Raw genomic sequence first — 71,178 nt, forward strand, 5'->3', positions numbered from 1 at the left:
ATGGGAGGTGAGCAGGAGAGGAGGAGGGGCATAGCCTCCACTCCATACCTTCCCCTCCTCCTCCTCAAAAGCTGCGCTCTAATCCGGCGTTACAGGGAGTTGTAAACAGCTTTAATTTTTTTGATGCTGGAAATGTGCATAAATTTTACGTCATTTTTTTACTGTGATATACAACTGGTATCCACATAAAACCTAAAAAGAATGACTCGCTAAAACTAAGCAGAGCTATGACAACTGATATCTGTTGCAGAGCACAGCAAAAATAATGTTTCCCTTAATATCTAAATACATGCATGGATGCACTGGTTCTTGGAGCTCATACAGGCTCTTCATGGATTGCTCAGCGAGTTTTAGGTGACTCGCACCTCTGAAGTGAATCGCGTCATAGACGGACGACATGACATACGCCTTGGGGTTACCGCCAACATCAGTCTCTGACAAATTATGATCTGCTCTTGCGTACTTGTTGCCTATCTTTAGAGCCGTTGAACTACGTTTTGAAGGATGCCGGTCCGGTACTGGGTGCTGTGCACGGTGTGTCCATAAATCTGCACCCTGTCGTACTCTGCGACCTCTGCGACGCTTCCCGAAGTCAGCTCCCCAACATGTTTGGAAACATGCTCAGGCACCTGTCTCGGCTTTCCAAGAAGCTGCAGCTCACTTTGTTTTTGTTTGTTCCCAGAGATAGACTCTTGGGCCTCCTCCGAAGCCATGCTCTAACTTAAACAGTTTCGCATCAAAGTGCGGGACAAAATCTGAAAGGCTACTCCATTCGAGGATGAAACCAATTTAAGGAGATGGCCCATATTTGTCTCCGAGGCAGAACATGAGAGTGCCCATAGTGGTCCATGAAGCAGAACTGCCTTGTAAAGGGGCAGGAGTGTGTGCACGTTTGAGGTCATTTGGGCTGAACCATATACAGTCAAACCCACTTATAATGTACGCGATAGACCCGCGAAACGTGGTCGTTATATCAGTAGTTCGTTATATCTAGACTTACCTTTAAAACACGTTATAAATAAGGATAATGAAGCTGGTATTGGTAGTTTCACTGTGCTGCTCTTTATTTGAAGAAACTAGTGATCGCAGCCTGCTTTCGCACTGGAGTGCGCTCGAGTGTCTTCCCGAGGTTGTCCAGGTGGCACGCGTATTCCTCCGGAAGTCCTCTTTCGAAAACAAGGTCCTTGAGGGCCGTGATGTACTCCAGCGCCGTAGCAATGCCGATGGGTGGCGGCGGAGGAGCGTCTTCGTCGCTGTCGTCATCGTCCGACGATGACGGGGCCTCCTCACGACCGGCTGCGGCACGCACTTCGCGGACGATTGCAGCGTCGTCAAGCTCCTCGGTTGCCCATACATCCTTGTCGGCAACAATGAAGTCCTCAAGGTTGTCTGCCTCGTCGACCAGTCTAGCCTCAAGCGCTTCCTTCCAGGCTTGCCCGACCTCTTCTCGGTCGTCGGGGGTGGCAGCCTCTTTTCCCTCGACTCCTGCCGGCGATGCCGATGGACGCATGAACCCGGCCTTTCTGAAGCAATTGCTGAAAGTCTCGCTTCTTATCTCCATCCAGGCTCCCTTCAGCATATGTACAGCCATCCACAAGTTAATTTGTAGCTTGGGGTTCCCAGGAAGCGGGCAACGGATCATGATCAAGAGCCGCTTGATTTCGCGGCGTCGGTAGATTACCTTGAAGTTTTGAATGATACCCATGTCAAGGGGCTGCAACCTTGCAGTGGCGTTCGGTGGCAAGAAAAGAGTCTAGATGGCTTGCAGCTTCGGGTACAGGTGGTGTACAGAGCAGTTGTCTAGAATGAGAAGGATTTTCCTCTTCTTTGCTGCCATGTCATCGTCAAATTCCTTGAGCCACTCGCCGAAGAGTTCCTGCGTCATCCAGGCTTTCTTGTTGTGTCTGTAGCGAACGGGAACGAACTGGCCGAAGCAGGTCGGGTTCTTTGATTTTCCGATGACGAAAGGAAGCTGCCGGTCGCTGCCGTCCATGTTGCAGCAAAGTAGCACTGTCACGTGCACTCTGCTGTTCTTCCCGCCAACACACTTGTCCCCTTTCAATGTGTGGGTCCTGTTGGGCAGCATCTGGTAGAATAAACCCGTCTCGTCGGCATTATAGATGTCGCGGTCGCTGTACTGAAAGAGCTCATCCAGGTGGTCAGTCAGCCACTTGTCTGCCATGTCCTGGTTGACTGCTGCACCTTCCCCAACGATCGCCCTGTAGACGATGCCGTGGCGCTCCTTAAAGCGTTGGACCGATCCGCCTCCAGGACTGAACTCCGGGCAATCCAAAAGAAATGCGAAGTCGTTCGCTTTCTCTATGAGCAGCGGTCCGCTGATGGGGATATTTCTGCCTCGTGCATCCAGGAACCACTTGAAGAGCGCGTCCTCTACCTCCTTGTATTTCGCTTCACGTAGGCGCTTGCGCTTGTGCTTGTCTCCATTGAAGTTGGCTGAATCCAAAATCTTTTTTTCATCCTTGACGATCGTTGAAACCGGTGACTTCGAAAGTCCATACTTTGTGGCGACGTCGGCGTTCTTGACTCTGGAGCGGATGTCGCGAAGTATGCTCACTTTTGTGCCAATCTCAATCGCTTTCCGTTTCTTGGGCACGCTGCCTCCGCTTTCAGACATTGTGCGGACTGAGACATACTGAATGTATGACTGAACACAAAAAGAAATTGCCGCTGTGGCTGTTTCCAGTTGCCACCTCTGTTGAACGACGATGCGCTCACTTAGAAGTATCTTCCGATGGGAACTTGATAGTTAACTCTTCGTAAACAAAAATGGTAATTTGACGTCACTCCTTCGCATAACCTTCGTCAGCAAAGTGTGGGGCGTAAGGGCTACTCAGAGGCGTCAGAGTTGGCTATGTGACGTCATTGAATACGGAGTTTACAAACATTGAACGAACGAACGCAGCATGGCGAGAGTTGACTGCCTCCTTTGCTCCTTCTCTTCTCCGTTTATTGGGCAAAAGATACAACTGGCAGTTACGCTAGGGTAGGGCCAGAGAGGGGAGGGGATGTTGGGCTATTCGGGTAGAATCTAATTAGTTGTCGTCTCCCAGGCCGGTCTTCTCTAGGTAGGTGAGGACACTGCCTAGGATGATTTTTCTTCTCGCAGTCTCCCCGACCGGGTTGAGCCAATCTTGAAACGTGGGTGGTCGGTCTTGTGGTTCGAGTTGTTCGAGTGTTGCGTGTCTTGCCTCATTGTGGTGTTTGCACTCCCACATGAGGTGTTGGATGTCGGCAGGAGTGTGCTCCTTACGGTATTTGCACTGGTACGGATCCGGAACAAAATTGGATTTTTGCGAGCTTTTTTCTTGTCTTCCCATTTCTTGAGGACTGACGGAGTGATCGTTGATCCTGTTTGAAGCCTTCTTAGACGAACCGTTTCATACCTTTTGAATCCTAATGGCATCTTTCTTGTGTGCAAGCCTTTTCTTGATCGCAATTTTGGCGATGTCGATGGCTCTTATTGGGTCATAGATGCCAGGCCTGGAGTTTTCCTGTTCTCCGGTGTTTTTGCCTGGTGAAGGGTGGGAAGTCGTCAGGCCACTGCAGCAGAGGTTTGAACGATAAAGCTCCCTGGCTGCAGCGTTGACAATCTCATTTTCCTTAATCCCCTCATGTCTGGGAATCCACCTTATGGCATCTCGAGTTCAATGGCAGTTACTAGGACGTCTTTAATCAGAGTGCTTGTTTCGAGGTGCGTTTTGCAGGCTCTGATGACATCCTGCGAGTTTGTGAAGATTATTATCTTTGAGTTGCTCGGTGACGATTCTCCTATGTTTTGTAGCGCAGATGCAATGGCCCTGGCTTCTGCTTCTCTTGCTGTGCCGCAGGTAACGGTTTCCGTGTTCGTGATTTCCTCTCTAGGGACATGCCATGCTATTGCTGTTCCTTCATCTGAGTGAGCCGCATCGGTATAGCATACTGTGATGTTGGGATTGTCTAGAAGTACTTCCACTTCAGCTTCGTGTTGTTCAGCTTTTCTTTTTCTTCTTTCCTTGTTACCTTTGCCCATTTTTTGAGGGATGGGCTTGAGCTCAGTCACAACAATTCTTTCCCAGGGTGGGAGATGATCAGGGATTCTTCCTTCATCTTCGCAGTCTCTGTCTAGTAGCTCGCCAATGTAGCGTCCTTGTTTTGTATGCTTAAGCTTGAGGTTTTGTATCTCTTCCTGTTGTTCCGCCATTTCCGCAAAACTTGGGAAGGGAACACACTCGTGGAGCTTCTCTAGCTAGGTGTTCCTCGGGAGGCCTGAAATGCACCTTCGTGCTTCGTTCAGGAGGGTTCTCAATTTTGCCATGTGTTTCTTCTGTAGTCTGTAGAACCGCAGCCCATACAGCACCTTAGATATGAGTGCCACTTGTACGATGGTTCGGGCAATACGCTCTCCGATTCCTCTGAGCTTGTTTGCTCTTCTTCTAATTATCGATAGCCCTTGTTTCCACGTGCTCGTAATCTTTCTGATCTATGTTGTGGGGTTACGGCTGGAGTTCAGGTGAATTCCAAGAATTGTGTGTTCTTCGGTTTTGTTAATCTTGTCTCCATCGAAGGTGAGGTCTCGCGTAACGTCTTCCCAGCCGTGGCCGAACACCATGAATTTTGTCTTCTCCGCAGAGGGTTTCATGCCGGCTTCTTGAGGAATTCCTCGATTGTGGCTAGTCCTCGCTGCAATGTTTCCATTTGTTCTGCATTTGTTCCCGTGACGGTCCAGATGTGACGTCATCAGCATATATTGTAAAAAAAAGTCCGTCGATTTCGGGGAGCCGTAGTTAAGTTAAAGAGAGCTGGCGATAGTACCGAGCCTTGCGGTACCTCTGATTTGTTTTTTTCCTCGACCAATCGACGCACTGCGCGACCCCGGGAGCGCGTTTTTGCTTCTGTAGTTTACTTTCCTCCCCGGGGAAGTGTGCTGCGTGGCCAGCCAAGCCAGCGCGGCTGGCGCGGCCGTGGAAACAACCTTGAGCGTCTCCCGGAGCGCCGCGCCCAAAATGTAACGCTTAACTTTTTTTTTTTTTCTTTGCGCGCACAGTAGTTTTTTGTTTTTTTTTTCGAAAGCGGACTTTGAGTGTTTGTTGTAACAGTATGATGCTTTGAAAAACGGTCGTTTTATCTGGACCAATTTTAAGGGGTAGGGCCTTGAACTCTTATATTTTCTGAAAGCTGGTCGTTATAACCGATAGGTCGTTATATGTGGGATCATTATAAGTGGGTTTGACTGTAGGTATTCGATCATAACGACAAACTCTTTTTTAGTGTTGTGTCGTTTACCCGCAGTCTCGGGGTTTCTTCAACCATGTGCAATGTACACCAGCCCGTTTGCGCCCTTACTTTTTGACAAACTCTGTCAGCTTTGACGTGCTGACGTCCACATCCTCTGTCGTTACATGTGTTTTACGCAGCAGATACAACGCCGAGACAAACGGCTCAAAATGCTGGAATTACTGTTCTGGCAGTACGTTCATCAAACACGGCAGGCAGTAATAAAACCCCCAGCACTGCCATTCAGCTGCCTTCCAGTATTTTTTCAGATTCAGGGCCTGCGGTGGTCGGTTAATGCATTGCGGTGGCTTCAGGCCACATGACCGTTCGTTTACGACTGCTTGCCGTGTCGGATCATGAATGTAGTTATCTTCGCCAACAGCAGAAAACCACAGCTCAGCAAACTGGCGAGCAACACTAAGCAATGCACAGTGCATGTAGTCTGGGTTGAAACTTTGAACGATGTTAAACCCAGGTGCATTAAAGGGACACTGACAGGGTATTTATGCTCGCCGAGGTTTTTAGTTGTACGTGACATATGAGAGCTCAACTACCCAGAACAGAATTTGCGGCTCGAAATTCGGTTTCTTTCCGCCCGAAAACCGCCGATCAAGAACTGGCCGGTTCGAGTCTCGCTCACTCTCTTTTCCGCAGTCACGGGCCATTTTCTAATGTATCGATGCGACCACCAAATTTAATCAAAGTTGTGGGTCACTGAAGGTACACACTCAATATTAAAAATAGAAAAAAAAATATGAAACACATTTTTTGTGGCTTCTAAAAAGCTGCAAATACGTTGATTGAAAAAAGAGTTCCACAGACAACCGGAAGCATTCTGTGCGTGTGTCGTTTCGCGTATCGTGGGACTCGCGGGGACGGCGATGGCAGCGGACGACGGGCGTGGGACCTCTATTTCAGAACTGTCGTTCGCGGTACCGGCGAATTTTGTCTGCCTTTAAAAGAGAAATTTGGGACTGATCAAAAGAATTTTTATTCATCCCGTACGACACGCGCGATCACCAAGCCGATTTGCACGAAGACGTCTCGTGGCTGAAGACATCGCTCGCGCAAACGTCAGGCACGACTTGTCTACTTCGAGTTGAATATGCATGCGTACGATTTCTTTACTAGGTGAGAATGTCGCCAATGCGTTGTGCATCCCGACTTCGACCCGGAAGTGCTTTTGCTAGAGGAAAATCGGCAGCAAACTTTCCAACTTACAGTTTATCGGCTGAATTATTACTAAGGAGAGATTCCCCAGTTGCTCAGTGGGAAAGACGTCCGCTTCACACGCGGTAGGACCGGGTTCGATCCCCTGTGAAACCTTTTTTTCTTTTTTTCAAATATTTTTTGATGTCTACATTTCTTTCTTTTTTTTTTACAATTATCGCTGAAGAAACAAACAAACAAAAAAAATAAGAAACAAATGTTGTGGACGACACGTTGCTGAAATGGTATGGGATTTCCTTTTCGACACCTGCGAACTCAATGTAATCACTTTCCACAAAATGCAAGGAGCATATAAATCAGGTAGCGTCCGCTTTCCGAGGTGCCCGTAAATGGTCTACACGAATTGCAGCCAGCCATTGGTCCCGATCCCTTTGATCTTTCGGAAACTCTGTCGCACAATGCCACTTTTGTTTCGGACGCAGGACATGTGAGCCAGCACTTCACGGAACATCTTGGGTGTATTCTTTTCGGAGCCGATCAAAATTCACCACGGGCACTCACTACTCATCTCCAACTCCTCAATGTACAAAACAACTCATCTTGGAGTACAGAACAACGAGCGGAACATACATAACTGCAAAAGAATCGCACGGTGAACAGTTCCCGTACGCCGCATGTCGTCTGCTACAAAAAGGAGAAGAAAAAAAAACAAAAAAAAAAAAACACACGGTCGCGTGTAGCCACGTGACTTCCGCCACTCACTCTCTTCTCTCCACTTCTCCGACCTCTGTCGGGTTTCGGTTTCGGTTTCGAGCAGTTGCGTCTTTTGGCTTTATTAAAAAAATACGCTACTCTGTTGCAAAATATTAATTGGGTAGTCCTCCGACACCATAATAAAGCGCCTGGCAAAAAATTAAAAAAAAATTTTGGGGGGTGTCAGTGTCCCTTTAAGGAGTGGTGAGGGCCCTTCGACCCCACGGACGGTGCTCTGTTTTGCTGCTGCAGCCGATATGTCACTCAACATTCCCAGCTTGGTACGGTCTTCCATGACGCCTGTACTGACAGCATACTTTACGCAGCGTGCAAAAAGAGTGAATAACATTATTAGTCAATTCATGTTACAACTCTAAAGTTACATTATTTTACCATTTATGCAAACTCCAGGTTGAAGGCATCACGAGCAGCTGTAGTAACCGTTGAATTGAAGGACGTTTTGCATGACAGCCCTTATAGGAGCGTCTGCCACGCAGCTGATACAATACACCTAAGGAAAATTACCAACACCATTACCTCTAAATACTAATACCTTAAAATATAAGTGCACAGAAATACCTGAAACTCATCTGTGACTTGCAGCAATGTTTTAATTATAGGGATCGCCGTTTCCAATATGAACTGATAAAAGTATGCACAACGGCAACTTATTGCCAGTTCGAGTGTAAATGTGCCGGTGGAGATGGATTGCTTCGAGGGGAGTACACCTCGTGAGCACAGCTGCCATTGTCGTCACCGACCCGCGACACTCGACACAGCGGTTCAGGCTGATTTGCGCAAAAATCCGGGACAATGTGGTGTTTACAACATTTTTATTGTGCATCCAGAAACTCGGTATATGTTCTTGACGGGAATTCGTCGCGGATTCTTTTGACCACACTGGCAGGCAGCACACATCGATCGCGGCATCCCAGCCTTCGCCACATCCAGCGCACAAATTGCTAATAGGCCGCAAAGCGAAGCCTGGAAAATTTATAAGGACAAAGTGTTGTGATTCGGAGAGCCCAACCAAAATAAGAAGGAAAAGGAGCAGGGCCGAGGCGGCCTGCTGCAAAGACGAAGTCTCGCATGCCGAAGCGGGGAGGCGAGCACCGGCGGGCCCAAGGGCGGGAACGCCCCGGAAGAGAAGACACGTCGAGCAGGGTCAAGGTCCAAACACATACTGATTTATTCATGGTCAAACAACCCGGGGGTCAGACGCCCCGGGGGGACCCGTCTGGGAGCACGGGCCCAATGGGTGGACAGTAGCGCCACCTGGCTACGATGGATCTGTGGCAGTTCGTGGTGCCACCTAGCTAGTGTGGTGAAACTTATATGAAAAAATTTGAATACAACACAAAGCTGGTAACTTACCACTGTGATACAAATGTTTGAGGTGCCAGCCAAGACACATTACACATCTCGATGATACTATACTCAGTTTCAAGTTGTGTGCAGTGCAGGCACAGCTTTGCACAGTGTCTTGTTTTCACAAGCACTTGTACACAGAAGGTGTGTTCGGAAGCCACACGCTCGCGCCTGTGCCTGCACTGCACACAAGTTGGGACTCCGAGTATAGAACAGGTTTATGAAATTGAGGTGTATGTGACAAATGAAAATGCATCAAGATTTAGTTTGGAATATTTAAATAAGTGAAATACAGGACTACAGAGATGTGGTGTTTTCAGAAGCTGGACGGTGGAATAAGGTGCAATGAATGCCTGACCATGTTACTTGTGCACATAGGACACTTGACCGCATGTGATAAAAACACAGGATCATGTGTCGAGCTTGAATGTTTTGTTTTACCGATTGTTTGTACTTTCTGATTTCTGGCTGAACAATATAAGCGGGTAATAGGGCCACTTCATGCAGAGCACACCTGCCTTTGTCCTATTACACGAGACCTTGTGTTCAAATAAACTGGGCAACTTAAGAGAGTTGTGATACAGTCTCCTAAACTTAGTGTTGTGTTATCCCATGAGAATATTTTCATGTTGACATGCGTGTGTGCCACCCAAAATGTTTTGTCGGCCCCAGACTGTCGCATGCTTATGAACACCTGCGTTATAAGAAATAAGGCATAGCTCCTTTTTTTTTTTTTTGACAAAGGGAAAACAAAAAGAGTTCGACTCTTTGATCAGCTATGCTTTTTTTTTCTTTTTCTTTTTGTATGAGCGAAATTGATGTTACAGGCACAAGTGTGCTGTCTTCGACTATGCTTTGCCTTCACGAGCGCGTGCTTAGCAGGCCCAAGGTGTTGCGCTCGCTCTTGTTGCTTCCTTTTCGTTTGGGATTAGTATGAAGCGAGGTCTAGAAGTAAAAGCTAGACTCCATGACCACTGACTGCTCAAACTTTTTTAGTTGGCCAGCACATTTTGAAGGACTCCAGAGTGGTCTGCAGAGAGTTGACAAGCATCTCATTCCACTCCAGTGAGCGTCCTGACTATGTAGAGTTTCACATAGCAGGGTACAGTTCCACTGCATGGACATTGTATGCATATTTGCAGACGGGAGTGGAGTCTGTACTGTGCTCAAAACACTTGCCGTATGCATCACACGGGGGTTTTATTGCATTTTAGTCGAACTTATAAAATCACTGAACGAAATTTTAGGAGAAGGTTTCCCAGAGATAACTCTCCTGGTTATAAGGAGAAACCTGCAATGGCATATGCAGTACGTGCTAGCAGGGTTGCATTCTGCGATTCCTGTAATGCCTGAGTGCAGGAAGCATGGCTATCAAATGAGCAACAGTTCTCTTCAAGGAAATTTCAAACGAGCTACGCACGTCTGTTCTCCCGGTGCCGGGTGACGACCTGCCTCCTGAAAAGCCCAGAATGCGACTTTGAGCATGCCGGGCTGCAGGCAGATCGGAATGAAGTTGACGTGGTCTGTAATGTACCCTTCTGGGTGAGTTGCGACCGCAGGAGGACACTCTCGGCAGCAGATGCACTCTTTAGGCGTCGGTTTGATGCCGCACCTCTTGCACGAGTTCCCGAGATCAGAATAAAGCGGCTGTTAGTGTCAGACGAAAGCTACCTGCAAACAGCATGACACGAGACTTGCGATTATTACCATGCGGTCGTGGTCAGCCGCCACGAATCTGGGTCTGGAGTCGGACTGGGGCTTTCATCAAGCACTGCTCGTGCGTCCTCTTTGCTTGTACACTTGGACGGCGTCCTCGCGTAGGGAAAGAGTCCCAGTGACTCGCTGTACTCCAGCATGTGGAGCTTCACGTCGTTGAGATCGCCTCTCCAGCAGCCAGTGGCCATGTTGATCGCGTGTCGCAAGCATGTGGTGACGCGGTCACGTGGTCGTGAGTGGATGAGTTTTCGCTGCTCACCGATGGCACTAGAGACAGAACTTTACCGGAACCCTGCGCCTATCCCATTGACAACACTGCGCACGTGACCCGGAAGACGGTGTACGAGTGAAGAGGTAACAAAAACCTGGATCTTTTAAATTAAAAAAAAAAAATAAAAACGGGTATACAGGCAAAATCTGTTTTTTTTTAGTTCACTTCAGAAGTGTCAGGCATCAGCTTCCACAATTATTTAAGCAAAGCCCTGAAATTTTGGCACAGCTCCTTTAAATATCCTACTGATCAAGGCGGGTGACATATTATGCGCAGTGTGAAAGGTGCATGGAAACCAAAGGCTCAGTCAGATACCCAACGCTCAGCAACGCAGTGAAAAGAGTCGCCCGTCTTCCTCTGGTTCAAAGTATACATTTTTATTTGATTGATAATTCAGTTGCGTGAACAACACAGCAAGCTAACATGCAGGTGCTAACGCGTCTTCAGTGTTATGTACAGCTAATTACATGAGCCTTATTTTCTGCTGCGTCTCTAGAACATTTCCCTCGTGTATGGTGACTTAAAACTTAAAATTGAAGTTTGTCGGGAACTTACCTTTGAGCATACTGTTTCAGCCCCAGCACTCCAAGTGATGCCTGTATTAGCTAGTCTCTTCATCTGTGCTGCGAAGACTTGAAGCAGTTGGGTCATGTTCGGATGCTTGGGGCCATACTACAAGAGTGGCAGAATGGTGGACTTCCAACGCAGTAGAGGCGGTAGTTCATTGATGGTCAGTTGCACAGGCCAGATCGAATAGTTAGCTGACTTAAAAACCGGGCTCCCATTGGCGTTAAGTGAAACTGACAAGTTGTGACGGCCACATTTGACCTGGGTCCGTTGCTCCCGGTAGGACTCCCGATCAGTCAAATCAGATCTTCCTGTGCCTCGAGGAGCATTCACATTTTTCAGGGATTCTGCCAGCTTTTCTTGTACATCTTGGTCCAAAAGGACAGACACCAGCTGACTTTCCAACGGCAGCTTACAAAGTAACTACCTTTAGCCATCAAATCGCGTCCGGTATGCTGCTCTTTGCAGACTGGGTATGTGGGCGACATACCCTGTTTGGCTTGCAACGTATCTGCTGTCTTTTTAAGGGCGTTTCGCATGTAGGACAATAAAAATGAAACAAAATGTCATCTGGAGCAGCGTCGGCAAACTTACAAAATAAATATTTACTTTCTGGGAGGCTGTTTGTTCCCAAAAGCTTGTTCTCCAGACTCAGAAGTTTTTCACTGTCCTTCCATGTGAATGCCACTTTGATTGCAAAGTTCATTATTAAGACAAGAGCATTTCCAACGGAAAGGGAAGTCTTGTTCCCCAGTGGGGTCGCAAATTCAAAGTAATTATTATCACCTTCTGTCTCTGCGTCGCTTCGACCGAAAGAACTTGCAATACAGTCGTCTTTGTCCTCAGTTGCACCTCCAGAGTCGGTGGCGGGAATGGATGCGCAACCAGTGCTTGTAGACGGGCCCAGTGTGTAAAGTAATCGCACCGATGTTGTCCTTTGCCCGTCGTCTTGGGAATGGACTCATGCGCGGTGCAGCATCCGGCTCCATATATATCTTCCGAGCCTTGGGCTTGTTGGTAGAGAGCATCTTGGCAATGGCGAAAGAAAAATAACCTAAAGGTCTAGCGTCATGACGTCTTCACGCTACTGAAGGACTTAAGTGCACAAATATAGCAGAAGATAATGCAGTTAATGCAAAGGCGCAGGTAAGCTGGACAAGAATAAATGAAAATAGTTTCTTGAGAAGGAAACCAAGGGGACAAACACATATCCCTAAACACGTTTGGGAGCGTATTCACCAGAATTGACAGAACTGAGACTGCATGTACTTCAACGTCGTCATCTTCCTTCTGGTCAAACATGGTTCTTGCTGATAGCGCTTTAGAAAGTGTATCCGCCAGGGCTACAAAAGACTACAATAACTGCATCAAACAACACCAATGTCACATTGCCAAACAAGTTCTAAAATCATATCGCAGTGTTTTTTATCTAACAGTTATGTCTGGCAGCAAGTCTCATAACATTGCCATACACATAACTGCTGCCACTACGAGAAAAAAAACAGCTTTTTGTTAGTTCTCGTGTAGGTCTCCAAGTTTCTAAATTTGCAGTTTGAGCTTGAGCTTTTTAGTTTAAACAACTCTGTTTTTTCTGCACTAACGATATGTTGCGCTATCGCGGCCTCGTCGTAATATTTCTTGGCCGCCGTGGCGGCCGAGATTACTAGTCCGGTACCCTCTTGGTGGCAACTTTGTCTAAATCAATGTTGTCTCCCTCACTCTCTTGTAGTTCCTCACTTTGCCGCTGGAAATGACTGTTTCCAGCAACAAAGTATATTGCTCAGTTTCCAGCCGATACGCACTGCGCCACGTCCTCAAGGTCGGCATCTTTGGTGATTTGAGCCAGCAATTCACTGTACCTATCTTTCCTGCATGATGTTGTAGTAATCTCCTCTACACGGCGGTACGAAAGGAGAGGACGCTAACAGCACTCACATGATGTGGCCGGGAGGGAAGCCGCGGCCCCGCGCGTTCGGGGCTTACGAAGAATGAGACAAAGACATGTTGCCTGCTGGGTGTCCCGTAGTTCTCTGACATCGCTGACGGACGGCGGCTCTTTTATTAACATATGTCACGTGACATCATAGATGCATAAACACACATAACAAGATAAGACAACCCCCGATAAACTCACCATCAAAGCATACTAAACAGAACACACGTTGCGCCATCTGGTGGCAAAATCACTTATCACAGATCACTACACACTTCCCTCCTTAAAATTAAAAAAAAAAGAACGGAGGGAAACAAAGCACAAAACACAATTCGAATTTCACCACAATAAAGACAACGCTCTCCCCTTGTCTGTTAAAAAAAATTGTAACATGGAACCGGGTATCGGCTCACAGCGGCGTTCCTGGCAGTGAGATGGCAGATCGTCTGGTCGACGCTGAGCAGTACCGTAGCTCTTTTCATCCATGTCACCACAGTATGACAAAACCCATAGACAGTTTCTACATCAGATACAAACACAGTCTCCGATTCCCTATAGCCTACCTCGAGTTGCTACAGATTTGGACTGAAGTTTGTTTGCCTTTGTTTTCCTGTTTTGATGTCCATGACACAGGTGTAGTGTATGTTAGTAATTGTTAGTGGTTAGGTGTTGTCAAGAGTTGGTGTTTGTCATGGACATCTTTTTACCTTGGCCAAGGATACCTAAAGCATTTTCATTATTACATGCTATGACATAGTGCTATGTAAGGATGCAAAACAAAGACTCATTGAAGACATTTGGAGGAATATAAGAAACACATGGAAAGACATCTCCAAAAACAAGCTCTTGGACCTGAAGACTACACTCCACACGGGAACTCCAAACAGTCTCCAAAACAACAAAACAACAACTCCGTTTTTTCACCTTTCTCCCTTCCTTTTTCTCCTCCTTCTCCTTTTTCCCACCTTTTCCCCTTTTTTCTTCCTTTCCCTTTGTTGCAGGCAGTTATGCCCCCTTTTCCTGTGGTGCCTGGTGTCCACTGTTTCCTCTCCTCTTCCCCTCTCTCTTCCTTCTTACCTTTTGTGCACACTTCATCTCTTGGGAGTGGCCTGGTCGGTGTGTTCCTGGTTGGCTGTTCTGTGTGCTCTGTGGTTCCCTCTCAGCCTCTGTAGTTCTGGCTGTTGGCCCTTGCCGGTGTTGGCCTCTTGACTCCCTCTTGTTACTTCCGGTGCCTCCCTGCCTGGCCTGGTGTCCCTTCCCTTGCATTCTTTTTGTTGACTGGCCCTCCCCACCTGCCCTCTGGGTCATGCCCTCTTGTCCCTCCTTGTTCCTGCTGCCACCTCCTTTCTTGACTTTTTTTGCTCTGTTCAGCTCCCTTGCTGCTCTGCTGCCTCCTCCCTTGCGCCCCCTGGGTTTCTGGTCTCCTCCTTTGTGTTTTTTGGGCCCTCCTTGCCCCCTCTTCTCACACCTTCTTTTCGGGCATCGGTGGTTGTCCCTCCTCATTTGTACTTCCTTTTAGTAGGAGCCCTTGCTCGGAACCTGCGTGGCAGTATGCGCAGTCCTCTTCCTACCCCTGGCAGTGCCCTTTTCACATCTTCAGGGTCATCAGGGAGATCCCCTCGCAGAGTCCTGATATAGGGGTCCAAGCCCTCAAACGCAACTCCTGGGGTTGCCACGATCTCGACGTTAAGGGCATTGCCCTGCAGCTGATGAGTGTTCTGAAAGGGAGATCTTTTGGTGAGGAGAAACTGGTGAAAAAGGTGCTCCGACTCAGAGATGTCGGCTTCGGAGGGCCCACTGGCATGGCTGTTATACCATAACTCCCAAGACCTGCCTATGAGAGTGAGTCCTTCTCCACCATCTCTCCTCAGGTTCAGAATGTACCTAGGGGAACAGCTGAACCCCTCCAACCCCTCACATGTGACGTCATCCAGGGGAAAGGCACCAAATGCCGTAACAAGGTCGTACAGCCTGGATGAATTGAGTATGAAGGGAGGAAGGGGAAAAAGGTGGGGAAAAGGAGAAGGAGGAGAAAAAGGAAGGGAGAAAGGTGAAAAAACGGAGTTGTTGTTTTGTTGTTTTGGAGACTGTTTGGAGTTCCCGTGTGGAGTGTAGTCTTCAGGTCCAAGAGCTTGTTTTTGGAGATGTCTTTCCATGTGTTTCTTATATTCCTCCAAATGTCTTCAATGAGTCTTTGTTTTGCCTTGAGGGTTTTGGGAGATTCCCACTAGGAGACCGTTTAACTCACCGAAGGTGATGTAGCTCCTACAGCCTAATTTGTATAACCAAAAATAGGCTGAAAAAATGACGTCAATACCAGACCCCCGCTGGTAGAACCCTGTGGCGCCTCCTGCTAGTGCTGCAACCAGAGTTACTTCTTGTGCCCAACAGGCCATGTATCCCAGCATGAGTTTCGCATGGGCCTGGATGTCGTCTGGGGTGTCCTGAGCTGCTGCCAGCATGGTGAAATGAGCTCCAAACTCTTGTAGCAGAGTCTCAATTTGGGTGTCCCTTTTGGATCTCATCTGCATGATCGCTGTTGTAAACAGGTAGGACCCTGTCTCAGTTGTTGCTTTACAGGTCGTGCCGTCTGGCACACATCCTTTGATGTTCAGCTTATTCCTTTTGGTTAAAGGAACAGGAGGGGCCACCTTTCCCTTGGACTTTAAAAAAGCCTTAACCCCAGTGAGCAGGGTCTTTGAGTCGGTTTTTTCTGTTTGTAGACCCAGTCTACCCTCCATTTGCTTCTTCATTCTCAGGAGCATCGACCTGAAGGTGCCTATTAGGGCTGGCGGTACCTCAACTTTCGTTGCCACAGAGCCTTCTAAGATGCCAGTCAGGTCTTCTGAGCTAGTGAGGTCCATAGCGACCCTGAAGTCCCTGCATGCTGTCCGATACTTTTCTAGTACCTCTGGGTCTTCGCATTTGGAATGTGCAGGTAGGTATCTGTCGTAGTTGTTCAGGAGGAATTTCATTGCTGAGCCCGGTTTTGCCTTTTCACCTGCGAGCAGTATCATGGCCCGTTCAAAGAATGCAGGATTCATGAGCCATGCCTGCTCCCTCAAGGGCGGGGCCCCTCTTAGCCCATCGAACAGATACCTGCTTACCCATGCATCTTTGCCTGATCTTGTTGATTGTTTTCCTATCTCATGGAGATAGTTGTCAAGATCAGGCAAGCCTTCAAAGAAGGAAGGTGAGTAAGTTCGGTCATTTGCATTTGGGAATGTGTCCTTGAACCAGGCATCTAGAGCAGCCTTGTCTGCGAACCTAGGGAGGGTCACTGGCATCTTGAGTTGCTGCTCTGTGTAGTAGCTTGAGTTTCAGACTACAACTGGGTTCGTCAGTGGGCCCTCTGTAAGACAGGCCTTATCTGTGCTAGTTGGTGTTTGTCATGGACATCTTTTTACCTTGACCAAGGATACCTAAAGCATTTTCATTATTACATGCTATGACATAGTGCTATGTAAGGATGCAAAACAAAGACTCATTGAAGACATTTGGAGGAATATAAGAAACACATGGAAAGACATCTCCAAAAACAAGCTCTTGGACCTGAAGACTACACTCTGTTGTGATTCGGAGAGCCCAATAAATAAAAAAAAGAAAGGAAAAGAAGCAGCGCCGAGGCGGCCTGCTGAAAGATGTTGTCTCACATGCCGAGGTGGGGCGGGGAACACCGGCGGGTCCGAGGCGGGAACGACCCGGAAGGAAGGGACGTCTACATCGGCCGAGGTCAGAACACGCACTCTTTTATTTAGAGGGAAACAACCCGGGGGCCAACCGCCCCGGGGGAGATCCACCTGGGCGCACAACCCAATGGATGAAGTGTAGCGCCGCCTGGCTACAGCGATATGGTGTGGCGGTCAGTGGTGCCATCTGGTTAGTGTGGCAATTACTAAAATGGAAAAATTTAAATACTACACTTTCCTTTCCTTAAAAAAAATAAATGCCTATCCTTCCCTCTTAGGAAAAAAAAAACGGGAAGGCTGTCTGTACAAAAGCAGCTATAGTCTCTGAGAAAAAGGAAACACAACTGGGGAAAGAAAAGGCTGAACTGACTGTATCAGTTAAAGTGTTCAATGGAGACAAAAATGGAAAATGCAAGGCATAGTTTGACAATTACGACAATGGTGCCTAAGCGACGTGAAAAAAATGCAGTGTAAACACATGACGTCTCTAGCAAGGCTGAAACCTTAGGGCAAAAATGAAAATTGGGAAAGACATTTGGCAAAAAATACTGGGCGAGTAGCCAGTTATACAATGCTCACTGCATGCTGCAGGAAATAAAATCGAACACTTCACTTTAAAAAAAAATGTTCATGGACATGTACTAGCACTGAAAATAGTTGTCTTCTAAAATGTCTGTTGTCACCACACAAAGAAAAAAAAGAAATGCACTCGGGTGGATTTGAAGTAATGTCCATTAGTATGCACTCTTTAAAAAAATTAATCTAAGAGTTCCTTTAACGTGGGACTGGTTTCGTACCAGTTCACTAAGTAATCTTTAAATCGTTCTGGCAGTCTGCGTAATCGTTACGGACGACCTTGATGCTGGGGCGTTGAAACATCCACATCTTGAAGCTCAGGAGGCTCCGGTCTGGGAGATGTGGGCTGTGTCGTGACTGGTGGTGAAGACACACTCGCAGGTAATTGCACTGGCACTGGTTCTGGTGCACCCTCAAAGGAGGTGCTGGAAGATGCACTCTCAGTTGCCGTCTCTGTACGGCTGGCTGACCAGCTGGCAGCTGACCAGCTGTTATCTGGGGACATCCCAGGAGACTGGTAGTGCTCAGGGGGCTGAGCAATCTCCTCAGGCACCGGTTGCACCTCAGCAGGACCCTCGGGAACGGGAGGGGGACTCCCAGCTGGAACAGGACCCTCAGGAAGAAGAGGGGGGGCCTCGGGACTCTGGCTCGAGGCTGGTCGTGGACCCTCGGGGTCTGGATTGGTGGTGTCCAGGCTGGCCGGACCAAGAACAGGAACAGGCGGCTCTGGGGGAGCCGGCGGGACTGTTGGCAGAACAACTGCAGGGAAAAAAGGGGGGTCCGGGGGGTACAAATCTTCCCGGAACCAAGATGCTCTGGTTGATGAAGGTTGAAGAGTTGTATGCGTCAACTTGGACGCATGCCACGTGGATCCATCGTCCAGCCGGTATGTAGCTGGACCCACTTGGTCTTGGATCTTCTGAGGAGAAGCATACTTCATCTGTAACTTTCCTCGGTGACGAGGCTTGTTGACCTTGACAGTCTGTCCAGGAATGAATGTCGGCCGCTTGACAGCACGCCTTCTGTCTGAGTACATCTTCATGCGTTCTTGATATTTCTTGATTGTTTGTGGAAGTCTTTGTTGGACTGTGGACCTTGGAACTTGAGGGTCGGGGACTGGACGCCCCGAAAGATGAAGACGATTGCGATGGTTCCTGCCTTGAAGCAGGAACGCGGGACTTTCTCCCGTTGCAGCATGACGTGGGGGCTCCGGGGGCAAGGTACCTCCCCGGGGCCGGGACCATGGCGCTCGGGGCGCCGAAAAGTGACGCATTTCTCGATGCCTCCGGTGGGCGAACGCGAACACGGTGGGAGGGTTGCTAGGCCCCCCACGGTCGAGTCGTGGCCACCGGGGTCGACTCTCGCAGACACGGTCTAGATGACCTTGCTTCTGGCAGGAGAAGCAGCGACGGTGTGCGGCCGGACAAAACTTCCTTGAGTGGCAGCGGCCACCACAGAAACGGCACCGCTCCGGAAAATCATCGGGCGGCGCGACGGTGTAGATTGTTGCCGGGAGCTCGTAGTCCGGGAAGGTGATGCCTTGAATCCTTGTAGGACCAGGCCTTGCTTGCCGATGCTCGTAGTAGCCGCGGGCAGAAGCCCGCCGCCCAGAAGGAAGGGCCAGTTTTCGTTGATCCCGGTCGTCCCTCGGTCGGCTTCGACACACATTTGCAAAATGTCCCTCACGGCCACACGAGAAACATGTGGCTCTGGATGCTGGGCACTCATCTCGGGGGTGGCTTCGTCTGCCACAGAAAAAACAACCGTCGTCGCGAACGAGGAGACGCGCCCCGGGTGGAGGATCGCGCGGGCGCGCACGGAAGAACGGTCGGGAGGGAGCTCGCGATTGCCGGCGGTCTCGCACTCGACGGGGCGGGAAAGGAGGAAAGGACCGCTCGGCGTTGGCTCGGCTCGCTGGCTCGCGTCCCGACGGAGGAGAGGGAGGCCCCCGCCTCGGAAGGGAAGAGTAGGAGGGCTCTCGCTGCGACGGAGACGGGGGAGGAGGAAGGGGACGCTCACGCCTCGGGGGGGAAGATCCGCAACGGCGGGGAGGCTGCCCGCCATGTTGAGCATCTCGGTCGCGACCGCGTCCATCTTGGATCCGCTCGACCACGTGCGGCGCGCTCGGGGTTGCGTCTAGCGATAAGCGTCGGAAAAGATCGCAATCACGAGACGTCCGCTCGAATTGCTGCGCCAGCTGGACAGCACGCTCGAGGCTCGGTGCGTGAGCTCCACCGGACTCTCTGATAAGGCGATCTTGGACTTCCGCGCTACGGATTCCCGAGATAAACATTTCCGCGACGCGGCTTTCCAACGACTCTTCGTAGTCGCAAAACGAGGCTAAGCGCCGAAGCGCCCCAAGATACTCCAGGACCGTCTCCCCTGGGCCCTGCACCCTTGTGACAAACTTCCTGCGTTCGACGACAACGTTCTGAGCGGAAGCGAAGTGAGTGTCCAGAGCGGACAATAACACCTGAAACTCATCTTGGAACGCGCCAACGGCCGGGCCAGCGAGGCCAAACGCATCCACGACGTGATTCCCCTCTTCTCCCAAAAAGGACAGCAAGATCGCCCTTCTCCGCTTTGGCGGAAAACCGTCGGCGTCAGTCGCCTCAAGATAGTTAAGGAAGCCACGCTTCCACGTAAGCCACGGCATTACCGGCGTGCCGGGCGTGGGGAGGAAGTCGGCGGGAACGCGACCCTGTGGAGCCGCCATCTTGGACACAACGGACCAAGACTTCCTTTGTTCTCGCGGCCCACCGCTTTAAGACTTTATGGCGACTACCGGCATGCAAAGACCTCGTTTCCTCGCAGGCCCTGTACTCCTTTCGCGATCTTTAACCGCTAAGCAATCCACATTCTGTCGAGGAGCCAACCCTCGTCTCGGCTCAACGAGTGTTCTCAACGTGCATCCTTCGCATCATTTCAACCTGCCGACTCCGCAGCAGAGCGGCTTCTCTCTTCGCCGCGCGCATCCGACGACCGGAGGCGTCTAAATTTACGTCACCACTCGCTCACCGGAGCGAACGCGCCTTATGCGCTCCCTTACGCCGCGACAAGCTTCCGCGGGTCTTTCACTCGACAAGGGTTTTACAACGATTTTTACATGTGCGCCTAAGATACTAACAAAAGACAACTATGTATGGTGACATTTGTAATACATGCAACGCCTACGTGGAGTACGGTCCCGACCTCGACGCCCGGGGACAAAGGCAAAATCCCGTGGGGGACAGGATTCACAAAGAACCAAGCCCACTACCCTCAGACAGACTTTAGTATAGGACGCGAGCCCTCTGAAAGCTCCGCAACGGAACCCAACGGCACGACGCCGCTCGAAAACGTAAGAGGAAAGAAAAAGAAATTTTCCACGAAATGCGCAAAAAAAAATTTACGCCCGTCGGGGCCCAATCCGGCGAAACGTATACGGGAAAAGAATTTCGTTGAACGGGAACGAGAGGTTGCCGGGGCCCAATCCGGCACACCTCGCGCGGGAAAACGTGGCGTCACAAGACAAAGGACGTGAAACACCGGCTGCCGGGGCTAAGCCTTATTTATGCAGCGGGCTCCGAATCGGAAAACAAAGAAAATCCCATCCTCGTCGCCAAAAATGTTGTGATTCGGAGAGCCCAATAAATAAAAAAAAGAAAGGAAAAGAAGCAGCGCCGAGGCGGCCTGCTGAAAGATGTTGTCTCACATGCCGAGGTGGGGCGGCGAACACCGGCGGGTTCGAGGTGGGAACGACCCGGAAGGAAGGGACGTCTACATCGGCCGAGGTCAGAACACGCACTCTTTTATTTAGAGGGAAACAACCCGGGGGCCAACCGCCCCGGGGGAGATCCACCTGGGCGCACGGCCCAATGGATGAAGTGTAGCGCCGCCTGGCTACAGCAATATGGTGTGGCGGTCAGTGGCGCCATCTGGTTAGTGTGGCAATTACTAAAATGGAAAAATTTAAATACTACACACTCCACACGGGAACTCCAAACAGTCTCCAAAACAACAAAACAACAACTCCGTTTTTTCACCTTTCTCCCTTCCTTTTTCTCCTCCTTCTCCTTTTTCCCATCCTCGTCCCCAAAATTTGTAGTAATCTCCTCTACACGGCGGTACGAAAGGAGAGGACGCTAACTGCACTCACATGATGTGGCCGGGTAGGAAGCCGCGGCCCCGCGCGTTTGGGGCTTATGAAGAATGAGACAAAGACATGTTGCCTGCTGGGTGTCCCGTAGTTCTCTGACGTCGCTGACGGACGGCGGCTCTTTTATTAACATATGTCACGTGACATCATAGATGCATAAACACACATAGCAACAAGATAAGACAACCCGATAAACTCACCATCAAAGCATACTAAACAGAACACACGTTGTGCCATCTGGTGGCAAAATCACTTATCACAGATCACTACAGATGTGTCTGAGCGGTCTTAGGTGCACATACACAGTTAAAATCTTAGTAGTAGTAGCGGTCTATCGCTTGTTAAATGGTGAGAAACATTTTTGAAAAAAGAAATTTGTTTACTTTCCACGATCAGCATGTAAATGCAAATTACCCTCCACTTTAGATGGGAAAACAAAAAGTCACAGAGAATGAGCCGTCGTGATTCGCATGTTGTAACTTGTTACTCGACAATTCCCGACGCTTGCTTTAAAAAAGAGACAGCATCCCCCAGATTTGCCAATGGAATGGGTCACAGCGACGTTATACTGTGACGTAAACGGTTTTGCCATGAGGTTGGTATGACTTTCACTCTCTACTTTTGTTTCTTGTACTGCTAGCGCATACAGGTCATTCTCCGTAAGGCGATTAAACTGGCACTGTCTACAACGTGCAGAAAAGGCCCCTGACGTTTAGAGTCCCTATACAGAGGCCGGACGTGAGCTGTACCATTGCACTGGTGTTGTCAGTCCCGCCTCATAGTGTTTTCCTGTCGCTTTTTGACACCAAAGCATTAAGCACAGGCTAACAGGCTCACTGCATCAGTCCTTCCTCGTTGTACAACGATGAAGATTGCTACTCGCTTATATAGCGTTCCTTCTTCCCGACCATCTGCCACGGCCTCTCCGGAATGTCGAGATATTGTTCATCTTTGTTCCCTGTTGCCACGTCCAGCTGCCTCTTCATGTTCATAAAATATGGCTCCATGGCCAGCTCTCCCACCGGCAGAGTCGGCAGCACAATTCCATAGTCAGCCGGGATGCAAAAAGCACCATCACCACGGTTGGCAGCGACTGTTATCAAATTGCATTCGGAGTGAGCCATTTCGAACGTCCTCGCTGAGGTCGGAGCGGTCGGAGTGGGGACATGGGCATCCTCGAAACTTCTGCTACCAACTTTTATGCGCATGATATGCAGAATAACTATGGATATGCACTGGTGGATGAAACAACGCTTGCGGACTGGGCAACAGTGCGTCCACCAAGTCATCGCAGCACCCAAGTATCCGGCGGGGTGTAGCAGACACTCTTGCCGGCGACCTGCGCCGCATATTCATCTGACGGCGTGCTGTCAAAATTTTGTACGGTAGTAATCTGGCCAATCGGTGCACACTTCTCTGCGGCAGATCTAGAAAGTTTTGGAAATACGCTTCCAGGGCAGGTCTCTCCCCTCGGCCTCGTTTCCTTTTCCCGTCTTCCCCTTCGCTCCCCACTTTCCTCAGTCACTGCGGTTGCGGGCAAGGGGAATTCTCCGGTGCGGGGAAAGGGGGAAGATCCAGTTAGGCTGGCTAGGCCAGGTCCCTCTGGCAGCCGTGCGTGTTTATGGCGTGATATGATCACCACTTGTCCTGGTAGGGCACTATTCTGAGCCCCGCACTTCTACCGAAGATTCTGAACTTCAACTTCGACAGACCCAGTAAATTCATGCCGGCGAGCGTGGTGGAGGGCTGAAGCAAGCAACGAGTCATTGAAGTGCACGTGGCTGCAGAGGAAGCGGCCATCGACGTAAGCTGCAGCCAATTGGCAAGTCACTTCGCTTCTATCATTGGCCACCCAAGCCAGGACCAGGGACATCATGAAGGAGGTTATTTTTTGCTTGTTTCTGTAATCTTAATGTGTCTATAACTTTTAAAATAAATTTCGTGAAAAGAAAAGTTTCACTAAGTTACTACGTTCAGTGCGCACAGGCTTGGTGCAAATTAAAGCCCAGTAAAGAAGTCGTTGCAGGGCCCTTTTATGGTTGGGCGTTGGCTTAGAGAGCGGCTTCTGGGTGATGAGGCGTGGTGTGGCAAAGCAATAGAAACCCAATTAACTTTTATTACCGAATAAACATAGCAAAAGACGCAACGACTGCTAACTTGTTGGCCATGCTTGACTTTTGCGAAGCAAGAACTGGTGTGCCGGCAGGTGGTGCTAGTAAGTGGTAACTCTCATCCCATCCCGCTTTTAATGAGGCCAGGTCCCGTTGCAAATGGCCTGCAAAGTAATCTGGCGGCCGTCACATGCTAGGTGCTAGTTTTTAGCGGTTCCATGGAGCTTTTCCTTGAGCTATAGCACTTAGGGCGTCATCATTTTATGATGCTAGCTTTTGCACGCTATCCAATTTTAAACTTGGATTGAGCACGTTGGTAATAAATTCAAAAACATACGAAAGAGTCAGACAAAGAGGACGGACAGGACAAACATCTTTCGACTTTCAACACATTGAGGTCTTTATTGCCAGGCCGACGAGCAACGAGTTGCCGAAGATTTGGGGAGAGGGTTAGTGGGAAAGATTAGGCCACCGAGAGAGAGGGGGGAGAAGAAAGGGGGGAAGAGCAAAGAAAAGAGCGAAGGGGGCGGGAAAGCAAGTAAAGGAGGTTGGGTGCACTTGGCGTGGACAGGCATCTTGTCCCAAAAACTCTCCAAGTCAACGCCCGCTAGTCCGGGCCGTTAAAGGGATACTGAAGCGAAACTTGAAATACACCTATTATGGTCAGGAATAGGTTCAATATGATCAATGATATTCATAAATCATAATTGCGCGTTTGTATTTTGAACGGATGGCTATATTTTTCACCCTAATCGGCCCGATTGGGCGCGCGCTCAAAAATCGGCCATCGGAGAGTGCGATGCGTCTTGGGATATTGGGCGCATTCGTGACGTCACTTGTGCCAGACGGGAAAGGCTACGGCGTGAATGTTGTGGTTATGAGCGTTGTCACTTGGTGGCGCCTCGACGATTTACGACCTGTGACAACGTGGCCGTTTGAGATGTGCAAGGGCTGCACGCACACTGCACCACGGCAAGTCGGCAACCACGGCAGCACTGACAAAACCAGCTCTGAGGCTGGATTCTCAAAGCGAAATCACGACGAAAAAAGTGCGTACGACAAATTTGGGAGAAAACCCGTACTCTCGAAACGAAATTGTCGTAACCTTTGCGCAGGTTACGACAGAATCCTACGACAGCTCCGAAGCTGTCTTACGCACTTTTTACGATCAAATCAACAAGGCCGACAGCGTCGCTCAGTTACTTGGTATCGGCCACCAACGGAGATTTATTTTTCTACGTGCTCTTCTCGTGCGTCCCGACTTCAACCAGCAAGAAAAAAGGAAGGAGTACTTAAAACAGACCACGACGATCAAGAACTCGGGATCCACAAACACACGAGAAGAGCTACAACGCCCACAATTCTGCCGATCAAGCGAGCTCGGCAGAATATAGTAGGCCTAGCAGCAACATCGATTCGGCGCACCGTTGCTCCGGCTGTCCTTGGCCAAGACCGTCTGTCCATGACCGGCTGGCCTGCTGAATGGAATATGCCCGCGCGACCCTTGTGGACCCTTACCGGATGAGTAGTTTGATCCCTGAACTAAATTTCAGAGGTCAATATTTTCCCCTTGTCATCTCGATCTCCTTGTTTTCCGAGACAGCGGTGACGAACGCTGTCGTCGAAAAGGGACTCTCATTGATTCTATCTCTTTGTTTTGTGTGATATAGAGCTCAAATAAACGCCATACGGATTACCTTCGCAACTCGGTATGTACACTCTGTTATTAGTATGCCATTTTTATTCTGACTCGACGCTACGTCACTGTCGAGCTATAGCAGTTTGTGGGAGCTACGCGATGTCGGTCTAACCTTTCTTTGCCGAGTGTCATGTCAGTATCGAGTTGCAATCGTAAAAGATTGGTCCAGAAGCGCTTACCGAAACGCGGTCTAACAGAGCGAATCCAGCACTTTGATCAAACGCGCGTGTCCGCTCCGAATGTGAACAGGTATTTGCGTGGCTCTTGCTGACACCCTCGTAGTTCAAACATATCCTTTTTAACGTCGGCTCGCAGCTCGCGACTCGCAGCAACTAATACCGGCCGTGCCAGAAGCGTGCTCGGGTCGTGTCGTGCAAAGAGCTGCAACGAGAACGAGCTCACTGTGGCCAACTACGCTTTGGCTTTCTCCGCCAAGGCTTTGCAAACGCGTTCAGGCCTAGGCGAATTCTGCCGGCACGCCGTATTGCCGCAGAACGGCGCTGCTATTATGGCACAAGTGATGTCACGAGAACTTCCCCCCATCCACCAGATGAGAATTTGAAATTGTTTAATTATGTTTAAAATTAGTTCTCCTGTGTTTTACAGCGCAATATTTATATTTCTGAGGTGGTGCCTGTCCCTAGCCTATATTCATGCAACAAGATCGGCGCTAAAGTTTTGTTTCACTACCCCTTTAAGGTCGCCAACTCCGGCTGCAGGAAGGTCATCTCTCTCTCCAAGAGCAGGAGTGACGGCGACGAGATTTTGTGCGGCTCTCTTCTTGTGGCAAAGGCCTCCAATATTTCCCGCCCGTACCGGTTCTTGTGCGCCCCCAGGACGCGGGTGGTGGAGAAAGCGGGGGAACACTAGGCGCATGCCCTGAGGTGCACCAGCATCGGGCGTTGCGAGTCCGCCTCATCTTTGGTGATCTCCCGCTGGTGCTTTCATATTCGATTATTGACACAGCGCCCTGTCTACCCGATGTATTTGGCTCCTCAGGAAAGGGGCACCGATATACCCGACCGGTGGCGCAAGGGATAGAGGGCACAACATGGCTTCTTGGAGCACTCGGGTCTCCGGGGGCGGGACGTTGTTGGTTCAAGCTGGGCATAGTGCCCAGCTTGAACGGACATGTGAATCCAACTTCGGTGTCGAACCGTCGGGCGGCTGTTTTTGGACTGTGTGCGGTTTTCTCCAACGGCGTGAGTACAGTTGTCACGAATCGTTGAAAAACAGTACAGACTGCGAGAAATCGGGCTGCATTGTCAAGTGCGCGGGTCGCTGTGCGAATGACTTGCATGCGGGCTAGAGTCTGGGTATTTTGTTCCAGGCAAGAAGCTAATGTGATGACTATGTCACTCGTAACTTGCGGTTACGATGCGGTCGGTGGACTACCTGTAGTGCTCCATTCTCATTAGGTGGTAGGCTGACTTTTGGTTCCTTCTGCATTTCCGAGTGAATGTGTCGGAGAAGGCGATCGATTATGTCACCTTTTGTTCCTGTGGCGTCAAGTCCACGGCATTCAGCTTTGACGCGAACGTAATATTGAATGTTTGGTGAAGCCAAAGCTCAGTTGGCCACCTTGGAATAACTCCACTAGCCAATCGCTTCCACTCATTCTTTAACGTCACTGTCGTCAGGGGCTGATGAACTATCTTTCTCAACATGGTGCACGCTGCGTTCAACTTCGTTGTCGCCGTGGGGCGCCGACCTCTTGAAGTGACCCGGTTTTACGTTGCAGAGCTGTGCCGTGTTTGTTTTTGTGCGTGGTAGTTTCTGTGTGAAGATGTGAGAATTCCTGAATCACCCTGTCGTCCATCTTAGTCGCCGTCGACTTTGTGGGGATGCGTAAGCCTTGTATTGATGCGACCGATGAAAGCAGTGCCGATCGCTTCTCTTCATTCGTTTAGTGTTCGTCATTGAGACAAGTCGCATTGCAAAATCGTGGCGATGCGGGCGTTTTGAGGTGTCATTAGTGGGATCCAAACCCACACCCACATTCATGGCTGCAGCACTGGCAGTGGCCGGTTACTGTTCCTGGAGAGTTTGCGAGCATTGCTTGAGTTGCTTCGAGAGGTTCTGGAAGCTTCGGGCCGGTCACCTGACACGGAGTCGCGTGTCAGGTGGCCAGGTTCTGTTGCTGCGTCCACGTGTGCTGCTGACAGCTGATGGCCGCCGAGAGACTGGCGCTTCTCCAGTTCGCCATCTTTGTGTGGCCAGGCCTGCTTGAGTGCGTCGTCCAGGGATAGCTTCGGGTTGCGCAACAACTGGTCCGAGAGTCGCGAGTCTGCCAGACTCCTGACAAATTGGTCGCGGATGAGGGTTTGGTCACGAAGGAACTTAAATGTAGGTACATATTAGAGTAAAACAAGATAACTGTTTAACGAGGACTACGTAAGTTTAATAACCAAAGCTAACAAGGGGGACTGAAAGATGTGTTTCCTTTACGAGCACCAAAAGAAGACCCCCTCTCAGCGAATTGTCTTCACAAAGGCGAGGGAGAATCCATTCACATGTCTTGCTCTTGAGCCGACGGTGGGAACTTCAATATCGGTATATAGTAGAGTAAAATGAGATAACTGTTTAACAAGGACTACATAAGTTTAGTAACCGAAGCTAACAAGGCGGACCGAAAAATGTGTTTCCTTTACGAGCACCAGACGAAGACTTCCTCTCGGCGAGTTGTCTTCAAGTAGGCGAGGGAGAATCCATTAAGACGTCTGGCTCTTAAGCCGACGGTCCCCCAACGCTCAGGCACCAAGTTCCTCCCCCTCTGGAATACGTGGTGCCGGGTTTCACCCCTATGGCCGCCGTCCGCAGGACTGTCTGCGTTTGGAGCTTGTCTACACGGGCCGCCACAACGGTCTCGCCGGCTTCCTTTGTCTGTTTGTGAAACCTATAGATCTCGTAGACCTTGTTCAGGGGGTGGACGAAGGAGCTGGTGAACCGCCGGGTGACTTCCACGTAAGGCTTATCTGCTTCTTCGTCCGACATGAGCGAGCTGAGAATGACTTGTGCCCGGGGTCCTATACAGTAGAGGAGAGTCCTAACCCTGGTTTCTTCTGATGCCACGTGGATGCCGGTAGCGAAAGCATAGTCCTCAAACTGCTGCAGGCCACTCACTGGCGCCGCCAGAAGGAGAACGGAGCCAGGTTCCGAGGCTGGCGGCGTCAATGGCGGGGGCCGAGGCTGGGACGTCATAGGTTGACATGGCTGACGACCCCCATTTCAATGTTTTAAAGTAGCTTCAGTGGCCACTGAGTGGGTTACCATGCAACAGCTGAAGCATTGTCTGGCACAGTTGTTTTGGAATCCAGAGGAGTTTCCTCTCCACTACAACCTTCAGCAGCAGGCCATCTTGGTCAAGTTTGCTGTGCTCAGCAACACCTTATATCCGGAGTGCCTTCACTACGCTGGCTGGCAGGGTCTCACTCTGAAGTAATGAATTACCTTAGCGGTTTCCGGGTCTTTACACTGTTGTTTGGCCAACTCGGCCGTACTGAGGAGAGGCAAGATGTCCGTCTCCTGAACATGGCATTCTCCTCAGACCCGGAAAGACTTCGCTGGACCCCAAGCGGCCTCGATGTTCTGGGTGTGGGCGCTGATCCTGGGGTCTACGAAGTGGCGGGTATGGCTTCACTGTTAGATAGACATCACTGAGTGGCGTACCGTTGGCTTCCTGCAGTGCAGGGATCCTTTAGTACGCCACCCAATCGTCCGTCACTATTGTCCCTGGTGCCACATGCTTGCATATCTCCCTGCACAGGGTCAGAGTGTTGCATCTGCAAACTTTATCAGGTGCAGTTCCCCAATGTCTACGTCGACCATTCCGAACACCAAGGGCCTGCAGACCCTCTCACCGAAATGGGCCCTGCAGCAGCAAAGACTGTTGCCTGCATGGAGGCGATTGGCGGTCCCTTTCCTCTCTCCACACAATAGGGCCTTTTTGGCCTGGACCATTCGGCCTGGGTGCCCCAGCTGTGGCATCGCTGCCCTCGTCGCGACCATGTCCTCACAAGCGTAACAGAACCAGTCGGTTTGTATGTGGGAGCTCCATTGCAAACTCAACATGTACAATTTGCCTAGTCTGCTGTGTTGTGAGGTCGTTGGCCTTGGCAAAGAGAAGCCACAGCACCTCGGCTTGGGATAGCTTGACGTTGGTCCTTCCCAGCTAGTATGTCTGTCCTCAAGTAAAGCGAGCTGTTCGGCCCGTGGTTCGGCTCCAGGACCCTTAGGTCACGCTTGCCACATCGCATCTGGTTGCAAAAGCCCCTTTTCTTGGCCTTCAGCTGGCGCTCTGTTACTGTTCCAGTGCAGTGGGGATGGGCGGCATTGAAGTGCAGGTCTCTGCACTTGCCGCAAAACCGGGTTTGCGGGTGCTCCGTCCCGTGATCCACCCACGATCCCAGGCGGCCGTGTTTTGGGGGCAAGGCCGCAATTTTCGCAAAACCGGTCGAGTTTTTCCTTGTCTCTCATGAAGTTGCAGATGTTGAGGATGTTCGGGTTTTTCCGCGTGACCACTGCCATGATGTGAATGTGTGCCAGAGGCACCAGTGCCCCTCAGAAGTCGTGTACGAATCTGACATGTCTAATGAAGCAGTAGTCATCGAAGACTATGCTGGCAAAAAGCCTCTACAGCTCTGCAGGAAAGCAGAACTCCTTCTGTCACTTTTCCTAACATATTCTTTATATTTGTAGACAGGTAGATTACCCATGTATTTTTTAGTATTATTTTGTTTCATAGTTCTTGTAAGCTAGTGATTTAGATTTTGCCTCAGGTTCCGCTGCCCCGAATGATCTAATGGAGTGGCAATAAATTAGAGACAAAAAGGTATATTAAAGTTTTCAGTGTCCATATTTTTAGCACTGCGGGTAAAGCTTGGAAATGGTATAGAGGCGGGGAAGGAATAGTTCCTTGCAAATGGCTGGCCCATTCAGTGACTGCCGCCAGTACCAGTCTGGGTACCTTTGGAGGATCTGGTACGCCTTGGCTTGCCCTTGCTGCGTGTCTGCTCCCAGTCCGCTCGAGCCCTTCATCTTGCGGACCAGGAAAGACTTAAATGGACCCCAGGCGGCCTCGATGTTCTGGGTGTGGGTGTTGATCCTGGGGACCATGAAGCGGCAGTTTGGTTCACCGTGGGGTAGACGTAGCCGAGCGGCGTAGTCGGCTTCCTGCAGTGCAGAAATGGTCCGGTATTCTGCCTATTTGACCATCACAATTGTCATACCTGGCACCACATGCTTGCTTATCTCTCGGCATGGTCAGGATTTTGCATCTGTGGACCCTGATCATGCGCAGTTCCCGGGTGTCCATGTCAACTATTTCAAACTCCCAAGGCCTGCATACCCTCCCGTTGAAATTGTCCTTGAGAGATCCAAAACTGTCGCCCACCAGGAGGCGGTGACATACCCTTTCCTCTTACCATACAATAGGGCTTGTCGGCCTGGACCACCTATCCTTGAGCCCCCATCTGTGGCATCGCTTCCCTCGTCGCAACCACATACAAACCAGTCGGTTTGTATGTGGGAGCTTTATTGCAAACTCTCCATGCAGAATCTGCCTGGTCTGCTGTGTTGTGAGGTTGTTGGCCTTGGCAAAGAGAAGTCACAACACCTCAACTTAGGATAGTTTGATGTTGGTCCTGCCCAGGATGTCTGTCCTTGCATAGAACAAGCCATTCGGCCCCTATTCTTGGCCCTCAGCTATCACTTTGTTACTGCTTCGAAGCAGTGGAGATGGGTGGCATTGAAGTGCAGCTTTCTGCTCTTCCTATAAACTGGGTTGGGAAGTGCTACTCCTTGTGCTCCACCTGTGACTACAGGCAGCCGCGTCTTTGGGGTGAAGTTACAATCTTCACAGAACCGGTTGAGTTTTTTCTTGTCACGTAAGAGGTCGTAGACGTCGAGGATGGTTGGGTCTTCCCGTGCGACCTCGGCCATGAATTTATATATCACGTTCGAGGAGTACTGGCGCCGGAGGTGCCAATTCTTCTCGGAAGTCATGTATGAATTTTACACGTCTGTAATGAAAAAGTAGTCATCGAAGACTCTGCTGGCATACACCTCTACTGCTGTGCAGGAAAGCAGAACTTTTTCTCTCGCTCTCACTATCATATTTGTTATATTGTGGGGGCTGTGGGGGGGTTTCAGCAGTACTTTGAAAAGGACTTTCTGCTGCTTCTGTGCACCAGATTGAAAAATATTATCGATATTTGTGATTTCTCTTTTTCTAGTTTCTCTTTAAAAGTTTCAATCAGAAGCGAATATGCAGACAGGGCTTATTCTGAGAAATTAACCGCTGATATCACTATCTCAACAGTGCTTGCGGGGTGTTCATAAAGACTGGCAAAACTCGGTGTAATAGCAACATAAGAAAGCTTACCATTTTCGCTGCACTCTTTGTGCTGGGATCCGTCTAAGGAGTTTGAAGCAGGCTTGGAAAATGAAGCTTGTACGCGGCCGGCAGACAACGGTCAGGAACGTACAGCAACCATGAAACCGGGGAATCATGTTCAGACTGATCTTTGCAATTCAGTTGTTGTCATAGGACGTGGCCTCAGCCTTATTTTTATAAGCGGAATTTTTATAAGAGGAATTCTTATAGGCAGATTTTATCCCTCAGATTCCTATGCAGGCACTTCAGGAGATCAGGGCAAGAGACTAACAAGGCAAGCTCCTCCTCCTCCTCCTCCTCCTCCTCCTTCTCCTCCTCCTCCTCGAGGAGGAGGAGGAGGAGGCTGGCTACGTGGGAGCCGGTGGAATCCGACCGGCAGCTAGGAACGGCGAGGGGTCGCCACGCCCTCAGGCAGTCACCTCACAGCCCTCCTTAGCCGTGGACAACTTAGCATGTCCTCTCTGTGTTGATTGCCCTTTGCCTGTGCCTCACGAGGAAGGCATACGCGGCAAGTGCGGGATTCGCCTGGGAGCCGTCCGCGTCCGCACAGACGTTGAACGATGGAAAGAAATCTGACGGATGACCCTTCATGGACGGCACCTTGCGAATCTTTCTCTCCACTTCTCTGTCATACTCGGCCTGGTTGACGGGGCCTGCGGGAATGAGCTTCAGAAGTATGTCATGAAGCCAGGGATTGTACCCAACGTCGTAGTGCATGGCCTGCAGCGACGCCGTGAAGCGTGCCACGCTGGTCGCCGCCTGGCCATGGTAGAGCTTAGCGAGAACCCGCACCGGCTCTCGAAAGGTGCGGATCTCGTTTCCCAGTCTGATATGTCTCCTCCTGAGAAACTCCTGGGAGTCACCTTCGTTGGGCCTGCCAAAGATGGGGGGGCGTGGAGGTGGTGGTGACTGTACCGAAGACCTGGTCAATGGTCCGATCAAACAGCTCTGCAGTCTCGCGGTGGATGACCAGCCCGCGAAAGTCATCGCCGAGAACATTGAACTGCCTGAGGTACTCCTCCTCCTCCTCGGTGATAAGACCCTGCTCGGACAGCCTGTCCAGGACGTAGTCCGCCATAAACGAATGGCAACAGGTATTGCCGTGGGCCGTAAGGTATGAGCCGGACCCAATGCGGTAGGGTGCTTGAAACACCTTGCTACCGTGCACCTGTATCGGTGGACAGGCATAGTCGGCGAGGGCTCCACAAAGCAGCCGAATGGCCCCCTCAGACATACCGTCAAGATCGACTTGAACCTACTAAGTCACACCTAGAATCACTGTCAAATGATAAAACCAATGTAGCGAAGATGTTCAACGAGTACTTTCTTTCTGTATTTACTATGGATAATGATAATATACGTTCTTTTGTCTCTTGTTCAGCTCTGCCCACATTGGACGATGTAGTAGTTACCGAACAAGGTGCAGTGACGTGATTGCTGCGCCAATTGCGCCAAACTGCGCCAAGGGGCTAACCCTGCTACATCCTGCTGCATTTCGCCAAAATATGGGTAATCTGTGCCAAGCCTGCGCCAATGGACCAATTTAGGTCGCCTTTCATAACCGAAACTAAACTGAGTGCTGTAATTGAGCAGGCGTGTGTTACCGTATTTATTCGAATATAGGTCGACCTTTTTTTTTCGGAAATGTTGTAAAAAATTAAGGGTCGACCTATAATCGTGACCAAAGAATTTCGACCTAATTCGCCGACCAAAATTTGAAACCCTACCGGAGGTATGGAGCTATCAATCACCTAGCCGGCGTCGCGGAAGAGCCGCGCGGCTTCTTGTTTCAAAAAGCTTTTGATGCACAAAAACAACCGAACAGCAGCAGCCGACAGCCCGTGGCCGCCGGCTAGGGCTCTCGCGCACATTTCTCGGGCGTCGGGCTTCGGTTTCGCCATCATGCCTGTAGCGTTCCCCTCGCTGGGCAAGGGGGAAGGGGAGGGAGAGGAACGCGATGCGCCGTGCACTTTGCCCTCCTATGCACTCTATTCCTCTCTTCCTCGCAAACGCGCGCAAAAAAAAAAAAAAAAGGAAAAAAAAAAAAGTTTTAGTTTTTTTTTTTTCGGCGGGTCGCGTGTTGCTCACGGGGCTTGCAGCGTTGCTCGTGTCTTTGTATTTGGTCTTTCGTCGCTCGCCCGTCTCCACCTTTTTTCGTGTCTTCTTGTCGTCATTTTACAACGGTGTCAGTGAGGTATTGTTGCCAATTTGCGAGGATGTCTACCAAGCTGACGAAGCTTCGGACAACGATATGTGCGGAAGTTCTGACGATGAATAAGTTTTTGACATCGCCCTGTGATTTAGCTGAGAGTGCTGTAAATAAGGGTTTGTTTCTTTTGCCCTAACTTTCCCCTGTTGCTTAAAAAAAAAAAAAGAAGAAAGGTCGACCTATATTTGAATTATTTTTTTTTATTCTCGGTGGGCTCAATAAATAGGGGTCGACCTATTTTCGTGGTCGACCTATTTTCGGGTAAATACGGTATGTGGTGCAAACGACCGCCTGACACAAAGTACCGTGCATCAGTTGTCCACCCGATCTTGCATGGTTTTCCCGGCGTCTCGCGTTTCGCGCTCTTGTCTTGTGGGTCTCGTCTCTCTCTTTTTTTTTCAGAGACAGACGCGGATGTGTGCAGACGCTTCGATGGTAGCGTGCCGGGTACCAGCCATGCCGTCATGCTGTGAAACGAAACCACGTTTTTGCGCGGCAGGAGTTACTTTGTGAGCTGAAGCAACGGCCGTGGGAAAACTATAGGTCACTGCCTTTCAGTCACCGTGGTCACGCGACGTCGAATGTTGCCGTCCACACATCACTGCAGATATGGCACTTTCTAAAATGAAACTAAGTACCGCCGCAAGTTTATCAACATTCCTGTTCTTGTTTAAATCACACGTTACTACAAAAATCCATCTTTAATTCAAGGACTGCTCTGCCAAAGTATTGATTATCTAGATTCCTAACGGTGGGCCTTTTTTCGAGAGGGACCTCGGTACGTGAAAGATCTGCCGTGAAAGAAAGTTGGTGAAGAGAAGTGAGCTAAAGCAAAGAAGGCAATGTCTGCACGCTGAACCCGCACAGCGTGCTTGTTTGTCTCGAGTTCAGTCGTTGCACAAAGCGCTCCTAAAACGTTTTGAGGCTGGCTCGCAATTTCTTGCAGCGATGCACTGAGGTTCTTTATTTTTTGTGTGCTTAGCTTGTACCTTATTTGCCGGCCTGGCAAGAACGCGCCACTGGACTGTCTTTGTCGCATGCTCGAAAGTTACATTTTGTGTACAATTTTGGGGATAAGTTAGCGACGGAGCTGAGGGGCATGGTTTCGGTTTCGATCGGACAGCCGTTGTCTGCGCTCGGGCGACGAAGCATGCCCAACACCAAGCCTGCCGAAGTTGGCCTCACGTGCATGCGAACATGATTGCGAGACTGAGGCACCAGCTGGGACGCTTGCAATTCATTGTTTTACATTTGCTTACTTTTGACGAAAACCTGGCACGTCGGGAATGAGTAAAACGGTGGCAAGCGGTTTTTCGAAATTGCTTGGCAATGCCTACAGCACTGTACACTTGCGGGATGTCTGAGCAGTAAAAACAGAAGCACCGAGTTCCCTCACAACACATCACATCAGAACACAACACAACACAAAGTGCCCTTCCTTTGCGCAGCACTTAAAACAAATATTTTTATTTTCCTAAAAATATCTGCCTCAAAATCCACTTTTGCTGCTCCGAAACACTGTCTTGGCTGCTCCAAAAGCCGCTTTTGCTGCTCCAATACGGTGTTTTGGTTGCTCCAAAGGCCACATTTGCTGCGCCAAAACACTGTTTTGGTTGCTCCGAAGCGTGCGCCAAAATGGCTCAGGCCAATCACATCACTGAAGGTGTCTTGCAGCTCTTGCTTAACCTCAATATTAAAAAGAGTGCTGGCCCTGACAATCTACCCAATGAATTTTTAAAAAGGTATGCGGAATGGATATCAAAGTATCTCGTACCCATCTTTAGACACTCCCTCAACACAGGGGAAATTCCTGAGGACTGGAAATTGGCTAAAGTAATCCCCATATATAAATCTGGAAACAAAAACGAGTTTACTGATTACAGGCCTATATCTCTCACTTCAACTTGCTCCAAAATACTCGAGCACGTTATACTAAAACACATTTGAACCTTCGTCGAGAACAATAATATAATGACCCCATTCCAGCATGGCTTCAGGCGTCAGTTATCAACTGTTACTCAGCTGACCGAAAACATTCATGACTTTTCTAACAACAGGGGTCAGGTTGACGTTATATTCATAGATCTATCGAAAGCATTCGACAGAGTATCCCACACAAAACTACTATTCAAGCTAGAAACTATTCTGGGAGCAGGCAAAATACTTAATTGGATAAGAAACTACCTTTCTGCTCGCTATCAGTTTGTGACAATTGACGCTCATTCATCGTCAAAGGGAAAAAGTTTCATCTGGTGTTCTACAGGGATAGGTACTGGCACCTTTCCTGTTTCTTATTTACATAAATGACATAGTTCAAAACGTTAATGTAACAATCCGTCTTTTTGCTGACGATTGTATACTGTACTCACAAATCAACAATGAACAGGATCAAATCAACCTTAACAATGCACTTCAACATATTGTACAATGGTGTCATGACTGGCAGATGTTGTTAAATTTAGATAAAACTGTACCATAACTAACAAAAAGCAACCTAAATCATTTTCCTACCACATCAACAATAAACCCCTGGAGAAAGTCACACAGTACAAGTACCTCGGCCTACATATAAGCCATGACCTCCGTTGGGACTTACACATAGACTCTTTAACTCAAAAAGCGCTAAGCAAACTTAATTTTCTGAAAAGAACCTTAAAAAGTGGATCGACTGAGACGAAATTATTAGCCTACAAAACGCTAGTCCGCCCTATGCTTGAGTACGCCAACATCGTCTGGTTCCCATACACGGCCTCTGGTGTTAATAAGTTAGAAAGAATACAAAGAATGGCTGCAAGGTTTATATATAACAAATATAGTTGGCATGATTCCCCCTCCGAGTCATGTAAGCAATTGGAACTGTTCTCACTGGAGAAAAGGGCGAAAATTGCAAGGCTCAAATTTTTATATGAATTAGCTAACAGCAACTTCAACATCCCCACAGAAAATTATCTAACTCCTACTAGTAAACGGCTAACAAGATATAATCATGGTAAGCTTTACGAAGAACTTCCAACCCACAATAATTGCTTCAAATATTCCTTCTTCCCCCGCGCTATGAACGAATGGAATCACTTGCCGCGAAATATTGTACATTCCACTAGTGTAGAGCAGTTTCTTAGTAACTTAGAAGCGCACCCGTCGACATAGGCTTGCATACCATTATCTTCAAATGTGTATTAAAAGATATATATTTCAATATGATGTACCACCCTACAACAATCCCGAATGGGATTAGTAGTATTGGAAATAAATAAATAAATAAACAACATGATCAAATAGGCCCAAAGATCAACTGGACCTGGTGAGGTCTCCCAGGCCTTTTTGTCCGACTCGTGGCCGTGAACGGTCTCAAGTCAGTCAAGGAACTCGGGCCAGCCTGCACCGGTGCACCGATGGAAGGCATGGAACCAACGGGTGAAAATGGCACGCGTCGCTCCTTCGTTTGACGCAATGCCAATACACCTGCCGGATGCCGGGTCCCGCTCAAGGGACACAATGTCTCCAAAGACGTGTTTGAGGACCATGTAGTTGGCCTGGCTCTCGTTGTAGATAACCCTGACCTTTTTTCCCTTCTTGATTACTTCTGGTTTGGCAGTCGGCTTAAATGGCAGACTGTTGGGCGGGCCGTCATGGGCCAACACCCGCTGATTGACCATGGTAGCGCTTGCCTGCATGTCCTTCTTGTTTCCAGAGGGCGAGCCGAAAGGTGTGACAAGTGGGAGGAGACCGGCCGAGGACGAGGTCTGCTGCTGTGACATCAGGGAGGACACAGTGATGTCTGGGACCGCAATCTGCGCCAACTCCTTGTTTTCATCGAGGGGCAGGTCTGCCGCCATGCGCAGAAATACGTCCCAGAAGACATCAAAGTCAAAGTCAATTGGCTGCCTGGCCACAAGTTCAGTGGACCCCTGTGCTTGGAGCGCGAGATCAGTGACGTCACCGAAATTGACGTAACCGTCAAGGCCCCTGTTGACGTCATCCGGGAGAAGGCTGCGTACGGAGTCAATTCTCTCCTGTACCGGCTTGGCTGCAGGCCCTCTAGATCGGGGGGGGGGGGGGGGGGGGGGGCAGAGGTCGGGAATGCCAACACCCGCCTACCGCAACCAAAGGAACACCCCTCTCCTGCAGCTGACCCACAACGGCAGCCGAAAGAGGAGTTTCCATGTTGGAGTAGGTAACACGGGCGGTCTGAAAGGAGGATTCAGACGGCGCGATAACCTGCTCCCATATGATCTTAACCAACTGATAAGCGCAGCGGTGCTGTGTCTGATACTTCCTATACCGGGCAATGTAAACCCGCCTTCCTGGATGCCAGAAGACAGAGAAACCCAGCACAGCCGCCTCACGCCAATAATCCACGGACTCGGTGCCGCGCCGAAAGAAAAAACTCGACGCCCGCCGGGCGTCGCGGGACTTAATTTTGATCGGGCGCTGCCGCGCCTGGCCTGAGGTGAAGTGTAACGAGAAGCTCCGATGTCTCCGCTCTCACAGAGACTCCAGGGCCTTAGATTCCCCATTCATTCACTATTCACTAAACTTTCCCTGTACACAGGGCTCTGGGCCAACAAGGTAGAGGGCCTGAGAGCGATAAACTGGCAGCTGAAAGTACCCCCCATTATCCGCCACCATGTTGCACATTTTTGACCACTAGACATGTGACCTTATAGTTTTACGTCTAGATTTTAACAAAGTACCACACACAAAAAATCGCTTATTGATCGTTAATGACATTACTGACGAGATAAGTTACAGTATGTTTCGTTTGTTTTAAGTCCAAAATGTGCTTTTACAACAAAAACTCTGGCAGCTTCGCAATGGCTCTGGTAGATGCCGTCAACCATGATGCTGTGTTTTGGGTTTTTATCGGAGCTAGACACTGATCTCTGGGGCTAAAAGTATTGAGAAAATAGTTTACCACGTTTTTTACAGTTATCCCAATACAAATCTTTGCTCAGTTTGGCATAAAAGCCTCAGGATTGGGTACGGTCCCATGTCTAGTGGTCAAACTTGTACATGGCAGTAGCCAAGGGGGAGCCACTTATGCCTGATGAACGGGATACCAGTTTATCGCCTTACCTTGTTGCTCTGGGTGCCGCACAAAGCGAAGGTATGTTTCGTATCTGGATCCGCATGCAGTTTGAGCACAAACCGTGGCTGCAATATCTCATATATTCTTAGCCGGGTTGTTCCTCGGGTCGCGGCTGACGTCTCGTTGATGGTCGTGTTCCGTTGGGAAGGACTTCATAGTTCAGATCTCCGAGGCGTCGGATGATCTTGTAAGGCCCAAAGTAGCGCTTCAGGAGTTTTTCACTGAGACCGTGGCGACGAATCGGTGTCCACACCCAAACTCTGTCTCCGGGCTGGATGTGGACGTCGCGGTGACGAAGATTGTATCGGCAGGCGTCGACATGTTGCTTGTCTTTAATTCGTAGTCTCTGATGACGTGATTGTCTTGTTCTGCATAGGAGAGGCATCTTCTGAGATCACGGCGATCGCGGCTGAGTCTTGAATTTCCTCGACGTAGCCCACAGCTGTACCCTTTTTAAGGTGCTGCGACTCTTGCCGGAAGTTGGTGACAAGGGCTACGGTACGCCCGTCCTGGAGCTCGGTTACGCCTCTTGCAATGCCAATCCCTCGTTCGAGAAGAAGTTGGACGCTTCCTTCCAGCAGTGCTACACCGCAGGTGGCTTCTTCGGTCCCGACGGGCACAAAGACACTCGACAGCGGCGGCAGGTTTACGTGGCTGGCAAGGACTCGCACTGCTGCTAACGTCGCTTTGGGATTTTCCGCCGATGGGCCAGGTCTCCGAACCGTCGGCTTGTTCTCTGCAAGGTCGATGATGGCGCCGTATTCACACAAGAAGTCCATTCTGAGAATGACGTCCCTCGAACAGTCTTGCAGAACGACGAATTGACAGGGCACGTCTCACCCTGGATCTCGACGCGAGCAGTGCATCTCCCGACCGATGTGATGAGATGTCCTCCGGCGGTTCTTATTTGTGGTCCATCCCACGGTGTCATGACTTTTCGAAGGCGGCGAGAGAGCCTCCCACTCAAGACCAGTGTTGTACACGCTCCTCAAAAAAAGGAACGAAAGCTCGTTCCTCGTTCCTTCTGATTTTTGGAACGCGTTCCCGTTACAAGTTACATCTGTGAAAAAGGAACTCGTTCCCATTACAGTTAAAAAAATGGAACGTATCGTTACATATGCGTTACATTTGTATTTTGCTAATTACTATATTTAGTTAAATCAAGCAGTTTTTTTTTAACTATCCCATTAGTAGTCAACATACGAGTGTGTATGTCGTTATAGAAGGGCAACAGGAGAAGAAAAGAAGCGGAAGCAGGGTTTCATTTGTTGATACATTCAAGTTAAAAATCTCAGCTTTTAACCATATTTATGTTTGTAGTGGACGATTCAGACGAGCCGAATGTACTTTTACCCAACATAGTACGAGCATTTTACAACAGCCTCACACGTTTCAATTGAACTAAGTCCCTCGTTCGCACTTAACAACAGTTGCTTCTCGATGTTGCTGTCCGCAAGACGAGCAAGTCGAGGAGAGGGTAGGGCTTTTGGAAGGTCAGTCTTAAATACTACAAATACTTCTTTGTACGTTGGCTTTGTTGTTCATTTTGAAGGTAAGGGACAAGAGAAAAAATAAAAAAATTTTTTGTGTATCTTTTAAGTGACCAGTGTTCGGGATACAAGGGTGCGTTCGATGTCTGGCAGTCTGTGATCTTGTTGTAACTGTAGGTCTCGTTATGGAAGTTCACAAGTGACTTTAGTCGGCCTTGTATTTGTGGGTGTATGAGGATTCGTGGAACCAAAGAAAGTAGCCGAGTTCGAAACAACCCTCTTTCTTTGTCTTTTCCTACGACTAAAAGCCTTGCTTTTTGTACCGCAGTTTCGGACACTGAAAAAAGAACCAACGTCCATCATCTCTCCTGCACCCAAAACTGTTAGCAAGCAAGGACCACACAAAATAATCCATAAGATTAGTAGTCAAAAAGGTAATGAGATCCTGCACTTCGTAAAGATACTGTTTTCATACTTTTAAAATTTCCCTGTTCGAAACAAAAAAAAAATTACCCCACTGGACGAAAAAAAGTAACGCCGTTACTCTTTCCGTTCGAGCAAAAATATAACGCATTCCCGTTCCAGTTCCAGCGATGCAAAATGGAACTGCGGCGTTCCTTCGTTCCTCCTAAAAGGAACGCGTTCCAGGAACGCCGTTCCTTGGAACGCCGTTCCGCACAACACTGCTCAAGACTGAGTAGTCTGCTCCGGTGTCCACGAGTGCCGATGCGTCGAGGCCGTTGATAACAACGTTTAGGTGGTTGGACACCGATGCAGGAGTGTCGTTGTGATGCGTAGCGTCGGGAGAGTGGGAGCGCTCCGTCGTTCTTGGAAGCTCTTTACGTCGGTCGTCTTCGGCAACTCCACCTCCTAGGGTTGCCGCGCCTCGTTTCCCTGGCGAGGAGCGAGGGGCGACAGGCTTTCTAGTCGGGGTCGGTGCATCGGCGAAGCTGGACGTCGTGGCGACGGCGACCGGAACTCTCGGCGGGACGGAGTCTCGGGGGACCGAGGTCGTCGCAGGTACTCGTCGATCTCCCGAGGACGTTCACCATAACGGGGGCGCGGATCGTTCGGGTGGAACCCGCGCAGCCCAAGTCGACGGTATGGGCATCGGCAATAGATGTGGTCTGCTTCCCCGGAGTGGAAGCACAGAGGGCGTCGGTCGGGCGTTCGCCACACGTCGGTCTTCTGAGGTGCGCGGGACTCCTGGCTGGCGTGCTGGACCTGGTCGTCGCGGCGTCGGTCGTGCTGTCGGGGAGGCGCGACATAGGTGCGAGGAGGAGGTGGTGACCGTCGGGCCACTGCGGCGTAAGTTAGCGTCGGTTCTTCAGGGACTGCTACGCTGATGGGAGCCTTTGGTTGAATGGCTCTTTGCACCTCTGTCCGCACGACATCGGCGATGGAGAGCGAAGCTGGTCGGTCAGCGGCGGGTAGCAGTTTTCGTAGCTCCTCACGGACGACGTCGCGAATGAGCTCGCGAATGCCTGGGGTGTTGGAGCCAAGGTCGCAGCTGGACGGCGCGACAGCAGCGAGGCCGGGTGGTCGATGGTAGTGGCTGGCTTGGGCTTGCAGGGCACGCTCGATGTTCGTCGCCTCAGTGACAAAATCTTCGACTGTTGTCGGAGGGCTACGAACAAGGCCGCCGAAGATGTTGTCTCTCACGCCCCGCATGAGGATTCGAACCTTCTTTTCTTCCGTAGCCTGAGGGTCGGCGCGGGCGCTCAGGCGCAGAACGTCCTCCACGAAGCCGGTGACGCTCTCGTTGGGGCCCTGGGATCGGGTTTGAAGCAGGTCTTCAGCTTTCTCTCGGCGGTGTTGGTTGAGAAATGTAGTCTTCTGCTGGGTCTCTAACACATCCCACGTTGTCAAAGAGGGCTCGTGATTTTCGTACCAGTACCTGGCAGTCCCTTCGAGCGAAAAATGCGCGTTTTGCAGACGCTGCTTGTCGGTCCAGCCATTGTGGCGGGCGACACGTTCGTACTGGTCAATCCAATCCTCGACGTCTTCGTAGAGTTCACCGTGGAAGGGTGCAGCCGTCCGCGGTGCGACGGGCATGTAGATAACGGGAGAAGCTGCGGGGGCTTGCGACTGGTGTGCCATCGTCGCGGTCTTCTTCTTTGGTGTCTGCGTCAGGGGTCCGAGTTCCAGGGGTAGGCCTTGGTTACGACGACTTGACCGGGCCTTGGTCTGGTCTTCTGTGAAGGGTAGCCTCCCGGGGCTGAGCACGTCACTTGGCCGGCGTGTCTTCGGAGGGGTACGCTTAACGGGCATAGAATGCTGCACCCCACACCTCCACCAGAATGTCACGAATGACTAGTGATGAGGTGGCGAATAACGGGGTAAACTGAACAATTAATCAGGCGAACTTGTGCCCAAAAGTAAAAGGAAAAAGAAAGATAACAACAGAGCGTCGCGGGCGTCAAAGGCGGCGAAGCAGCGAGATCGAACGCTGAGGCGAAACTGACTCGACAAGGTCGCGGGCGACCTCTTATCTAAGGTGAATCACTATCTGGAAGATTCGGCGGAGAAGGTTCGAGCGTAGCGCACTCGGGGTGAGAATGAACGCGCACTTTCTAGAACGAAAGCAGGGATAAACTATAGAAGTTACGTCTGGTACAAGAATAAACGAGAACTTTCTAGAGGTCCGTGATCGAGCGTTGCTTTCTCAGCCCTGCGCGTGGCAATATGTGTAAGGGGAAAAGACTGGATGACCACAGCCTTTTTGCAGAGGAAGCACGACGCCTGCCGTGCGGGGGCAGCTCCCCGAGGATGGCTCTGCCGGCCACGCAGTTTCTGCTTCCTATGTTATAACTACCTTGTTTTCTGCATAAACCTGTTGTAGAAACGTAACCAAATTTATGTCTAAATCGCATCCCTTCAGCTGGGCCAGAGTTTTTCCTGATTGGCATTATCATACGCTCCCTTTATGTCCCAAAAGCTATCCATAAAGGTCTCTGGCTCGTTGTGGTCATCTCTAGACGTTGAGTTATGACGAATAAGTTATCCTCAAGCCATTCTTCTTTTCACTATCTGCATAGCTAGTCTGTATATGACTGAGGTTACTGTTATTGGGCAGTACGATTTAATGTTATCATTATTTCCTTTCCCTCTTTATATTAGCATCATCTTGCTTAGTTTCCAATCACTGGGTGCCTCCTTCCCTCAATTATTTGATCAATCACCTGTTTTAACTTTAATTTGCTATTTTCGCTTAGGGCCTTATCAGCCTCAGCAGTATGCAGTGATGTGATTGCTGCGCCAATTTCGCCAAACTGCGCCAAGGGGCTAACCCTGCTACATCCTGCTACATTTTGCCAAAATTTGGGTAATCTGCGCCAAGCCTGCGCCAAAAGACCAGTTGTGGTCGCCTTTCAAAATTGTAACTAAACTGAGTACCGTAATGAGCACACATGAGCTCGGTGGCGCAAGCGGTTGCCCGACACCAGAGCCGTATATTGGGAGAGTTTGGCCAATGGGCGGAGCAAAGGCCGCCGCCAGCGCCGAATACTGCCCCCCGCGGTTAGAGCGTAAACTAAAAGGACGACACAGCGTCGACCAATCAGCAAACTGCGATGTCACAATAATAAAAACAACATTTAAAATGTGAAATAGAAGTGTTCAGTCTCGGCGTCTCGGTGACAGTTTGCTCTCCTTGTAGAACAGCGTCTTAGCTGAAACTGGCTGAAAGAAAACAGTGTAAAGGCTGGAGCGCGCGAGCGTCTCGAGACGCAGATTGAGTCCCGCTCAGCTGGTGCGCTGGCTTTGGCAGGGCTTTCTTTCCGCCAATCTCAGCTGAGACGCTGTTCCTAGCAAGCCGGCCCTGGTTTGGAGCGCATGTTCATTCCTTCTGCCGTTGAATATGGACGTGATGAAAACCCCACATGCGCCAAGTTTTCAGTCACCGAGAGTTATACCTTTTCACTCTAGCGACGCTAAAACACCTTAAATTAGTCGTGTCGCATATTTAGAGCTCACGACCACTGCTAGGGGCTGTTTCGAGGCCTGTGGTTGGCCCCGAGATGCTCGCCTATTCAAACCAATGTATGACCGAACTCTCCCAATAAACGGCTCTGCCCGACACAAAGTACCCTGCATCAATCGTTTATCCGGTCTTGCATGGTTTCTCCCGCCGTCTCTTGTTTCGCGTTCTCGGTGCTCTCGTCGTCTCGGGTCTTTTTAAACTTTTCCAACGACAGACGCGGGCATGTGCGAACGCTCTGACACTAGCGTGCTGGGTACCAGCCATGCCATCCTGCTGTGAAGCAAAACCACGTTTTTGTGCGGCTGGAGTTGCTTTGTGAGCTGAAGCACTTGCTCCTGAAAGCAACGACCGAGGGAAAACTATATTTGGTCTCTGCCTGCCAGTCACCGTGCTCGCGCGACGTCGGGTGTTGCCATCGGGTGTTGCAGATATGGCGCTTTCTTAACTGAAACGTAAGGACCACTCTAATGTTCATCAACATTCCTGTTCTTGTTTAATACGCTACTACAAAAATCCCTGTAGCTCAAAGACTGCTGTGTCGAAGTACTGTTTACCTAGGTTTCTCTCTGTAGGCTTTTTTCGAGGTGACCCCGGTATGTGAAAAACCTGCCGCGAAAGTAAGTTGGTGAAGAGAAGTAGCTAAAGGGGGCAAAGAAGGCAACGTCTGCACACTGAACCCGAGCAGCGCGCTTGTTTGTCTGGAGTTCAGTCGTTGCACGAAGTGCTCCGAGGACCTTTTTACTCTGGCTCGTGATGTCTTGCATCGATGTGCTCAGGTTCTTTTTTTTTTCTGTGTGTTTAGCTTGTACCTCGCCAGCCACTCTGGCAAGCACGTGCGGCTGAACTGTTTTTTGCCGAATGCTGGACAGTTACATTTTGTGTACAATTTTGGGAACCAGTTGGCGATGAAGCGGAGTGGCATGGTCTCGATCAAACAGCCATCTCACAATTTCACATTGCACTGCAGTTGTCACGTGGATCAGCAGTTCGAGACTGCTTCCATTTATTATATAACTGGTCAACCTAATCCTGGGATATTTAATACTAAGCTGGTCATTTTCATATAAATTTTAATATGTGCAGTTTGGTTCTTATTTACCTATAGCGGGTTCATATATATGTATCATTTAACTGAATCATAGCAAAATGTGTCACGTCATTGGCATTTCAGTTACATGTTGAAAGACTCCCCGGTGGTCTAACTTGACTATAATTTGTTTATTGCAGCGAGCAAAGTGTCCTTCATTTTTCCAGCACTTGAAACAAATATTTTTATTTTTATTCTAAGAATATCTGCTCCAAAACCCACTTTTTCTGCTCTGAAACACTGTTTTGGCTGCTCCGAAAGCCACTTTTGCTGCTCCAAAGCACTGATTTGGCTGCTCCGAAAGGTGCTCCAAAACGGCTTAGGCCAATCACATCACTGAGTATGCCATATGGGCCTGTCACTGTTCCTGCTGCAACTTTACTTTCTGCCTTGTCCCATTCCCTTGGGGTCATTTTCATTGTTTCACTAGCCCCCCCTGCCTGTACCCTATTTGTCATTGCTCTCCCTATCATTACGTTCAAGCTCCGTAAAAGCTCTTTTGATTCCCTGTTTCGCGTTTCTTGAGTCTTGAGTGAGTGTTAGCGCTCTCTCCTCTGCTTTGTCTTTTCCCCCTGCATGTTAATATGCTCCCAAAACATTTTTGGTGTATTTCTGCCTTTCCGGTTTTTCTCCATCATCCATTGCACCACTGTGCTTCCTTTTTTTTGCCTGTATTAGAGCAGATTTCTCCCTATTCCTAAGTTGGAAGTTCTCGTATTTTGTTGCTACTTCAGCTGTCATGGCTCCCCTTTGCCCATCTGAGATCCCTAGGTGCCTCAACGAGTTGCGATATGGCTGCTTTGACTTCTCTATCCCACCGGCTTTCTGGTATGTGCTTTTGCCTTCCCTTTGTATGTTTAACTCGGTGCTTCTTTAACTCCCCCCTAGAAATTCCCACTAAATTCCCACATGTCCATTCCCCTTGTTGTTTGGATACTATGTTCTCAAAATTTTTGGATACCTCCTGTAACTCCCCCGCTCCAAAAACTCGCAGGCCCGTGGGGTTATGAAACCGTGTGGGTCCCACAGAAGTTATGTGGGTGTTCGGGTCCCTATGGGTTCCCGCACAGTTTGGGTGTGTGGTTCTCCACAGAGTTTGTGTTGGTGTATAGGTCCCCATGGGTCCCCGCACACTATGTGGTTCTACGGGAGCTGTGTGGGTCCTGCAGAGATCCTATAGGAGCTGTGTAGGACCAAAGTCCTGTGGGAGCCGTGTGGGTAACCATAGGGTTTCATAACCCCATGCTCTGTGGGAACCTGTGGGAACCTGTGGGGGAATGCATGCTTGACACCGTATTTCACTGCAGACCACTGCCAAGAACCGGCTGGTTCTATCTTTATTTACTGCGGGGCTCTTCATTTCTTTTGCTTTTGCCGGTTGTTAATTTTTTCTCTCAGTATGTGGTTCACTTTTGCTGTCGTCGACATCAGGGCAATGACATCCGCATGTTTTTGGCCACGGGGCTTCATCACTAGGCATTCTGAAAAATACGCAACGATGAAATATTTAAAGGAGCACAGCTTGTAGACGTAAGGCTTAAACAAATGTTCATTTAAATCACGTGCCACATCACTTTCATGAACAGTTTCATTTGGAATAGCCTTTAATAATTGCGGATTTGAAAATTGCAATTGCGACATGCCCTATAAAATCAATAATTAAAAAGTTAATTAACAAATCTTGGTTAATTAGTCAACATATTGTGACGATTATCCTCTTATCTATGTTCGCCGAGCGCCACAAATACACAGTGAAAACGGCATCCACGTAACTCTCACCCCCTTTTTTTTAAAATTGTGTTTGAATTAAAATGGCACACCCTGTATAATGTCAAACCCGATTATATCGAACTATCCCTTCTATCAAACTCTTTGTGAACAGACTAGTAGCTGCAATAAAAATGCATAGCGAAAAATGCGGTTACATTGAACGAAAATTGCAGCATCTCCCGATATATCGAACTGCCAAGAGCGCCGTTTAGCTCTGCAAGCCGGCTTTCCCCCAACGCGGGCGGACCATTGGGGGAAAGCCAGCTTGCAGAGAAAGCTGGCTTTTTTTCTTTTGGGCAACCGCGTCGACCGCCTAAAAGTGGGGAGAGGATGAGCCGATGAGACTGAAAAACGAAGAAGTGGCCACTGAATAGCCACGTGGAGCGTCCCTCATTATGTACAGACGCTCCTTCGAGAGTAAACAACTTTTCTAAATACGTCGTGCTTGTTTGTTGCCAGAATCATTCAAATTTTCATGTAGAATTACCCGCTATATCGAACTGATATAAGCGGGTTTGACTGTATAGCAATTAACAATCATCGCCATTTGAAAGCTTTTTACATCCAGCTCCTGGTTTTGACAAGTATCAGGCTCATGAAAGATACCGTCACCACGTCACTGTTTTCCACAACCAAAATCCCTTAATGTAGTTTTTTTACACTTATGCCTGACTGCGCGGGCCGCTAGCAAACGCCAGGCAGGCCGCGTGTTTGAGACCTGACATATGGTGCCCCTCTCCTATCTAATGTTTGAGCAAGCCAAGATCAAACCATTAAAAGATAAGTAGAATGCTGATGCTTAATTTCAGTTTAGAGAAAGTGATTAAGAGTGTTCAAACATCCTACCAGTCATTGAGAGTACTAATATACATCACATATTATAACCCTGCTTTTGTTTGCCACTGCATGACAAGTACTTTGAGCTACTGTAATTTTTGACAATACCTAGTGGGAGTTCACATTGTTCCATGGGCACATCGAAGTGACCAGATAAATGGGCATATTGCGCTGTGATTTATTACAAGGACATGTCTGAAAGTGGCGGCTTTAGCATTTCAAAGTTTGGGACATAAACCCCCTTGAGTCAAAAAGAAGAAAAACGAGAATAGCTTTTCCAACAAAGAAAATTTCGCAGAGCCTTTTTTTTTTTTTTGGTGAAGACATAATGAAAAGGAAATGCCGTACGCATTGCTTATCAAAATAAAGGCCAGTGGCACAAAAAAAAAGTTTGGTGTTTGCACGTAAAGTATAAAAAAATATAGCTTTTGTGTTTTACTGAGGTTACCTAATCTTCCCATAATTTTTCTGAAAGCTTCCACCATTATGTTACACCTGTGTGCTCAATCCCGTCAGTTTTATGCGGTCCATCCAAAGACCACCGAGACATTGTGAACTCCCTGTATAATACTAACTAGCTGCCAAGATAATGCTTTGATTGAGAAAATTTTTCAAATAACTGCTTAGGTTATAATTTACGTGAGATAATTTGCACTTCCCTGTTAGGGATGCCACTTTCTTGGGTGTCTGAGGCAGCCTGCTGTCCTTGTTAAGACTGGCATTCGACACTACTTTGGTCACAGTCCTCTGTAGAAGGACACTGGACCCCCACAGAGCAATGACCAGGTTCTTGACAGCAAAGCTTGGCCTTATGTCCTGGTTCACTATGTTGTCACCCCAGGCTTTCCACGTCACCTTGACATCAACATCGTAGAAATGCATCTATAAAAAAAAAGAAATTAAAAGAGGAGGCGAAACCGATGTATTTGGTGGTGAGATGCTCTTTTCATGAAATGCTGCTTTGTGCATATTGATTAAAGTAAGCTTTCGTTAGTTTAACCCCTTTTTTAATCGAATCATTTTCAAACACCCTGGGAAGTGCCCATACAACAGCACTACACTGCTCAAGCTATCAGGCTCTTTTGTTAGGTCTCCTGATTCTGCCGCTGTCGAACTGCAAGGGGTACTGGGTGGCAAGCCCTCTTGTAGTGTCGGCTGCTGGCGAAGATCATTTGGCCGGCTCAGAAAAAACCCGACAGTGCGCTCACTGGCTGACCATACGCCTTGTGATTTCGCTCTTCCCTTTCCAGCCCTCTTTGCCTCCTAGCCCAGCTCCTTAGATGGTGTTCAATGATCCCCTCCCCTCTCCACCCTGCCCTCTGAAATTTTCGGTCGGCGTGATGGATATTGAACATGAGAAGATGCGCCCACTGATTTTGGTTGCCGGTGCAACGCGCGCCACTTTTTCACCTGTGTGCGGGGTTATTATGCAACCTCAAGCGTGGCTGGAACTATAAAACTAACGCCTTAAAAGAAAAGAAGCCACTTTATGTTCCAAGATTGCTGGAGTTTCATTCCCATGTATCTGGTGAACATAGGAAGAATAGACCATTTTCAAAACCTAAGCAAGCAACATTGATGGTCGCCATTTCTTGGACACGAAGGCTGTGACTGAATCGAAGTCCACGTGGAACGCTGACGTTGCACTCACGTCTACCACTCCAATCACTGACGTGGTGCTTGTTTCCAATGCGTACTCTGGATCCGCTTTTAAGAAATGGCGGCCTTGGACATGCACACACTTCTGAAAAGGGTTTATTGTATGGGCCAAAGGTAATTAATGGGGAATATGATGCTCCCAATCTTTCTGCCCTATGCACTCAAAATGTTGAGCAGAATGTTAAAGACGCAGGTCTCAACTTTCTATAAAGAGATGTCGTCTTAGATATGTTCTTCAAGACGTTATAAACTTGCTTCTTACACCACTGCTGGTGAAGTGATGCAACACCAAAAAACCATAATTTGTGGTGATGGTGCTGAAAGGCAGATCTCATATGAGCAACATTTATTGAGATCTACATGGTCAATGAAAAATTGTCAAAACCTTTTAATCATAAAGACATTGTGTAAGCATAGAAATGCTTTCTATCCAGAGGTATCTCCTATAAAGCAAACAATTACCAAATCAACTTGCCACATTCTAGGAAGTTTAGGAGCTGATATGTATCCTCCTCAGTGGGTGCTTTAGCAGCTGCCTCAGCGAATGCAGGTCCGACTGTACCAGCTGCTCCATCAAAGATTGCAGGTATTGCAGCTGCACTACCCAAGGCTGCACCTGTGTGGCACACGCTCTGCACCACAGGAGCTGGTGCTGCTGCCACTTGTTCTGTGAAAAATATAAAAAAATATATGACATGCATCAGAAGAGTGTGCAGCACTACCACAAGATGTGCGTGGTGCTACACTAAAAGCTGAGAGTGGGATGGCAAGTATATACCGATTCGATCAACCACCTACCAGCTTTGAGCAATGCGGCTGCTCTCCTGCCCCTGTGTATACAGGGAGGGCAGTGCCACATAACACAAGGCTGATCGCACTTTGGGCCAGCCCATACACAGCCTCTATGACACCATCAGCCAAAAACGTAACAGGTATAGTAAGGGTGGCCATGACATTTATGATACTATAGCTTGTCAAAGAGAGTATGTTGAATGCATACCATGCTCCTGCAGTCATATATTCGTGGCTAGGAAATAGCATGGAATATTTTTCATAAAAAAAACTACTGCAAAGCCTTGCAACTCAGGAATGTCCTGGAGTTTTACAGATCATAGCTTCTTGACTACTCGGCTTGATAGACCAAGTAATACGTTTTCAGACATGTGATGGAGAGATGTGCAAAAATCTATGCCAAAAGTTTGCAGCTCTGGGAGATCAGAGTTGGGAACAGGTGTGACAGGGTTTGGCACAACAAATATGCCAATGATGTTATTCATGTTTGCAACATTAAAATGACTGAAAGTGTGACCAGCTACAGGGTGTATTTAAGCAAGTCCTGTGTGTTGAATTGTAGGTACAGCGCCCCGGTTTTGTCCATGTGCAATATGACAAAATATCATAGAGACCAATACTGCAAACTCCTCTGAAAACCAATGGACGCGGTGGCAAAAAACAAGAGTCGTGCTGTTACCACTCTCGCCATTCGTTCATGTTTGTGTGTTGCCACTAACAAGCACACCAATGGGAAGGCTTCAGCCATTATTGGGAACACTAAATGAACAAATACAAAATACAAATACAACACACACAGCAACACAGCATGCAAGTAGTGATGCACTTCTGTTGTTGACTCTGCATTCCGCTTACGAAGGAAATGTGCAAGTTCCCTACAGGCTTTTATTCCAAGAAAGTGGCATCAGAATTACTAAAGGCCAGCCCATAAACACAGTCTGTGTTAAAAACAATCCTAGCTGCAATAACTTGCTATTATATTGCCCAATATGGGGGGGGGGGGGGGTAGAGCACCTTACCATGAACAGCCTTGGTAGTGTTCCATGAGGCCTGGACTTTAGCAGAGGAGACTGTCATCATGTGTCGTTTCAGGACACTCACATCAGGATGGCGAAAGTGAATGCCAACTTCTACTTGGCAAGGGCTGCAGTAAGTATAAAAATAAAAACACACAGTAGAATATACAATAAAAAATATCATGAACCAACTTGAAAAAAGTGCACAAAAAGACAAGGACAAAAGGACAGGAACACGTTGGACACAGACAGGTGCAGACTAGCAACTCAATCTATTGAACACAAAAGAGAAGAAAGAGGATCAGAGAAATCAGAAAGGCAGTGTTCAAAGAATGTGTGCTTCAGGAACCAGGGTGCGAATCAAAGATGTCAGGTAGATTGTTTTACAGACACTTTAGAATTAACAACAGCCTTTCCATATAGTGAGGTGGTCAGTTCTTCTGATTGAACATCTTAAAAAATAGCACACACAAAAAAAAACAAGGATTTAAGGAGAGGAATACATACACTACATACAAGTGCAGACTCCCAAATCACACAAATAAAAAAAAAAATAAAAAAATAAAGAATGTGGAAGGAGCTTCAGCAAGAGTTCACACAGGTCCAAGTGGGACGTGCTAATTCACCGATATGCACAAGACTAAAAACAATTTCCTTGGTAGCTCATCTAACAGGCGAATGTGCGGACACATTGGTTGCCTATGCTACGAATAATAAAGACCTAAAATAATCATCTTGTATGTTTTTCATAGTATATGCTAGTTATTCACGTTTTTTCTAAGGATGACATAAATGAGCAGGGTAAACAATGCTTAGATAGCTGACAGTCCATCGTGGATTTTAGAGAGTTTGAGTTGTGTTTATGTCAGTCATGGGCACGTTACCAGTAAAAAGTAACAGTGTTACAGTTACAGTTACCGAGGGGGAAAAAGTAACTCTTTTACAGTTACAGTTACCGGTTTCAAAAAGTAACGTGTTACAGTTACAGTTACCGCAAAAACAGTAACGCCGTTACTTTCTCGTTACAGTACAAAAATGTGAACAAGGAATCACAAACCAAAACAATATTATTTTATTTGTTACACTACAGTGAGAAAAAAGGTAAACTGAGAAATTAGAAAAATTTAAACCCGAAGGTTTTTTTTTTTTCTGCGTCATTCGCCGTTTCAGCATTTTGATGTGCACACTTTGTTTGCAGTAATTGTTATAACTTAGAATCAAACGCTTTTTCAAAATTGTCATCGGCCCACGTCAGTGAACGTTTAGATTTATTTTTCACTCCGAAACGAATGAGGACAAAATGGTCACATAATTACCTTATGGGATATACTCGGAAGCATTCCTAAACGTAGCAGGTCAAAGAGCTTTCAAATAATAAAGGGGGAAAGGAGACAATTAGCTCCTGGTGCACTACGAGTGTACGACGACCACCGCGGGAGTCTGTGTCCGAAACGCCAACTGTGGAAGTCCTGTTCACTCGAGCGGCTCCGAAGATAATGTATAAGTTAAACGAGCGAGGGCATTCTGCACAATATGGGGACGGCTTCCTTGAAAACTAATAGGGATGAGGAAATGGTGAACGGCTGGGTGTAAAATCGACAGCACGGACATATCCCCGAAACAGCCCAGACGGAATACTCGGAGACATCGCACGACCCGACACCCGCAGATGGTCCCTACGAGAGAAGAGTGAGCCAAAGTTGGTGAAACAGACATTGTTTGCCGCCTTTACCACCGCGGGCGCCGCTTCCTTTATCTTCCGGTTTCGTGCTGACTCGTCCGTCGTCCGTTCTCGGCCCTGGGGTAAACCAGGCAATTTTTTGGCGGCCACACACTACTTATTTTGTTTTTATGTCAGCGAGGAGTTTGGAGAAAAGTTTCAAGATGGCAATTTTTGCATGTCCGCAGCAGTGGGTTCTAATTTATATAGTAGAAAAAAAAAAGTAACTGTAACGGCCTAAACAGTTACAGTTACCCAATACAAAAGTAACAGTGCTACAGTTACAAGTTACCAGTATTCAAGAGTAACGCGTTACAGGTAAAAGTTACCGGAAAAAGTAACTAGTTACCGGTAACGCGTTACTAGTAACTAGTTACTGCCCAAGACTGGTTTATGTATTAGCCATCCATCTGTTACCTTAACTGACAAGGAAATTATGTTTTTGAAATCTGCTCTTGCCAACAGGGGAATCAGCGCGTTCCACTTGGGCCTGTGCTCGAGCTCCTTCCGCATTCTTTATTTATTCCTTCTCTGATTTATGCGAGTTGAGAGTGTGCTTGCATCTTGTCACCTTTACTTTCTGTGAACTATTTTTCAAGGTGTTCAATTAGTACCGGTTCACCATGTTACTACAAACATGCAACAACTAAAAACAATTACAACTTACACCATTCACTAAAGGCAGTCCCAAATGAAAGAACAGGGATTGGGTGAGGTATGTCCAGCACTATACTTACACTGAACAAAATATACCTCCCATAAGCTGGCGAGACAGTACCTTAATTCAGAACATGCTTGTAAATTTCCGGAGAAGTCTGCAATAAGTACTTTATAGTCTCTAAACAATATCTAGGAAGAGCATAAATTATATTTCAAAGCTCGACATTTTGCAGGAATTACTTAGTGTCGCCGACAAAAATTATTTCGCTGCACAAATTTTGGTGATCGGGAGTGGTATGCTATGCATTAAAGGGCCCATGAAACGATTTTTGGGTTGGGATAGATCAGTTTAGATTGGGATTTTACTAATAGCACATCGTTCAGTGGACCAAAAGAAAAAAGGTAGAAAGTCAAAAGCCTGACTTTCACTGCGAAAATTTGAAAACAGAGTGGACTATTTCGTACCTCCTCCCCTTTGCAACCTCTCTGCCTTTTCACTGTGATACATCCGCGGTCCCAAAAGCGCGTCAACGGGTCCAAACTGACGTCACACGCAACCGGACCTCACTTATTCCCTTCACCCCTAAGCTGATGTTGTGGTGGAAGCTACGCGCTTGCCGGACCAATCAGCCGCCTCCCTTTCATCACCTGACTTCATTCTCTGCAGCCACATTTGCTACGCTCACGTGGCAAGTGTGGCTGGCCCAACGAGCACGTAGCTTCAACAGCACTGTCAGCTTCGGAATGAACGGGGTGGGGAAAGCAACTTTTGTCTGAATTTTGAGCGACGGGCTAATCTTCTAGGGGGAGAATGGATGTGTCCGAGATTACACAAACGAGAGTGCGAGCAAGAGGGGACTCCCCCTTTTCGTCTTCTTTAACTGTTTGGTTGAATGCGCGATTTATGAGTTGAGGAGGAAAGCTAAACAGGAAAAAGTTGGAAAAGCGTTTCATGACCCCTTTGATAATCATTACGGGGTGAATTCATCGCGGCACCAATTTTCAGCAATTCTTTTTTGATTACTTATCGCGAAAATTAAGTCGTTTGCTGACGACTGGGCGGCGGAAACCACTGGCCTGCTCGATCAATCAATCGCTGCCTTTTATTGCTTGGCCCAGCTCTCCGCACGCAAACACGCACACGGTATCCACCCGTAGTGCAAAACCTAGTGGCTTTGGCGATGGAGGGGCACCGCATTTTTCAAGACATTCTAGTTTACTAGTAAACAATATGGTGGAGGGAGGCAATCAAACACCCCCCCCCCCCTCCCTTTGCACCCCCTCCCCTTTCCGCCTTTGCCCCACCATCTCCCGAAGAGTTCCGCCGCTACTGATCGACCTTGAGCGAGTACGCAGCCTAAGCGCTCTTTTGTAAACGATAAAGAAGTGCTCTGCATCGGGGGAAAAAAGAAAAACAGCCTTGCACAACATCATTCGTGCTGGTAAAAGCAAGCGATCTACAGACAATAACAAGACTTTTGAACGCAGGAAAGGATAATTTAGCCCTACCAAACAAAGAAACAAACTTTTTTCAAACACCGTGCCATGATCTTGGCTGTTGAGCAGACTTGACGTAGTTCCACGTCTCGCAGTCACTTCCGTCTTTTTCGGACACATTTGAAACTAAGGTGAACTCCACGCATCACGACTAATTGGGGAATTACCACACAGACACACACGATAAACGTGCGAAACATACAATGTGGATTAATTGGATTGCATTCGTTGGCTAATGGATGTCTAGCGACGTTTCAGAACCTATGTTCGTTTATCTTCAACACGCTTGCAATAAAACATTCAGCAAACCACATTAAAAGACTATTAGGAGACACAGTAATCATAAATTACTTAGCATGTCAACATTGCCACAATACTATAAATACATCCTGTATTTATAGTATTGTAGCAAGATAAATTATGAAACAATCGTACGATTGTTCTGAACGAATTCAGCAGAGATATCAGCCCCTACAAAGTGAGATTAACCTGTTGCGTCGCTGCGGCCTATTCTGTTAAAGGGGCCCTGCAATCATATTTACGAGTCTTCCTTTTTTGCGGTTTCCACGTCCCTCGGGGTTCGGGCAAGCCAGCATACACGGAGAGAGTAACTAAATATTAGTGCGCCATATATTTTAACCGGACAACGCGGAAACCTCCTCCACCTACGGGGGCGACCCGTGGTGCCGAAAGCGGGTGGAATGTGATGTCTTTGGTCCTGGGCTTACTACTGGTCAGAGCCACTAAAAGCTTCTTTTTAGTTGAAATACAAAATATAAGTGGCGCGAACCATTTCAATTATTCATAGAGGTAGTTTTTGTACTTTTTTTAGATCAGAAAAGAAAAAAAGGCAGTTTATAGAGTACGGAAACAAGAAATGACCCGTCGACACATGCGCCACCCACCGGTGGAAAAGGCGGCGCATACTGGAAAGGTGTAATGGTATCAGGCGCCAGAGAGCGGCGAGCGTTGAAAGGCCCCAGATGTACGCGGCGGCGCAGCGGTCGTACGGACTGGAGGATCCAACCTGTTCCGAGCGTTCCCAAGGCCTTCGACGAACAGCTTTGGCTTGCGGTTCGGCCTTTTGGCGGTATGGCAGCGCGAAGTGGCTCCCGGTCTGCACTGATCTTTACCTTGTTTTTGCTGTCGTTTGTGGCTTATGAAGTGTTATGGCGAATTATTGTTTAATCGCACAGCAAATGCAATGCGAGCCGCCCTGGCTTTTCACTTCATACAGCCTATCCAGAACATGCTTTAGTGGCACCCCCTCCAGCCGTCGACACGGAGTGCGGCAGCCGTGACCGCTCGCTGAGCTCACTGCCCCTCGCCTAGTTCACGGCCACTCAAGCAACCAAGGACGTCATGAGGGAGGTTATTTTTTGCTTGTTTTTGTAATTTTAATTAGCCTATAACTTCTAAAATAAAGCGAAATTCGAGAAAAGAAAACTTTCATTAAGTTACTACGTTGAGTGCGCTCAGGGTTGTTGCAAATTAAAAACCAGTGAAAAAGTCCTTGCAAGGCCCCTTTAAGGTGCTGTGCTGCTGATGTCGTGGTCATTGGTTCAAATCCTAGTAGAAAAAAGTTTTTTTTTGTTTTGTTTTAGCTTTTTATTAGTTTTTATTATTTCAAATATTATCTGTCTTTGCAGCCGTTGGCACTCTACTTCGGCGTAAAAATTGCGCAGAAGGTGAAAATAAAAAGTGCGAGCCCATGTTTTAATTGATGCAGTGCAGAAACCGTGGCCCTCTTGTTTCGCCGGGATGATCCGCTCCCTCCATGCTGATAGGTGGGTCAGTGTTGTAGGCAAACAGCGCAAGTCCTTTCAACGAAGAAATAAAGGTAATAATAATAGGCATGTTGAGAGCAAAATGGGAAAATGTGTTAGTGGTAATACTGCCACAGTGATGAAGCCGAAGTTTGTCTGAAAGCGATCATTTTCACGCAATACTGAAATGAAAATACCACTATTTTAAGGCAGTTATTTACCTGAGCTCATAGTGTGCTACGTATTAAGCAAACCTCTTAACTGTCTGACTTTCGGAGAGTAGTATTTTATTTTATTCTGGTAGATGAGTGCTATCCCCAGCGTGCCGCCTGGTTTTACGTATCCAGGTTGGGCTCCGCAGTTTTACTTTTTTATGAGGCCTAAACACATTTTTATTCCTGAAATTCAAGTACAGTGCGGATAATTAAACTAGATTTTAGAAACGCTGTCGTTCGGCACTGTAACATTTTTCTTTTTTTTGTAGCGTCAAGGGGTCACACATTACATACCTGGCAGTGTAAACATCCACAAGGCATTGGTGTTTCTCGCTTTTTTGCATCGTACACCCGTCAATGTACTAGCTTTTTCTCTTGCTTTGTTTGCGGTTCATTAGATGCCTGCCAAATAAACCTAATAAGAGTCCACATAAGTCCTGTCCTGCATCTATTTTGTTTGCTGTCAATAAACATATACATATATTGCTTTTCATCTTAGCAATATGCTTTTTTGCTAGAATACAGAACACACAAGATGATAAGGTCAGAGCACAGAACAGGAAACTAACAACTTCGAAACCATGTTAACATAACTTATTAATGCATGTGCATTAGAAGCCCCATTTCGAAGAAAACCTGCGTGGTCGACGTGGTCGGCGTAGTGTTCTGCGCACTGGGATGAGCGATGTAATAAAAAAAAAAAAAAACTTACAAAAAGTTATATTTTGGATGACTTCTGTAGGATATATCTTGAGGCATCACATCACGTCCCGTGTAACGACACAGAGCGCTCCCCTAGCGTGTGGCATCCCTACAGCAACTCGCACAATGTCATACTTTTCCTGCAAGAGCTTAGGCTCTATCCCCACAGGCTGCGGGGATAGAGCCTAAGATGATGCAACTTGTCGCCTTTTCAGTGATGTCGCAGTCCACAGCACCAACGATAAAGATTTGGCAAGCCGCCGACCGATTTTTCGGACTCCGATAATTCGGACTTGTTCGATAATTCGGACCTAAAGGGGGAACCGTGGCTTACCCCATAGAAATAGTGTATATTCATGACCAATGTTTCGGACAACTTGAAGTCTGAAAGTTCGATTATTTGGACAAAATCGTCGCAAGCCACCAGCGGGGAACACCACCGAGAAGTGACCATTTTGAATTCTATGTTGGCTGCAGCACGGCTTGAGTACTCTTGAGTCCTACTGCTAGGTGATGTTATGCTAGCCCCTTTTTTCCATTTAGCTGCATGTCATCATCATCATCATAATTATTACTATTTTGCTTTGTTTCCTTCCATCCCTTCGTGCCTCTGCCCCACTTTCGTGTCGCCAGTTGCCATTTTGCGCTCGTGGATTTGCGTCTCTCATCCCGTTCCTTGCATCAGCAGAGAATGAGACTTTGACGACGACTACCGCCCAGCCATTGACAGCTATTACAAACGCATTAACATTGCTGCTGAATGTGTACGACAAGAACTCGATGCTCGCGCAAATGCGAGCAGATATCATTGCGAGCAAGCGTAACATTAAGCAAGCCACTATTGACGGCTTTTTAAAGCCTGCTTAGGCGTAATAAAGGCAAGTTTTTTCATCTACCGAATTTTCTGACTTCTTGATTATTCGGACCATTTTGGGGGTCCCCTCCGAGTCCGAATAATCGGTCGGCGACTGTAATTTCAATTTTCCCACTCGTTGAGAAGACATGGGGCCCCTCCGTTGTCTCATTCCCAGTCGTAACTGTGACCCACTGGATGCAGTTCTTCGGAACTGTCACAGCTTCCGATGCGCGAAGCATTACTATGTTGTCGCCCATCTCCACATGGAAATCCTGTAGAAATGGATTTCCATGTGGAGATTTCCACCAGTGCAGTTTGTCCATGCTTCCGGATCAGTAGAAGATGTGGTAAGTGATGTCAGTCACTATAATTACGTCGGGTCCGGTGAAAACATTGTCTCCGACAACGCGCATTGTGGTCGCTTCCACCTCATGTTCATCGCAGCGAACCTTGACATGCACCTTGCTCAGGGACATGCACTTACCGCCCACTCCTCTTAGTACTTCTGTGTTGCCTTGAATTTCTTTGCTGAGACGTTTGGCGCACTGTGCCTTTATGAGGCTCACTTTTGCTCCGGTGTCCAGAAGAGCAATCACTGGTTCTCCCTCGATTTCAGCCTAATCGCGGGACGCGGGAGAACACGACACTTCCTCCGGTGGAGGCGGGTGAGAAACTAGCTACAGGACGGCTCAATTTTCGACGCCTCTGCACCGGCATGGATTGCGCGGGTGAATGCATGTTTGGGCTTTGGAAAGTGTTTTTTTACTTCACAAATACTGAGTTTTCAAGCTTCGAATTTCGAGGGTAATGTCCAAACACTGTTTCAAATTGTTTAAAAAAAAGATTTTGACCTGTCAGTGACTTTTCAAGGAGTGTTCCTGCACTTCCGTCATTTGTTCGGTGAAGTGCTGATACATATCTGTGGATCGAGCCCGTGCTTTACCTCAAGGGTCGAGAGTCGTGAAACCGTGACGCTGACCCATGAATGGGCATGCAGGAGCTTAGGTAACCTGAGGCTTGTGTAGAGGTGGATCGCCTGCCGTTTCAGTGTCTGACCTGGTGGGCTTGGAGGAATTGAAAGGCTGACTTCGGTCTCCCCTAAAGTGGGATTCCTTCAAGACCTCGGATCTTTTTTGACCACTGACGGTAGCTTACGAGACTCGGAAGATGGCAGTTAGACCTTGCCGAAGCCCGGTCCACAGGTGTATTTCTTGCTGAGCTTATATTAGCTTATTACAAATCAAACTGCAGAAGTTTCATCCTCAATTTCATCACCAAAACCAAATCCTAGAAGGAAAAAAAACAAACCTTCAAGAGCGTTATTAAATTTGTTCTTTGGGGGTAGCTAAGGGTTGACGGAAAGCCAATCATCGCACCACTACCAGGCACTGGTGCGACAATCTTTGCAGAATAATAAGGCATCGGGGGCGAGCCGTAGTCCTTCGGCTGTGAACAGAACGGTGTTCGATGTGCCAGCGAAGCGGAGGTACACGAGCTTGCCGTATCCAGTTTGTTTCTCGAGCATTTCTTCTGGTACTGATGCGAGGATCCTGAGAATTAGATCCCGAGGAGTGGCTAGACCTGATGGCTCCTCGTCATAACGTGAAATCTGGGATCATGTGACTGCTTTTTTGCTTGGGGTGAGGTGAAAACGAGTATAGTGTGCGCTCTGAGTTCGCTATTCAAGCTATTCCTCAGCTTCACTTTTGTAAAATGAACATTAAACGCTGTAAACTAAACCTCCTGCGAGGACAGTGCCAGCAATATGGCTATAGGGGCCACTGGGCATGGGAACTTGGTGTCTGATATAGTGAAATGTTTCCATTGCAGTACATCAGTCATCCAGTCACTACATCTTGTGCCCTCCCGACCGTGCCACTTGGCAGTACACTCGTGATTCCTGCACCACAGGACCGGACACTGTGCACTACGGTTTCCTCCTGGCTGAAAAAAGAGGTCGGGAGCGGTGAAATAATATTGCCTAGACCCATGCCGTGCGGGCCGCATGTGGCCCCTGGGACGGCCCCAAAAAAGGACCCCCCCCCCCCCCCCCCCCCCCGGCAGCTTCCTCACAGACCCAGGATCCACACGTAACTTAGGACAACAAATGGGGTTAGACAGGAGCAAGGTTCGCTTTCAATTGGCATTGTTCGGCTTGGGGAGGGAATGTCTTCAGTCCCTTTTTGCTTTGTTACACTTGACAATATAAAAACGAAAATACAACATAAAAAATATTTCTAAATGGACACTCAATATGCTCACAAGTATGGTTCAAAGGCCCGTGTTTCCCCACTTGCTTCTAACTTCCTATGAACCTTAGAGAGCCTGTTCGTAAGGTGGTCACAGTCGACGTAGGTAGTCCACCCCAACATTTGAGCTAACCTTAATGTGGTGCATGCGACAGTCATACTCTTGTAACTGGATGGTATGACGCATAATGCGGGTATTGGCTTGGCAGGTGCAGTTAATGTACTGCAGGAGCTGATGATCTGTCTGGAGCACAAATGGTCTGCCATACAGGTACATGTGGAATTCCTAGCATATTTCTGATATCCTGGCATTTTAATGAAGTGCATTTTCTGACCACTTGGAGGGAGTGCACGCTTACATCTTCCCTGTAGCCACTTGTTCATTTGAGCATGTTTGTGTTCTGTTGCTGATTTGACCGGACACCATATTATAGTGCAGTGGATATAAATTGAATTTAAATGCAGCTTTATCTGCTAACATAATTAAAGTTATATTTTTTTTTACATCCTTAGGGATGCGATGTTTCTTCCAAGACTTGGCTAAATTGTGACTGTCAAGATGGGAAACATGAGGTGCATTCATCGCAGTTTTTAATCTCAGTCTTTAGAGAGCCTTTTCTCTTGAGTTTTCTTTGATTTTATGCAGTCCCATCACAAAATGCATTTCTTTGTGAATAGCTTGTTGACAGACACATGGCACACTTGAAATCAATGGAGCTGGGACAGTGCCCTGACCGCAGTCGTTTGGTGGTGGATGACCTATACTCCACGGGCTTGGAACCTGGGTCTGGCTGCGCAAGCAGACTCTCCCAGGCGAGAGGTCTGGCTTTCCGGTTTGCTTTGACCCACTTCTAGCTAAAAGATACAAAACAAATGAGCTATGCTTTTCCGTTACTCACCATGAGGGGCTTTGGTGGTGATGGCCTTCCCTCGCCACAAGTAGCGGCAGTGCATACAAGGCCCGAGAAAGTATTAAACCCTTGTACATTGTTAGGACCATACCTTGCGAGGTCCCTCGGCGTGGTCTTGCGAACATTCTTATTATACCTATGTGTCGTGTGCACCTATGAATAACCTCTGTGATGGCAGGGACCCATGTGGCCCTGTTGTCCAGTTGTGCTACAAGGTAAGGAGCTTGCTTCTTGATTGGAATGTCGGTGCTTCCTGCCTTGATACTCATAGAGAAACAATATGTGTAGTGCGCGGCGTTATGCAGAACGACGGACTTGCTCGCGGATAGCGTCAGGCCGAGCAAGAAGAGATAAAGCTTGCTGTTCGTGACAGCTTTTTGCAAAACTTTCCTCGCAGCCTGACGGTGACATCCCCTAGCAGTTACCCAGAGTCTGCATAAACTGCAGTTTGGGGGCGCAGAAGTCTCTTACATCCAATGCTAATGACGTGCGGCGAAGCTGCCATGGCCACATTAAAAAGTAGTGTTGAAAGAACGCCTCCTTGGGGGACGCCGCACCTGATTTCTCTGGGGGTGCTGAGGCCTTTCCCCGCTTGGATCTAAGCAACACGGTTGCTGAGATACATAACGGAGCGGTCGGCCCTCGATTCCTGACAGCTTAAGCATGTCTGGAAATGCTGAATGACTGACACCGTCGAATGCCTTGGAGACATCGAGAAAGACGACTCCCGTAGTCCATCTTTTTGCCTTGCTTTCCTCGAGCGTGGTTGCTCAGTCCGTGATGGCGTCCGCCGTGCAGTGGTGTCGTCTGAATCCACAAGTGTTTCCGAGTATACGCCCACCGACTTGAAATAATGATCGAGTCGGCTTTTCACCTTTTGTTTGAGTAGTTTTTCATGCACGACACGAGCGCGATGGGTTGGAACGAGCTGGGATCTTTTATGGGCTTACTTGGCTTGGGGATCAGGACGACGGCTGCCAGACATCATTCGGAAGGGATTTTGGCATCTCACCACACTTGATTGAACATTTTTACCAGTGCTGAGTGACTCGCCTTATCGAGGTTCCTTAGGGCTGCGGTGGTGACGCTGTCCGCTCCGGGAGCCGACTTCTTACACGGGAGCGAAGCCAGCGCTCGGTCTAGCTCGTACATCTTGAAGTCCACTTGTCCCTCGGTCATCTGGGGTCTCCCTTGCCAATGCCATCACCTCCGTCCTGGCGGTTCTTTGCGGGCAGCGGGCGGGGGTGGCGGGGAGAGCTGTTTGTCCGCCAGAAGTTCCAGCATGGCTGCATCAGATATGTTGCGAGTGAGAGCCATACCTGCTACGGGATTGCACAGGCCTGGTCTGCTGCACATTATCCTTGCCATTCTCCATGCTTGGGTGGCCGCCCCAGGGTCCATCGAAGGACTCGCACTTTTGTTTCCACCGCTCTCTAGCGAGCCTCTTTCTGTGCCTTTTAAAAAGGGCGTCTTGGCAACGGTATTGCAGAGTGCCCTCGTGGGGGCCTGTCTGAAGAGCAACCGCTGTGCCTGGCGCCGCTTTGCTTGGAGCTGCAGCCAGTGAAAGTCAGGGTTTGGGCAGTTAATAGGAACATTTACCATTGTAGTGGTTTCTTTTATTGCTGCGGTGATAGCCTGGCTGTCGAGTGGCCAACCCATTGCCTCGTGCTGGTGGATGAACGCACGATACCGGTCCCAGTGGACCATTTTGCACGTTCGGTTTGCTGTCAGAGGACGAGCGCTAACTTGTAACTAAAAGGTTTATTAAAAAATTCAACCAAGCAAAGATAGCTTTAACATTGTGCGTGTGTGCGTGCGAGATATGTTTGCTTTGTGTTTTTTTCCAAAAACCTTTTAGTTGCAAGTTAGCACTCGTCCTGTGTTCTACTTCTGTTTCTCATCTCTTTTGCACTACACTTTTATCATATAGGATGAGCATGTCGTTTAGTCATTGGTGCGAGATCTGGGAGAGAACGTGTGCCCAGTAGACATGGAGAAGATGCGCACATTCTCGGGAGGGTATCATCGGGCCTCCAAGTGTCCTTCCATCACGAAATTCAAATTCTTATGTTGCTGTTCGATGGGACAGATATAAATTTGTTTGATTCAACTAAATATGACGACTAGCAAAATTACAAATGTAACGTATGTGTTGTGTAACGATACATTTAGTTTTTTAAATTTTAATGGGTTCCTCTCTCACAGATAAAACTTCTAACGGGAATGTATTCCAAAAAAATGACCGCATCTCCACATGGTGAATGATGTTTATTGGGGCGAAGCTCTGGTGATGCTTGTCTGCGTAGACGTTGAGCCGCAGCGTGCCGAGCCTTTTGTTCCTTTTCATTCATGTCAGAAAGAAAATGTGTGGTATGGAACATGGTTATATACGCATTTGAGCATTTGACCACAGCGCCCTCTCGTATAAGAACATTGAGCTAATGTACGCAAAGTTTAACGCGATTATATACGCATTTGACCGCAGCGCCCTCTCCTGTATAGATGTTAAGCGGCTACATGCAACGTTTCATCCATGACATCCCTAGCTCTTGAGTTACTACCACATCTCAGGGCCCCCTACTCGTCCCGCAGTCGTGGCCGAGTGGTTAAGGTGATGGACTAGAAACCCACTGGGGGGTCTCCCCACACAGGTTCGAATCCTGTCGACTGTGCAAACATTTCTTTGAGCACCAGCAAGATTGATGTGAGCACGGATGCTGGATGGACAAGGCTAGACCCTAAGGAGCTTCGTTCCTAAACTTGGAGGGAACTAGTTTTTGTTCCATGTACAACACTGCTCTGAACGTCCTTACCTCTACGCTGTAGTTCGAGTCACACGCACATCGGCACAAAGCTGTGTGCACTAAGTGTGCGAGACGCATAAAGAAAATGCCGGCAGCTGCTCCCCTGTGACACCTTTCCGTACATCCAACCCCATCACCATGGTGACCACAAAAGCAAGACAGAGGGAATGGTTTTTTTCGCTTTGGGCAGATGGCGATAATAAATTTGTGTAATTTGACTTCGTCTGTGATACAAGGCTTTTGACGTATTTATTTATTTGGAAATGGCACTATTTATACACCATACAAATAAGGTGAATCTCACCAATTCATTACAGTGCACCCAATTTGGTGTCACGTAGCGTCGCATTATAGTTTCCATGGCCGCTGCAATGTGGCTGGAAATCATGAAACTCGTTTTTTTACTTTGCTACTACATAGTGAAATCGCATTATTTCAAAGGAAGGAGACATATTTTCTAGAACTTGGCAAGATCAGCAATGTAAAAATTATGAGCAGCAAATCGTTCCAATGTTGAAATTGTTGCATTGCCCTTTTAAGTGCTTGGCCCTTGCAAGGGCTGGTGGGTGGTCTGTTTGGACCACAAAGAATATTCCACAAAGGAAGAAACACTTGCGTTTGATTGCACAGTATGCACCTCACACAGTAGAAGTTGTTGGCTAGTGTAACATACCGGGTAAAGAAGCCCGTCGTGGTCTTAGAGAAGCACAGCGGCTGTCTTCCAACGGAATGATGTACTCCGCAGTAGAGGCAGGCATCTGTCTCAGCTGGTGGGCTGGTCTACAACTTTGTGCATTCGAGAGGATCTTTCTTTGAAAGCAATCTTTCCATCAGGGTGACCACACTGTAGGCAAGGATGAAAAATAAAAGCATAATGGCAGGAAGTTTGTCCACCATGACTTGACATGTAGTGGCATGGCACACGAGGATAAAAAATAACAGCACAGCAACAGAAGTCTCTGTCCACCGTGACCTGACACGTTGTGGCATTGCACATGAGAATAAAAAATAAAAGCAGAATAGCTGGAAGTTTGTGTCCACCGTGACTTGACATGTAGCGGCATTACACACAAGGATAAAAAAATAAAAAGAACAACAACAGGAAGTCTCTACCCACCATCAGTTCAATGCAGGTGCTCAAGTACTAAACTCACACAAGTAAAAAAAAAAAACCAGTTGACCTGGAATGTTGGTCAGTACCTAAAATTTAGTGTCCGATGCCGTGGGACTTGGCATTGGGCACATCCTTCTTCATGTTCATGCTGAGGTTGTGTTCTTTCTTGGCCCTCTTTGCGGGGAGCCCCTTGGAAGGGTGGCCAGCAGGCACTCGCTTGTTGGCCCGGGCGATGCCTGGGCGGTGCCTGTCGATGGCCGTTAGTTGCACCTTGATGGTGCCTCCTCGCCTCTGTCCCTCAGCATACATTGCTTTTGTGGCAATGATGCAGGCCATCACTTCGGGCTCTCATATTTTCCTCATCCCCGAGAGGACCTGCCTGAGCTGCTCGCATATGTTGGATTTTCAACAGCAATTGCATGGTGTCGCCAGTGCTCCTGCTGGATCTCGCACAGGAGCTCGCCTGCTTTTTAGAAGCACAAGTGTTGTTGCACATGTCCTAGGTATGTTCAATAGCTGCCTGCATAATTTTATTTTTTCTGCTGGTTATTTTTATTACAAGGCTTTTTGGAACGGTGCATGCTTTTCTGCAGAACCTGTTACCATGAAATGTTGTTTCCGTAAATCAGATTTATACTTGGGGACATCGGTTTTCAAGCATTAATAAGATTTTGAAAGTTTATCTGTGATTTGTCCCCCTTACAGCTGAAGAACATATTGTAATATCCCAAGAGATGATTGTCGAAAAATAACCCACCCCTATTTTTAACATGATTTTCTGCTTTTTAAAAAAAAAACACTGAAAGATAGCCCATTTTAGTAATTACACTGCCCTGGGCACTGGTGACCTTGACAGAAATGTTCCTTGGCCACGACGGGAGATAAGCGAAAAGTGCTGACTGGGAAGGACAGTCATCTTTGGTTTATTGCCCCTCTCTGCAATCGCAAGTTTCGCAGGTTGCAAAACTACAACTAGCATTTTTTTCAACTTCCTTTTTTATTGCATAAGGCAACTTGGGCCATTCATTATTTTCACCCAATTTGCTTTTGATTTTTAGGTAGGCTATATCTGAGGATATTACAAGAGTTCAAATGTGCAAATTTTGTAAACAATATTTTTCTAGAAATGTTTTGCAACTTTGGGACCTGGATGCCTCATCTAAACAAATTACTCCGATGCGAGCGTCGGTTGCAGCCTGTTGACTCGAAGTTCAGAGGAGGGCTGCCGTTTGGCTCCTATGGTTGTGCAACACCTTCGTCCATGGTGGCACTGGTGGATGGGCCCATGGTGGCACTGATGGATGACCCCTGGAAGTCTTTAAAAAAGGACTCTGCCGGGCATTTCTTTCCCAAGGCAAGCAGTCCCAGTTGGTGCCGGTCACGGGGTGTAAGCACTGGAGCATTGGGAAATGGGCTCCCATAGTGGTGGTAAACCAGGGCCTGATGTTTGCTGAAGGCACCCTGCTGTCCAGCTGCACAGGTACATGTTCCAATGTCGAAGCAGATGTCGTACACCCTGCTGTTCTCTTGCCCGCTTGGGACTTGGCACATGTTGCTGTCTAGTGGAATGATAGATTCAGCAGCAGAGGCAGGCATCCATCTCAGTAGGTGGTCATACTGCAGCTGGTGGGCTGGCCTGCAATTGTGCGCATGTGAGAGAAATCTTCTCTGGAAGTAGTCCTCTCACACTGAGGCAGTGGAGTCCATCTGGGCGACGACGTTGTAGGCCTTGGGTCTGTGGAGCATGATGTCCTTGAGAATCCGAAAGGATGCTTCTGCGAAGTTGTTAGTGTTGTGGCTCCTCGTGGTAAAGCCAGAAGGGAAGAGAAGCACCCACTTGGGGAGGAATTTCAGCCCTAAAAACCTTATCACATGCTTGATATATCCCTGGTAGCATCTTCCCTGCAGCTTCCATCTCCTCGACAGATGCTGCATACATAATGTGAAGTGTGCCAAATGAGTTAAACAGCTATAAAATCGTAGCTCTAAAATACTTTATATGTTGAAACTAGTCGTTATCTTGGGAGAGGGTCATCCATGAAATTTTTTTTTAGAGATATCTGGACAAATGGTGCTAGACTTCGTTTCACGTTCCGATGAACTACAACAGTCGCTATGAGTGACACCAACCAATTGAGTGCTGACCAAGCTCTTGCGCTCTCTCAAGACACTTGCATGGCATTGGATTGAATCCGATGGCTGGTGTCTGCTGCAGTCCGTCACAAGGGTGAAATGGAGCATCAAGCCTAGCATTAAATGCCGAGCTAGAGCTTCTTTTATAGTCAACAGTTTCCTTCACCTACAGAATATAATAAGTATATAGAGGCCTTTTTGATCGTTTTCCAGCTTCACAATAAAAGCTGCGCTACACTGCAGCAATTTAGGAATTGCCCCAGTAGTGCAACAAAATGCAGAGAGATGTCCTTAGCTGGCATGCAGCAAACAATGGTGAAACCTGATGCTTTCGCAATACTGATGCTTTCGCAATACTGATGCTTTCACAATAATGTCGTGGGTGACGTGCTGTTATGCAAGGAATCGTGGCGCCGCATGGCTAATGCTGGAGGCTTCTACCTAACGGAGCACAGGCGGTGGTATCAGTTTCATTCAGACAGAAGGGGAGGGGGGAAATTGTTTGGATTACTAATCCAGTACTGCACATTAGATGACTGAAATGAGCCTGCGCAGACTGACCATTTACTTGGATGCTTTATTGAGAAATGCCATCATGGCACCTGCGAGGTCTTGCTGCGACTTTGCCACCTCTCTCTGAACTTTTACAGCGTCTTGCTGGGTCTTGAGTGCTTCTGGCTAAACAGCAAGCTCCTGCTCCCTGAGCTGAAACTCCCTGTAACGAGCAGCTTCGTAACTTGCTGGCAGTTGTGCCTGGTGGTCGATTATTACTTGCAACGCAGCAGTGCTGGGACTTCTTTCTCTTTGACCCTCTCGGCTGGGTCTAGTCTGTCGCTTCAGAGCTCCCACTGCTGCTCCCGCTACTTCAGGAAGCTGTGGCAGAATAGAAAACAGCACTGGTGCTGGCATCTGTACTCTTGTCCTCCACATCTGCAGCACGCTCCCAGTGGACGTCGTCTTCCTCGTGGTTCTCACCTTATGTCTCCGAAGGGAGCTGTGAAAAATATTAGAAGATGAGCTTTGCATATAAAAAAACATGAAATTGCAAGTGGCCAAGTATTGCCCGCATTTACCGTGCAAGGTGTTCCTCGATACGTGAGCCAAATTGTAGCTGAAAAGCGTGCAGCGCAAGGTTAATGTCATCTTGATCTCTGCTAAAGAGGCCATTACAGAGAATTTTTTTCTGGTGTAATTATTTCATTATTTACCTTCATTTTAAATTTTTTAATTTTTTTAAAATTAGTTTTATTAGTATATTATTTTTAGATTAGTAAATTGAATGGTATGCTTTTAACAAGAAACTTTATCAGCATCATTGGAAACCACTTAATTCATTTTAGAAATATATAAGGCACATACAGGGTTTTAAAGGGATGCTGAACCGAAATCTGGATTCCCCAAAACACTCGGCAAAAGCGTGCAACGGGATGCTACAAACACCAAAACATAACTCGTACAGCAATATCTCGAACGGATGACCATATTTAAAAAAAAAACGACGTATTTGGCAGGAATGTTGACGTCATGTTTCTTTGAGAAGGAGAGGGAACGACCTCGCGTCTTCTCCGCCTCACGGCCTTGAGGGAGCGAAGCGAAAAGAGGAGGAAACTAGGTATCTTGACGTTACGTGCCTCATCAGCCTGGTTCAATCTCGACTTCTTTTTCCAAAAATACGGCCGTCCATTTGAGATATCGCCTTACTAGCAGTGTTGTCAGATTGCCGAACCCGAAAGTCCCCACGTGCAGGCCAAAAAGTCCCTCTGTGTCCCTACCCGGGTGTGCAAATGTCCCTATGGTTGTCCCTACAGGTGAAAAAAAAGCCGTATTTTATTTATTTTGCTTATTTGAGCGAGCCTGTCTTCTGCACCTCTCCGTGAGCGCGTTGCAACTGATTAGTTAGCCTTTCCCTTTTCTTTTTTTTTCACAAACACGCGATTGAATTTTGTATTTAGGTCAAAGCTGGAGTTTTGGAATAATTCGCGGGTTCTAATTTTTGCGACGCGGTGGGATCTCAATATAGATTTCATTTTGTTTACATTTTACCGGAATCGTTCGCCCGATTTATTTTTTGCGAATTGTAAGCGGTTCGCGAAAATTAGGTCTTCGCGAAAATTAAGTCGTTTAGAGTATGTAAAAGGACAAAAAAAAAAAAAAATAGAAGTCAATCCAGGTATTCAGTATAACAAAGAATTTTGTGTTTATTGCATAACATACCACAGTCACTAAAACTTGAATAGCATTTTTAAGAACAGTCATGTTATAAGGTCCCTTCGTTAACAAACATGCTTCTTTAACTATTTAATTATTTCGCCCTTATAGACAGTTCAGGAAGGCGAAGAGCATAACACTGTATGACAACAAAGCACAGATTGACGAGTATATAACCAGTAAAAGGGAAAAACGAAATGTCGGGAAACACCAATAAAAAAGTACATGACGGACATGATTATATTTACAGTTTATGCACGCATACACAAAGGATTAAAATGGCTTGCCAGTCGTAACACAATATAGCACCCTTTGGAAAAGCTGAGGACAATGATACGCGAAATAGTGTCGCCACCGTCTACAATGAAATTTGAAAGGTTGTTTCATGAGATGGGAGAATAAAGTTTTGATGACGAGTTGGTCTGCTTGCGTTACGCCTTATAAATTTCGCTGGTGAACAACTTCATGTGCTTCTTTTCCACCTTGAAATTAGTGCACGTCTCTGACCTTGCAGTCATGCCAGATTTCACGACAAGCACTGCGTTGATGCTGTCCGGAGCAAGGCGGTTTCTTTTCCTCGTCTTCACGTCTGTCAGTAGGGAAAATATTCTTTCCGTTTCAGCATTGGAGTGCGGCAGTGTTAGCACCAACTTTGCCAGGCAAGCGATGTTTTCGAATTCGGGCTTGCCTTCGAAGTTTTTTAGCTTGGACATTTCGCCCCAGAATGAAGCGGCGGGCTTTTCTCGCAGAAGT

General features: G+C 48.0%; 2 protein-coding genes and 2 pseudogenes across 2 annotated transcripts in view; all 4 read right to left on the minus strand.

Annotated features, from left to right (window-relative positions):
- Positions 1-5,453: 5,453 nt before the first annotated feature.
- Positions 5,454-7,787, minus strand: LOC121835413 (annotated as a pseudogene).
- A 9,758-nt stretch (positions 7,788-17,545) lies between these two features.
- On the minus strand, positions 17,546-20,150 carry LOC115329216. Its single transcript, XM_042289594.1, has 3 exons — positions 19,293-20,150; positions 18,222-19,127; positions 17,546-17,812 (listed from the first exon to the last, which is right to left on the minus strand). Exons 1-3 carry the CDS (start codon positions 20,031-20,033, stop codon positions 17,546-17,548), a joined length of 1,914 nt encoding a protein of 637 aa, XP_042145528.1. The 5' UTR covers positions 20,034-20,150.
- A 9,975-nt stretch (positions 20,151-30,125) lies between these two features.
- Positions 30,126-38,072, minus strand: LOC115321782 (annotated as a pseudogene).
- A 32,743-nt stretch (positions 38,073-70,815) lies between these two features.
- LOC121835489 overlaps positions 70,816-71,178 on the minus strand; it is a 957-nt gene continuing 594 nt past the window's right edge. Inside the window, exon 1 of the mRNA XM_042289733.1 lies at positions 70,816-71,178. This exon is cut by the window's right edge and continues 594 nt beyond it. Coding sequence (XP_042145667.1) covers positions 70,857-71,178 — 322 coding nt within the window. The 3' untranslated portion in view covers positions 70,816-70,856.

Source organism: Ixodes scapularis, unplaced genomic scaffold (genome assembly GCF_016920785.2).
Source record: "Ixodes scapularis isolate PalLabHiFi unplaced genomic scaffold, ASM1692078v2 PGA_scaffold13__105_contigs__length_92229423, whole genome shotgun sequence".
Classification (NCBI taxonomy): Eukaryota; Metazoa; Arthropoda; class Arachnida; order Ixodida; family Ixodidae; genus Ixodes; species Ixodes scapularis.

Excerpts from the sequence above, each read along its gene's own strand:
- LOC115329216 (XM_042289594.1), bottom strand. The coding sequence starts at position 20,033 with ATGGCGGCTCCACAGGGTCGCGTTCCCGCCGACTTCCTCCCCACGCCC. Across the intron at positions 19,128-19,292 it reads CGTCTCCGTCGCAGCGAGAG|CCGCGCGATCCTCCACCCGG; the intron begins CCCTCCTACTCT and ends TTCCGTGCGCGC. Across the intron at positions 17,813-18,221 it reads CTCAGAAGATCCAAGACCAA|ATAACAGCTGGTCAGCTGCC; the intron begins GTGGGTCCAGCT and ends GGATGTCCCCAG.